The sequence below is a fragment of the Trichosurus vulpecula genome, chromosome 9 (assembly GCF_011100635.1).
Source record: "Trichosurus vulpecula isolate mTriVul1 chromosome 9, mTriVul1.pri, whole genome shotgun sequence".
Classification (NCBI taxonomy): Eukaryota; Metazoa; Chordata; class Mammalia; order Diprotodontia; family Phalangeridae; genus Trichosurus; species Trichosurus vulpecula.
Window position 1 is genome coordinate 71075623 of NC_050581.1, and position 72089 is coordinate 71147711.

Consider the following 72089-nt stretch of genomic DNA (forward strand, 5'->3'; position numbering starts at 1 on the left):
AGGCCATTGGATAGTTCAGATATCAGGGGCTATGAGGCTTTGTAATGGGTGTAGACAAAAGGAAACTGGATGCTCCAATCTATGATGAGCAAACTCTAGCTACTTCTGAAGTCAGCAAGTTGAAGCTAACCACAAGGATTGGCAAAATTCCTTTGAAATTAGGGAATGCACTGGTAGATATGTGTCAGGTAGCTCTCCCCAAATGTGCCCCACTCCTCTTCTGACCCAGGAAGCCCCAAAGCAATGAACCCAGAGTAAGCAAGTAAAGGAAAAGGATTGGTGGATTTCACTAGCCCCTATGACCTGAGCCTAGTGGTAGCTGAGCTAAAAAAAATCATAGATTTACAGTGAGGAGGGACCTTAGAGGTTCAACTTCATCATTTATTACAGATGAGGAAGCTGAGGCCCAGAGTATTTAAGTACTTTGCCCAAAGCCAAATAGGTTGTGTGAGAGCCATGAATTAAGGCCATTTTTTAAAATTCCAAATCCAGCTATCTTTCCATTTTACCACAGTACATATCACCAGCAGTTGCAATAATAAATGCCTCTTAATTAGCAGATTCATCCTTACTGCACTTTTAATTGGTTCCTCATAGCTCTGCGCCCAACAGCACAGTAGCTTTGTCATGTCTCATGCTTGCCTATGAAGCAAGAGGTGAGGAGTTAAGGGGGAAAGCATTTTGGGAGGGAGTCCTTGTTAGAATCCCTAAACAGTGCTGCTTGTAATGCTGCTACTTTGATAATCAGGGAACACAGAGTGAGGGTTTGATGGAGAAAAGCTGGGAGAGTACATGGAAGCCTCTAAGTCCCGATATAAATCAGAATTAAAGTAAGGATAAAAAGAACAGCCAACATGGAAAGATTTGGATGCCATCATTTCAGAAATCATTTAGGAGTAAATGAAGTATGGAAACTGGGTCTAACCAAGGCAATAATTTTTCCTGGGTATACCTCTTGCAGCTGTGTTTTCATGAAGAGAGGAAGCACATTCTAGCAACATTAACCGCATCTTAATGCAATTTTGGTATCCAAGTATCATCCGTACATATTCTGCAAAAATGTCACCTATTTACGTGAAGTCTTTACTCTCTAAGATGCAATGATCTCTCTCTCTCCTATGAACTCTCATAGCTCTTTGTACTTCTGCCACACTGTAACAACCTTGCTGCATGCAGCTACTGTGGAGATGCAAGACCAACAACACCAGCACACAGGAGGGTTGCTAGCACACGTTTTTGATCCTCTTTTCTAAGGAAAGCAATTTTAAGGGGTTACAATCTCACTTTAATTAAACATACATATATCATTCACTTAGTGAAAGGGAAAAAGTCAGCACCTTGAAAACACAACATTCAGAGAAAACACAAACAGAAATTACAAGCGGAAATTATATGAACAGAGCAAATAACACAAATCAGCGCACAGGGCTTCTAACTGTCAGTCCATACATACATAGTTACCAGAGAGAGAAGTACCAACATCTGGGGTTTCAAAGCTGGTGGGGCTCCTTAACTGCTACCCAGAGTCTCGTCTGGCCAAATCACATGAACGCTCTTCCAACAGGTGAGCCCCCAAAGCAAAATGCTAACCTCAGAGTATATATTCACTTCTTCAGAGTCAGCCCACAGAGGGTATCACAACCATGTACTCAAACTCATGTGACTTAGGCTTTCTTGTGACTTAAGCAGGTCATCAAAGACTCTTGATTCAATCAAAGACTCAGTCAAAGGCACTTGGTTGCCTTAGTGCTGAGAAGCACTCCAAAAGAAAAAACACCAAAAAGTCCCACTTTGCTTGTCATTACACACATTCAATGTTCTCATCTCTATTTTGTATTGGTATACCTCATCTCCCTTGTAAGTTTTCTAAGTTCTAGAAGAGAAGAGACCAAGCCTTATGTATGCATCTTTGTGCTTCACCACAGTCCTTAGCACAGCACAGAGCCTTTCCTATTACAGCATCTCAATTAATATTTGTTGACTTGTATTCCATTTTATTTCTTATTCCACTCAAAAACAATGTGCTTGCCATCCTTTATAGGACAGGACAGGGTTGTAAACAGATCCTTCTTCATTCTCTTAAATGCTTGGGAAGGGCACCATACTGGGGAGAGTTTATTTCTTTTGCAAGCTGTTAGTATTTGCCAAATCCCAGAGCCCATGCTGAGTTATTTACACACTTCTGAGATCAGGAATTGTTAGACAGTCACCACCCTTCCCTGTTGTCACATGTGGCCCTGTCATGTGACACCACAGGAGCTTCAGGGGTTGACAAATGAGCTATGTTTGAGCATGGTGAAAACACAATTAGCTGTTATCCTCCTAAGAGGCCCCTTCAGGGGAATATTAGAATAGCTGCATCCTTACAGAAAGGAAAGGGTTAGTCTTGTTTTCATATCACAGTCTGTTCACAAGCAATAAATATGCTTAGTTGGTCATTACATAAAGGACAAGGAATACAATGAACTCTTCCTGAACACTTGTGTAATGCCTGAAGAGGGAATATACATATTGACAAATCTGCTGTGTTCTAACTGGAATTTGGGTTCTTAGAACAAGGATCATAAATAAGGGCTTCCTTTGACAAAAGCAACCACCACCCTCCTGCAGCGAGCCCAGATGGTTCTCTCAGCTTTGGCAAATCCAACAGTGACCAAGATTTCCACTTGAATCTGTTTTGCTTTGGGACTCTATTTGAATTACAAACTTCTAGTTCAGGGTGTTTTGTGTTCAGTATTTGGGATAAAGGTCCATGATACAATTTTCCATTCACTCATTCAACAAATATTAAACATCTGCAACATGGTGGGTACTGTATAAATGTCACTTGGCTATAAATTAAGTTTTGTTTTGTTTTTACATTTTTGTACATTTGTTAAAAGCAAGAAAATCATTAGCAAAGACAAAATCCAATACATGTACAAAATAAAGAATAAAGTCTTACCGAAAACCTTCACATTTGACAAATTAGAACCTAATTACAAAAAAAAACAATGTTTTCCCTGTACCTCCTTTTCAAAAACCATATCCATTACCTTTGACTTTTACTTTCATATAAATAGTTTTATTAAGTGGTTATCAGCTTCTGTCTTCTGCTGAACTAATTTTACATTACTTCATAGATGTCTTTCCAGACTTATTGTTGATGATAATGTGGGTCAATGGGCACTCTAATACATGTTTGGTGAGGCGGTTGACTGGTACAGGTATTTTAGGGAGGATTCTGGGAATATGTAATATGAGAATACATGAAGAATCCATAATTTCTTCAATGTAGAGAACTGCTGGCATGCAGACTTCTTCTATCATCATAGATATTAAGATATATGTTAAAATTGGATCTTGTTCTGGTCCCCCTTACTACCCACCCCACTTCTAGTTAGTACAGTAAATAAAATTTTAAGTAGCCAGCATAAAATAATAATATCATCCACTAAGATTGCAAACAGGGACCTAGAAGTAACTAACCAACTGTTCCAAAGTTCAAAGGAGCATGATTTGCAAACTGTATCATATATTAACTAAAAATCACATCATGAGACTATTGCTGAATCAGGGCCTTTTTGGTCCTATGATATGGAAACCTCAAATAAGCTCTAGCTAGCCTCCATGAGACCAGAACACCAAATGCTGCTAATAACTTGAGATAATGCGAATATATTAATGAACTAACTTTAAAGTATTGCTGATAACTTTGAGACGATATAGATATGTTAATGAACTAACTCCAAGGTGGTATGGATAAGAGTTAGTCTGTCCTCCACTAAAGCCCTATAAAAATAAGACTCCAAACTCCTGCCCCCTGAGCACTCTTTAAATCTTCACTGGGTCCATGCTGCTGAGCACGCCCAACACCAATCCATGGTTATATAAGTGACTCTCTGTGATTTATCCCCTCCTCATTCTCTTCCTCATGCTACCTGCTTTCCTCCAGCACCCTATCCTCGTCTCTATGTTATCTACCTTCATACTCCCCTTTCTGTGCCATTTGTCTCCGTGCTTTCTGTACAATTTGCCCCTGTACCCTCTGTGCCTTATGTGATTGCAGCATGCATTACTCCCCACTGCCATCACAGTCTTTCCCAGCAAGTACCTGCTGCCATTTCATAATTTCATAAATTAATTAGCAATTTAATCATGATTGGATTTATGGACCATGACTTAAAACATAAGAACTGAGGTGTTCCTGGAAAGGGATGGAGTGTTTTTACCAAGGGTTTGTGAGAATGTATTTGCACGGAGTCTTGCAAAGCTAATCAAAAGCAATTTAAACTGAAAAGGAAAGGACAGGGTGAAAATTGTCCTAGCTAGATACCATAGAGAGAAGCTACAATTTATGGAGAATAACAATTAAAGACACCTATTCCAATCTGTTCCACTGATCAACTTTTCTATTTTCAAACTGGTACCAAACAGTTTTGATAACTACCACTTTGTAGTGTAGCTTGAGATCTAGTGCTGTTAGACCTCCTTTCTTTCCACTCTTTTTTCATTATTTCCTTTGAGATGTTTGAACTTTTCTTCCTCCAGATGAATTTTGTTATTATTTTTTCTACCTCTCTAGAGTAGTTGGCTTGGTAATTGGGTTCACATGGCATTGAGTAAGTTAATTAATGGAGATAGCATTGTCCTTTTATTATGTTGATATAGCCTAACCATGAGCAATCAACATCTCCCCAATTGTTTACTGTTTTTTTTTATTTTAATGGTGTGCTTTATAGCCATATTCATATAATTTTTATGTGTGTCTTGGTGGATGGATTCCTTTTTTTACATTTTGTGGTTATTTTTAATGGAATTTCTTATCTATTTCTTCTGCTAGGCTTTGCTGGCAATATGTAGAAAATTTCTCCCTGTGGAAGCAACATGGTAAAAAGCTGGCCTTATAGTCAAAAAGAACTGGGTTCAAATCCTACCTCTGACACATATTGGCTGTGTGACTCCTCATTAAGTCCTTTAATATCACAGTGTCCCTGGCAGTTCTCTCTAAAACTATGTTACAAAGAAGATACCAATCTACATTAATAGAAGGAACTCCCTCCCCTGGGAGATTCCTATATCAATGAAATCACAGATCCAGTACCTATTCTTTTCTTTCCCAAAGATCATTATCTTTAGACTAAAAAGAATACAATAAAAATACTAACAAGGAGTTAATAACCAACATAATTAGGGAGATAATAAAAGAACATGCAATGGGCTTTGATAAATTTAAATTGCCAAGTCCAAACCAACTACCTCATAGAATAAAGAATTAGAAGTTACGATTATTGAGTCATTGTAAAAGGTTTTGGGGTGTTTTTTTAATGGAAGAGAAATACGTTATTGGAGACAGGCAAATGTTGTCCGAAGTTGTGTTGCTGGGTGTGTTTTAGGGAAGGAAATGGAATTTGCAAAGTATATGCCAATGACTTTGCAAATTCCATTCCCTTCCTTACCTAAAGAGATGGACAGTAAACATTTGTAAATGGAATAATGATCACAGAAAAAGCAGTATGTCTTCACTAGAGAGCAAGACATGCCAGAGAAAGGTTTTTGATCCTTTCATGGTGTGACTAGTCTAGCAGATCAGAGAAGTATTCTTAATATAATTTATTTAGATTGAAGCAAAGCATTTGACAAAGCCTCTCATGCATATTCAGTTGCAGGCTAGGTGACCACTTGTTGGATATGCTGTAGAGGGGATTTTTTGGTAAGGTATAGATTGGACCCAAATGGCCTCTGAGTTTGCTTCCCATCCTGAGATTCTAGGATTCCTATGCACTCATTTGAGAAACGGCTAGGATGCCTGAAACTTTGAAAGCCTTGTCTGTGTAATATAGTTCAAGACAGTGAAAACATACTGCTCCCAAGAGAAGGTCTCAGAGAAGTTAACTTCTGGAAGGATCATAAACTCTTTCAAGGGAGTGTTTAATACACTGGAAGCAGGGTCTAGTTTCTGAGTCAGTCCACTTCCCCAAAATGTTTGTTTTCAACTCAAGGGAAAGATTGAATCCCTTGTCTACAGAAAATAATCTGAACTCAGACCAGCTACAGGAAAGATTCCCGCTAAGTTTCAAATTTGGGGGTTCCCTTTTGTTTTTGATGAGACAGCTATTCAGTTGTGATTATATGGCATGTGTATCTCCCCTCCCCGTGGTTTATTGCCCATGGCTCTGAGGTTATGATTGGCCAAAGAAAGCTCTCTTCAGTAGAGTATTGCACCAGATGTCCATTTAAGCAATTAAATGCCTGATTCTTTTGCAGGCAGTTAATAGAGTCTGATAGATGTAGTTCTTTTGATTTTTTACTCCCTCCTCGATTTAGCTGATTTATTTATGTATAATACCAAATCCACCTATTGCCTATCTGATCATCTATCATTGTTACAAACACATACCCTGGTAGCAAAACACATAAACTCCAAAACTCTCTCTTTGTTTGTGGAAGCCTTTGAGTGATCTAGACCATTTTCTCAAAGATAATTATAGGCTTAGGAGAAGAGAAGTAGAAACCACTACCAAGTATCTAGGGTTGCTCATCCACAGTCAACAGATTAAATGGTCTGACAAAGAATGACCAGCTTTTATTTTTGGTTTCCCCTTCTATGATCTGGCTTATCCAAGGGGCTTTTTTATATCTAGGAATGGGGACAGCCCCATGGAAAAGAGACAAAGGGTTATGATTATCCTTTGAAAGATGACACGAGGAGCCCACATAGGATCCTCTGTATACAAGTAACATGGAATCACTAGAATTATAGAATTTTAGTATTAGAGAGGATCTCAGAAGCCATCTAGTCCAACCCCTGACCTGAAGAAAGAACTAACCTTATTACCCATCATTCTACTACTATAGCTTCATTCTTTGGTATCTCGAAGGCTTTATGAGAAGGGAGGGATCACACTTTATCATTTAAGTTATCTGTTAATACCCTGGCATGGATTACCAGGACTGTGATCCAAGATAAAGTTAGAACAGAAGAAGACATACCTGAGGGTTCTCAGCCTGGAATTTCAGAGGAAAGGAAGATGGAGTTGGAAAGAAGAAAAGGGCAATAAACTGATGGAAGGCAGGATGGGATCAGTAACAAATCTTGCCTAGTACCAACCATGATGGCAAAATACTGTGCTAATTTTACTTTGTTTATTTATTTTACTTTTACTACCAAAAAGCAGCATATTTAGGGAAAAGGCAGCTAGGTGAAACAGTGAATAAAGTGCTGGTTCTGAAATCAAGATAACCCAGGTTCAAATGAGGTTTCAGATACTTACTAGCCATGTGGCCCTGGGCAAGTTAACCTCTGTCTGCCTTGGCTTCCTCACCTGTAAAATGGGGATAATAATATCATCTACATCTTTGCAAATCTTAATGTGATATATAAATGCTATCCATTGTTATTATTTAAAAGGTTAGATAAGGAATGCCATTTTCTTCGGACACTTACTCAGGAAGCTAATTAGTTTAAAGAAGGTAAAATGTTGAGCATTCTTTAAAGCTGTTGCTTTCACTCCATGGTGTGCTGGAGTTGGTGCACACTAGCACAGAAGAGCTGATTGCTAAATTTTCAGTGTAACATTTATTTCTTGGAAATAGGTAAGCTACTGATCAGGGATCAATTGGTTTTGTTGAATGTCTAGACTTAAGAAAGTGATGGAGAAATTTTTAATAATGCAAATTAAACTTAAAAGCATGCCATACTTAGATTTTTTTTAGAAAGTCCACTTGATAAATATTTACCAGCAAACTCTTGCCTTATTTGTTGAAATTTGTAATTAGGTAATGACTAACAGTAACCACAGAACTAGTATCAGTCTTTAAAAAAATCTATTTTTCTTCCCATTTGGTTTACTCATACCTTTTATGGCATTTTCTAAATTAATGTTTTCACATTACTTTTATTTTGAAATATATTTCCTTCCTCTCCTCTGCCCAGGCATCCCTCCCTTGTAACAAAGAATAAAACTGAAAGAAAAAAAGCAGTTTACCAACCAATGTATCAATCATATCTTATATACAATATTCTATACCATAGCTCCCCACTTCTACCAAGAATAAAGAAGGTAGATTTTCATCCTTGGCTCCTTAGAGCCAAGCTTGGTGATTTTAATTAAATTGCTAAGTTTTGTTTTGTTTTTGTTCTTTACATTTATATAGTTGAAGCATATATGTGTGTGTGTGTGTGTGTGTACACACATACATATACACACACACACACACACACACATATATATATATATATATATATATATATATATATATATACACACACACACACACAGAGTTTTCCTAACTTAGCTTACCTCATTTTGTATCAGTTCATATGAATCTTTCCATGCTTCTCTGAATTCTTAATAGTCATTGTTTCTTATAGCACAGTAGTATCCCATTACATTCATGTACCACAATTCTAGCCGTTCTCCAAGTGAACAACAAATAGATACAAAATAGATATATTTTGTTTCCAGTTCTTTGCTACCACAAAAAGTGCTGCAATAAATGTTTTTATTTATTTGTTACCTTTCTTCTATCTTTGTCTTCCTTGGGGTATATGTCTAGCAATGGAATCTCTGGATTGAAAGACACAGATATTTTAGTCCCTCTCGTAGTATGATTCCCATGCCAATCATTGATAGCTCTATATATTCAGCCTTAATCTCATCTTTAAACTCTAGTTTTGCATTAACAACAGCATATTTGACATTTTGAACTGGATAATCTATAGGCAATACGTGTGTGTGTGTGTTTCCTATTGTATTTCCCCCAAAACTCACTCCTCTTCTGAACTTCCCTATTATTATTGAAATTATCTTTCTCTTATATTAATAACCAATTATTAAATTAAGATTAAGGTTTTCCTTTTCTATTTCCTCATTCAGAAATCAACCCATGTAGGTTAACCAGCCTCTGAAGGACATTGCTGATAAATGAGGTTGCCTAAATCTTCAGGGTACCTGCTTATCAATCTTGGGTGTGATCCAACCCATCTAGAAGGCCTTACAAACAGAATCCAGTCTAGGTGAGATCTTACCCTTGGGAAATGAGCCCCTGTCCTTGGGACCTTCCAATAGAATTTAGGGTGACCCAGTTTATGAAAGGGAAAACCAGCCACAGTAGCCTGGGTAGAGATGGCTTCTTTTGTCCAGATAGCTGGAGGCAGCTGAGTCTCATGATTGGGTCATATTCTCAGGAAGAGTAGCTGAAGACTTTTTGCCCACCTCCTCATTAATATGTCTACCCCCTCTTTGATTATGAACCAATCAGAATTGATTTCCACCCTTAGGTACGCCCCCTTTTCCAAAGACATTTTAAGGATTGAATGTTCTCCAGGGGGCATCTATGGTTTACAAAAGAAAGCCAATGACCATCATTTTATTAATTATTTGCTAGCCATCATTAATAAAATTGGTTATTATTAGCCTAGAAATTATGTCTCTCAGACTTTTCTTTCGTGACATTATCAAGGACATCACCATCCTCTTAATCAGATTCCCAACCGTGGTATCATCCTTGACTCCTCATTTCACCCATACAACCAATCTGTTGCCAAATCGTATTATTTCTACTTCCACAATATCCTTTGTATATGTCTGCTTCTAATCATTCATAACCATCACCTTAGTTTATTTCCTCATCATTTCCCTCATGGGCAGCTTAATGGCACAGTGGATAGAACACCAGGCACGAAGTCAAGAAGACTTGAGTTCAAATATGATGTCAGGCACTTACTAGCAATATGACCTTGGGCAAGTCATTTAACCCTGCTTGCTTCATTTTCCTCATCTGTAAAATGAGCTAAAGAAGGAAATGCAAACCACTCCAGTATCTTTGCCAAAAAACTGCAAATGGTGTGGGAAAATTGGAACACTAATGCATCATTGGTGGAGCTGTGAATTGATCTAACCATTCTGGAGAGCACTTGGGGACTATGCACAAAGGGTTATAAAACTGTGCATATCTTTCGATACAGTGCTAGGTTTGTATCCCAAAGAGATCATAAAAAAGAGAAAAATAACTTCAAGTACAAAAATATTTAGAGCAGCTCTCTTTGTGGTGTCAAAGAATTGGAAATTGAGGGGATGCCCATCAATTGAGGAATGGCTAAATAAGTCGTGGTACATGAATGTAATGGAATACAATTGTTCTCTGAGAAATGATGGGCAGGTAGATTTCAGAGAAACCTAGAAAGACTTACATGAACTGATGCTGAGTAAAGTAAACAGAACAAGGAGAACATTGTACATAGTAACAGAAACATTTTGCAAAGATCATCTATGATATAGGTCTTCTCAGCAATGCACGGATCTAAGACAACTCTAAAAGACTCATGATGGAAAATGCTGTCCACATCCAGAGAAAGCACCATGGATTCTGCACGCAGATCGAAGCATACTATTTTAACTTTTATTGTTTTTGTGGTTTTTCCCTTTTGATTTGATTCTTCTTTCATGACAAAACTAATGTGGAAATATGTTTAACATGATTGTGCCTGTATAAACTATATCAGATTGCTTGCTGTCTTGGGTGGGGTGGTGGGAAGGGAGGGAGGAAGAAAAATTTGGAACTCAAAATCTTATAAAATGAATGTTGAAAAGGATCTTTACACGTAATTGAAAAAAAAAGAAAATACTATTAAGTGGGGAAAAAAGAAAAAGAAAACCAAAAATGAGGTCACAAAGAGTCAAAAGTAACTGAAATGACTGAATGACAGTTCTCTCCTGGACTATTACAATAATCTAATTGATTTCCCTGCCTCAAGTCTCTCACATTTTCAATCTATGCTCACTCAGCTGTCAGTGATTTTCCTAAAGCATGGGTCTGACCATGCCCCTCTATTGATTATCTATTACTTCCTAAGATCATTTAAAGTTCTTTGCAATCTGGTTCCCTTCTTTTCAAAACAGCTCAAATCTCACTTTCTTTAGATCTTTCCCAAGCCCTCCAACAGTTAGTGCCTTCCCCTCCAAAGTTACATTCTATGTACACTGTATGGATCTATTTATACACATGCTGAATACCCTCATAAGAATATTAACTCTCTAAAATGGCCACAGAGGGAACGAGGTCTGTGCTGTTCGTGTGTCTGGGTAATATTTGTCGCTCACCTATAGCAGAAGCAGTTTTCAGGAAACTTGTAACTGAGCAAAATATTTCAGATAAGTGGAGGATAGACAGTGCAGCAACATCTACATATGAAATAGGAAACCCCCCTGATTCTCGAGGGCAGAATTGCATGAAGAAACATGACATTACCATGAATCATATTGCCAGGCAGATTACCAAAGAAGATTTCCTGACCTTTGATTATATACTGTGTATGGATGAAAGCAATTTGAGAGATTTGAATAGAAAAGGTAATCAAGTTAAAAACTACAAAGCTAAAATTGAACTTCTTGGAAGCTATGATCCACAGAAACAACTTATTATTGAAGATCCGTATTATGGAAATGACTCTGACTTTGAGACTGTATATGAGCAATGTGTGAGGTGCTGCAAAGCATTTTTGGAAAAATCTCATTAAGGCTCACACTCGTTGCTAAAGGACAACAGTGATTGACATCGACTTAAAAATGATGTTTGTATATCAGTTGATGTGTTATTAAAGAGTAATAATGTACTAAAAAAAAGAATATTAACTCTGAAGACAGAGACTGTTTCGCCTTTTCTTAAAATCCAGAGTGCTTACTACAATTCCTAGCGTGTATTTTGGGCTTACTAAAGCTCCAATCTGCTTTCCAAGATAATAAGACACATTTCCACATATATCAATGGTATACTTGTGTACTGTCTTTTCACAACTCCTCCAACATGGCTTACTCCCATCCTTTGTCATCTTTAATGATTTGTTAAATATGAGGTGAAACCTCAGAATGGCAATGACCTGTATTTCTTCAATTATTAGCAATTTGGAGCCATCTTTCATATGGTTGCTAATAATTTGCAATTTTTCTTTTGAGAATTGTCCACATCTTTTGACCACTTGCCCACTGAGAATGGCTCAATATTTTGTTTGTTAGTATTGTATATACATCTTGCATATCAGATACTTTTAGAAATGTCTGATGCAAAAATTGCATTACCAAATAACAGTTTCCCTTCTTACCTTGCTTGCAAAGATTTTGTTCATGATAAAGTTTTTGAATTTCATATAATAAAAATTAATATGGCATATGTTAAAACAACACATCCTGAATATATTAACCAGGCATATTCACATTCTATTGAGGCCCCCTTTTCCCCTTCCCTTCATCCTGAGCTTAGACTCTCCTTTCGCTCAGACCATTCCTTGCCCTATTCAGCTGAACTGAACCAGGAAAAGGTTATACGGATGGCACATCTACCGGAAGCTGGCAGCCCAGGTCAAAGTTAAATTTTTCTGGTGTCACTTTTCAGGGAGAAACCATAGCCTAACTGTTAAGGATATTGATAATCTGGCTTCAACTTTCTAGCCTTATTTCAAATTACTTCATTCTACATTATCACATCTAGCAAGTTGTCTCAGTGTACAGAGAAATGGGTGTGAGGTACTAGGTGGTACCCCAACATCTCCAAGCTATGAGAGTGAAGTGAACTGGTGCTAACAGTTCTAGATCGCTCCCTTCTATGCATGATACATCTATACATGTTCATAATGACTAGGTTATCATTGACCAGTGTCCCATTACATGTGTTTCAGCCCAAGCTGGACTTCTGGCTGCTCCCTAGAAGTATTCCTTCTACCTGCTCACTGCATCCACACAAGCCATCACCTATGTCTAAAATGCATTCTCTTCTCTTCTTTATCTTTCAGAATTCTTATCTTCCTTTTAAGCTCAGCTCAGGTGCCATCTCCTCCATGAAGACCCCTCCCCCCACCTTCCCTTCTTGTTCCTATTCCTCTCCTTCAAATTACTTTGTATTTATTTATCTGTAGGTATGTTATATCCTCCCATTACAATGGAAGCTTCTTGAGGGCAGAGACTGTTTCATTTGTGTCTTTGTATCACTACAACCTAGCATAGTGCCTGGCACAACATAAATGCTGAATTAATGTTTGGTAAGTGAACTGAACTAAGTTGAACTGAATCAAATCAAATCAAATTGAATTCTGACCCTGGCCCATCAAATAGGCCTGGAACACAAGGCAGGGGAATAACTCTGAAAGTTATGGTGGCTTACTTGCCTTGCCAATACATACATAATGCAACTCCTTGGATCTCACTGAAGTAAATCTCAACCCTCCTTCAGTCTCCCCCACCTCTCTCCCTCTCTCCCTCTCTCTCTCTGTCACACACACACACACACACACACACACACACACACACACACACACTACCATACATGCAGAGGAGCAATGGCGAACTGTTGTTAATCCTGGTCCTCCTCCTAATAGCTAAGGGGACGATGACGCTACACTCAGGATCTCTTATTCACATCTCTACACAATGAAACCAAATTCAATTACTATGAAATTAACTAAGCATTAAAAAAAATCCTCCAACCTGGTAGTAGTCACTACTAATTAACTTGTTCCACTCTCCACTACTGCCTTTGAGCAGGCTGACGAGAAGAGCTGTCAAACCCTGGCCTGTGGGGTAGGTTTGAGCTACTGTGACTTGATTTGAACTGACGAGGCACAGCAAGCAAACATCAGAGCCCCTTTTAGGGGGCCCATGTGACATCTGAGGAGCAGACATAGAAGGAATGGCACATTTATTCCCATAGAATTTTGGGAACTGGTAGGGAAGAAGGGGAAGGTAGGGAGGTAAAAAAGCAACAGTCAGGACCAACAGGTAGAGAGGTTGGGATGCAGAGAAATGGTAGGAACACTCTTTACTCTCTTCCCTCCATCATTCAAAAAGATCCTTATGCCTCATTTCTTCCATCTCATTAAAGCAATTTTCTTCAGTTAGCCAAGAAAGGTGATTTCTGTAACCTGCTTCTAACCTCAAATGTGTAGCATAAGATGATAGGATCACAGAGGCATAGATTTAGAGCCAGAAAATCATTCTATCTAATCCCCTCATTTTAGAGATAAAGAAATTAAGGGCCAGAGTGGTAATATTACTTGCCCAAAGTCACACAGGGCAAATGTCAGAACCAAGATTCAAACCCAAGACCTCTGTCTCCAAATCTAGGGTTCTTTTCTAGGCAAAACAATTCTAGAATCTATCCTTCTAGCCAGGGAAGTAACAGCCTAAGGAGGTGCCTAATGGATGATCAAGAGCCGTGAGATTCATGGCTTCTAGGGAGAGACCAGGATTTCATGAAGAGTATGTTTCTTGAGCAAAGAAGGCCGTCCATGTGGTCCCTGTGGTTGGGGGGTGGGGGTGAACCATGAAGGAGGACACGTGACTTGGGGAAGTAAGGAATCTGGACCTTGCAATCACAGTGAATAATTATGTGCATGCAATGTCTGATGGGAAAGTCATTACCTATCCAGTGGGACAAAGATGTGTTTACATTCTAGAGGAAGTCTAGACTATAGATAATATTATAAATCTTGGGAGGACCATGTAGGACCTTGTGAGGAAGTGTATTCACTAGAATGTCAACCATGCTATCTTACTTGCCAAATCTAATGGCCTCTTCTCAATCCTGATCCTTCTTGAACTTTCTACAGATTGAACACTGTTGATCATTCTCTTTTCTTGGATATTCTTTCCCCTCTAGGTTTTTGTAACATTACTCCCTTTTGATTCTCCTCTTACCTGTTCTACTGCTTCTTCTCAGTGTCCTTTGATGGACCATGCCTGCTAACTCTAGGTGTCCCTCAAAGCTTTGTCCCACATCCTCTTTTCTTCTCCCTCTAGTCCCCCTATCACTCCTTCTATCATTTGGTAATCTCATCAGCTCCTATGGGTTCAATTACCATTTCTATGCAAATGATCCTTAGATCTATATATCCAGCCTGAACCTCTCTCCTGAACTCTACTCTCACATCATCAGCTAATTGGATGTCCTTTAAGCCTTTCAAAGTTCAGAATAGAACACATTGTCCTTCTCCAAAAACTTCTCCCCTTTTAAACCTCCCTTTTACTGTCAAGGACACCTACCATCCTCTCAATCATCCCGGCTCACAATTTCAGTATTATCCCCAATTTCTTTTTCTACTTACACCATATATTGGGTACCCATTACCCAAGACCCAATCTGTTGCTAAATCTTGTAGTTTCTACAATGTCTCTTATATACATTCCCTTCTCTCCACCCTGGTGCACTCTCATCACCTCACACCTGGAATATTCCAACATGAGCTTCCTAAACGGTCTCAATTCTCCCACTTTAATCCTTAGCTGCCAAAGTCATTTTCTTAAAGCCCAGGTCTGATCATGCACCTCTTCCCCCTCCACAGCCAAATTCTAGTGACTCCCTATTACCTAAAAGATCAAGTTTTTAAAGTTCTATATAAAAAGTTCTATTTGGCACTTGAAGCACTTCACAGCCTGATTCCATCCTACCTCTCCAGTCTTCTTACACTATACTCATCTCTATAGATTTTATGACATGTCAACACCTGCTTCCTTACTGTCCCGCTCCAATATTATTCCATCTCTCTACTGTGTGCCTTTTAACTGGCTGTCCTCCCATGCTTTGAATGTTTTCCCTTCTTACTATCTCCTGGCTTCTCTGGCTCCGTTCAAAAATCGGCTTAAATCCTACCTTCTGCAGGTTTTTGCCAGTTTCGCACCCAGATCTGCTAGTGTTTTTCTTCTCAGATTACCTTCCATCCACTCTGTGTTGTTGGTGGTGGTGGTAGTGGGTCTTTGTCCTCGAAGAGAAGCAATGACATCAAGAGTTTGAGGTCTTGACTTGTGAATTGGACTTAAGTGAGGCAGAACAGTGTAAAGTTGTCAGCCTCACTTTCTCCTCCAGAGTCATGGAACTCCAGTGGCAAGACAAAAGTCAAGAACACTGGCAATGGCCTGGGAAGGAGTGGATGATCTTGGCTTTTCTAAATGAATGTCTTTTCCAGGCAAATTGCCTGAGGCAATGTCCATCCAATAACTAAGAAATTTATTATTAAAGTGAAAGGAACTGTGGTAGGCAGGGGTGGGGAATCTGAAGCCTTGAGGTCACACGTGGTCCTCTAGGTCCTCAAACTTCACAGAACAAAGGATTTAGATCAAAGAATCAAAATCTGGATCACAGAATCAAAGTTTGTATTCAGTCAAAGGGTTGCACTTGAAGACCTAGAGGGCCACAAATGGCCTTGAGGCTGCAGGTTCCCCACCCCTGGATAGTGTCCTAACAGAACGGAAGCTCCCTGAAGGCAAAGACTGTTTTCTATTTTGTACCCTTTAATATATCTTATATATGTACATAGTTTTTATATATGTCTGTATGTACATACATAGTTTTTGCATGTTGTCTCTCCCGTAAAATATGAACTCCTTGAGGGAAGGGCATACGTTTTTGTTTTTCTTTGTATCTCCCGAACATACACTGTGCCTGGCACATAGTAAGCATTTAATAAATCCTTAACTGACCACCAAATGCTTGCTCTGATGGAAAGCTTGAGTTCAATTCCTCCTGAGGGGAATTATGAGTGGTTTTAAGTAGTTTTAGTTTCTGTCCATGGGTTCATCTTGGTAATTTAAGAATTTTGTATTTTCTATATGATGGGATAAAAGGCTGTCCTCTACCCAATACCATATTGTTACTGTGAGTGTTTGTACCAGATATGGAGACTCATTTACCTGGATAGTGTTTTCTAGGGCCACCTAGACATAAGTTCTACCGAAATTATATTTGGAGAATTCCTAAAATAGACTCCAGGTAGGGGCAAAACAAGCCAAAAAAGAGAAATTGACCTTCTTGTGAGTCATCCTCCATCATCAGACCTTACCCACAAGACCCCAGTGGGTTTCAGGGACCTAGAGTATAGGACACAGGACTAAGAGGTAGACATGAAAGGGACACAGCCAAATGAAATTACACCTTGTAGTTCTCAAAATATAAATACATACACACTTAATAAATATCTTCTGATAATGTCTAGCCACCAATATCAGTAAGGATGAGCCTGCATTACCATTCCATTCTTGCCTTTTATCCCTACTTCTTCCTATTCAAAATTCAAGTATTAAATATCTTAATAGTTGCATTTGTGTCATTTCCTCATCCCACAACCATATTTTTTGTCTCCAGTGATTCCTTCTTGTCTAAATAGTGTGTCTTGATACTGCCTGGTCACAAGAAAAATATTCCACTCCCATAGGCATTCTAGAATTTAACGCTCCTTGTGGTCAGGAGAAATTTCCTTATATCTATGTTCCATGTGCCTTAGAAAATGTAGATTTTTCCCTTAGGAACATGAATAGCTGGCCCCTACTGCTTATGGGCCTGCCAGTAATGCTAGCTAAGGATTTACAATCTCAAGGTTATTGGTCTGGATTACAAGGGGTTAAACACTAAGGGCAAAGCTTGAGTTAATGAGTCAACATAGCGTCCAGGATGTCCACAGGCCAAAATCAGGGACTAGGGCTGGAAGGTTAATAATTTTGGTAGCCAGAGGTTCCCTAGTAATAGATGCTCCAAAAGCTGCCTGGGGGTTTCATCTTCTTCTTAAATTCAGACTGCTCAGACCTACCTGCTCCCCTGCCCTATATGGCAAGCCCTTTAAAGTCAATTCATTAGTCTCTGACCAGGCTTTCACAGTCAGCATAGTTTAGCCGGGACACCTATATATGAGCAGGGGATTTTAAAAGGAAATACAAACAAACGAGAGGTTTTGAATCTAGCTGCCATCCTCCTTAAGTAGGCTTGGGACTGTGGGCACATATAAGTTATCATTTTCTATATGATGACCAGATTAATCAAAGTTATTGGATTTCTATTATGTTAAGGAATTCTGGATCTCCCTAAACTATTCCTCCCTTAGAGTAGTAGTGTGAGTTTTAAAAATGTGCCCCTAAGAAATACAATTTTTGGAAAGGCTTCCTTGTACCTCCCTTTCCATTACCTAACACATCTATCTGCTCAGCTCTCCTGGACTCTAATCCCCAATCCCTGAGTCTGGCACCCACACCTGAATATCCCTATCCTAGAAATTTCTTTTTGCTATGCGTTTTCACTTGCCCTCTTCTGTAGGAATACATGTGTTAAAAGGGTCATTTTGCATATTACCTGTATTGTCTCTGATCCACCCTCAAAATTTTTATCTTGCTCATTTTTCTTCCTTCCTCATCTTCCACCTTCTTGCCTTTAAGCACTTCCTCCCCATTGCTCCCTGTGTTTCTTTCCTTTCACCACCATTAGCCTTATTACTACTTCTTCCTCTGCTCTCATCCCAACATTTCCCAGCCATCTGACTTCAAGGTCAAAGTCATGGAATCTGGACTCTTGATTCATTAAGAAGGAAAGAAGAAGAGAAGGAAATCGGGCACAGTATTTTGCAATTGATCCTCCTTTCCCTCTTACTTTGAAAGGGAAAATATATCAGAAGGAATCTGTTTAATTTAATCACAAGCTATAAAATCACTTCATCATTTTATGTCAGATGAAATATTCAGTGGCATCTCTGGACCTCTCCTGTCCTTTGAACCAGGGACAAAGGATTTGTATGTCAGCTTGGGAAGGTACCCAGGGGAGTAAGACAAGATCTGCCATCTGCCTGAGCTTGATTGGCTCAGATTGGACGTGGCTGAACATCCCCTGATCAAATATTAATCTTCCACTAAAAGAAAATGGTAAGGCACATTTTGGGAAACGACCAGACCAAAAGTCAATATCATCTACTCCAAAGAAATGCTTCAGCTAAAGCTCAACAAAGCAGCGGACAACAGCCATTTGGACAATTTTGTAGTTATCAAGATGATCTTTCTCCTCCTTATTCCTAAAGGAGCTGATGAGTCATATTCATGGGTAGGGAGTAGGGAGGGTACCTCTGGGGAAATCCAATCAAATTACTCCTTCCATTTAATAGGAAATGTGCCTGTACTAGTTTACCACATAGAAAAGAGCTGTTTCTGAAGCGAAGGTTCCTTGTGACTTTCTGCTCATCCCTCCCTCCGGTTCAAAGTAATGTCTCAGACTGTGATTATTGGAAGCTAATGGAAATTACACAGAAGGCACTATATACCTACCCCCTTGTACCCTGAGACTTGAGTAGTTCCATGTGTTAATGCATTACTTTCTCTAGGGAGAAGAGTTAAAATTTGGGCTTAGATCACAAGTGAAAATGAGTTTGGTGGTCTGATCCTTGCCCCTGGTGGGCATTTATCCACATCATAAAAACCTTCACACAGCTAGAGGTCCCTGCTCATCAAAGCAGTGAAGCTAAGGGGAAAGAAGGGTTTGCAGGCCAAGACTGAAATGCTTTAGAATGGGAACATGGGAAGCCCTTTCATTATACTTTCAACCAACTTTAATTGCCATTTCTCACTTTGTTTTAAACTGGTATCTACAAAACCTAGCACCACAAAAAAATCTACCTTTTAATATATAGAACCAACTGAAGAACAGATACAAGGGACTGAAACTATGGGGGAATGATTAATTAAATGTCACAATGCTCCCAATCAGGTATTCTAAGTGTCACTGACCACTAAAGAAAAAATGATATTAGAAAATTATCCCAATGCATTCAGTTTCACTGTACAAAGAATAGCAAAATAAACATGTTCCCAAGGTTCATTTATTTATAAGCCAAATACTTGGAACTCGATATATATTTTCCTATAGAAATGATGTTTTAAGTAGTGGCAAGGTCCCCCAGTCTCCTCTGCTGAGCCCAAAAAAGTCTATTTGACTTATTAAGTCAATTGCCAAACTATGGCAGTGCATTAATAACATGATAGAACCCAATTTCTATTTGTAATACTGTTCTTGCAGAACAGCTTATTCCAACTTATTACCCAGAATTCTAGTTATCAGGAGCTTGAATCCCCTCCTTTCTCCTTTCTGCACTAATTGCATTGGCTAGTGGGAAACATGGAAATCCCAAGCAGTGGTTCTGGTAGCAGCAATGAACTAGGTCTTTAGAAAGCAGTGAACAATGATGGATGGGGCAAGAAACTGTTTGTTTCTTAGATGAATGCCAATACTCCAATTAAGTGACTTTTGACTAAGCAGACTACTAGCTTGAGTCACAGGGGTAAGGAAAAGCAGAGGGAAAAATCTGCCAACCACAGGATGGATGACAAACCAGCTGATGAGGGTACCACCCCCCCCCCAGGATCTCATGGAGCATAGTGTCCATATGGGGATAACTTCATAGCAACATAGAGTCAACAAATACTTGATAATTTGGTCCCTCAGATCAAAGGGATCTCACACTTGATGCTAGTCTTACAGCTTTGTCTCAATATGGCAAGGGATCAGGCACACAAGGACAATATGTCCTATGCAGATCAAGAGCTCAATCTCTTTCTCTGGGTGTCCAGAATGCAGGCCCTCTACCAACTTTGCTGAAGCTCAGGCTACCTAATGGATCTGCTTGGTTTATCTGACGGATATGAGATCAGGTGCTGATTTAGCTTCTTAATGGCAATCTGTGAATAAGGATCAGTAATAAGAGGGAACAACAATTCCCCAAATGACTCTACATTTGGAGTTACTCAATTTTTTCTCCTTCAAAAACCATATCCATTATTTGAAAGGGGCCTACAAGTTTCTGACTCATCTTATTTAAAATACCTCGTCTTCAATTACTTTTCTTATTGTATTTTCATGGAGTGTTTCCAATTTCTTGCTTGTTTCTTTGTCTATAACTAGGGGCCTACAAGCATTTTAAACCAATCATTTTAAGTCTAACATATATGCAAAACAATAACAGAAATTTATTCTACAGAAATAATTAAGAATAGATTTTTGTTTCTCCTTGCATGGTGCAACACACATTAATTTGTAAATAAAACTTCTCAGAAGAGATAAATAGTTATAGTGGAAAAAGAAAACCTTGTTATAAGTGAAGAAAAGAACATCCTTTCTACAAAAAAACTTTGTAAATGTGACTGGTTTAAGCAATATTTATCATTCATTAATAATTTCATTTTTATAGCTAACTCTCAATTTTCCGTGGATATCAGTGGGAATTGGGGAAAGAGGGAGCACCTTTCAAAATGATTCAAATTGACAGTCATTTTAGCATTTTCCATGGATTGAATTTTATATCCTTCTTTTTCCTGCCTATTTACTGATGGATGTTCAAAGACCAATGAGATGGCCAAAAAGTAGAAAACCAAAGAGAGGAAGAAATTGGGTTTAATTAAGGATTCTGATGATGAATGACAACTAAATCCTCAGTCCCAGAATGATCATTAGTTGCTTAATTATATGGTACTTTTTGCTGATGCACGAACACATTATAGCAATTTTCCAACTTCTCTTTAGTATTTCACTGAGAAGTAGGCAGTGGCATATACCATGTAGCATACAGATTACAAAATCATAAGATGATAGAGGCAGAAAGGGCCTTAGATGTCATCTATGCCAGAGGTTCTTAGCCTAGAATCCATAGATCAGTACATGGTCCATGGATAGGTCTCAGGGTGTCTATGAACTTAGATTGGGGGGTGGAGCACGAAGAATTGCACCTTTATTTTCACTAACATGTAACCAAAATATAGCACTTCTTGGGATTTTTTAATTAATTTTTTTAATTTAAAATTTTTTGTTTTGTCGTTAATTCTCTCCCTTCTTCCCTTCCCACCCACCCTCATTGAGAAGGCAAGCAATTCCATATAGGTTATATATGTGTAGTTATGCAAAACACCTCCATAATGGTCATGTTGTAAAAGACTAACTATATTTCTCTGCATCCTATCACGCCCCCCATTTATTCTGTTTTCTCCTTTGACACTGTCCCTTTTCAAAAGTGTTTGCTTCTGACTACCCCCTCCCCCAATCTGCCCTCCCTTCTATCATCACCCCCTTATCCCCTTTCTCCTTACTTTCCTGTAGGGTTAGATCAATTTCCATACCCAATTGAGTATATACGTTATTCCCTCCTTAAGTCAAATCCAATGACAGCAAGGTTCACTCATTCTCTCTCACTTCCCCCCTCTTCCCCTCCAATGCAATAGCTTTTCCTTCCCTCTTTCATGTGAAATAATTTACCCTATTTACCTCTCCCTTTCTCCTTCTCCCAGTACATTCCTCTCTCACCCCTTAATTTAATTTTTTAGATATCATCCCTTCATATTCAACCCACCGTGTGTGTATATATATGTATATATATATGTATGTATGTATATATATACATATATACACACACACATATATATATACATACATATATATTCCCTCCAACTACCCTAATATTGAGAAAGGTCTCATAAGTTACAAATATAAGGAATTTAAACAGTTCAACTTTAATAAGTCTCTTATGATTTCTCCTTCCTGTTTACCTTTTCATGCTTCTCATGAGTTCTGTATTTGAAATTTTCTATTCAGCTCCAGTTTATTCATCAAGAGTGCTTGAAAGCAGGGGCAGCTAGGTGGCACAGTGAGTAGAGCACTGGCCCTGAAATCAGGAGGACCTGAGTTCAAATCCGGCCTCAGATACTTGACACACTTACTAGCTGTGTGACCTTGGGCAAGTCACTTAACCCCAATTGCCCTGCCCCGCCCCCTGCAAAAAAAGAATGCTAGAAAGTCCTCTATTTCATTGAATATCCATTTTTCCCCATGAATGATTATACTCAGTTTTGCTGGGAAGGTGATTCTTCGTTTTAATCCTAGTTCCTTCAACCTCTGGAATATCATATTACAAGCCCTCTGATCCCTTAGTGTAGAAGCTGCTAAATCTTGTGTTATCCTGATTGTATTTCCACAATACTTGAATTGTTTCTTTCTGGCTGCTTGCAATATTTTCTCTTTGACCTGGGAACTCTGGAATTTGACTACAATATTCCTAGGATTTTTCCTTTTAGGATCTCTTTCAGGAGGTGATCAGTGGATTTTTTTCCATTTCTATTTTACCCCCTAGTTCTAGAATATCAGTGCAGTTTTACTTGATAATTTCTTAAAAGATGATGTCTAGGATCTTTTTTTGATCATGGCTTTCAAGTAGTCCAATAATTTTTAAATTATCTCTCCTGTATTTATTTGCCAGGTCAGTTGCTTTTCCAATGAGATATTTCACATTGTCTTCTATTTTTTCCATTCTTTTTGTTCTGTTTTATAATTTCTTTATTTCTAATAGAGTCATTAGCTTCCATTTGCTCCATTCTAATTTTTAAGGAATTATTTTCTTCATTGAGCTTTTGGACCTCCTTTTTAATTTGGCCCATTATGCTTTTTAAGGCATTCTTCTCCTCATTGGCTTTTCAGACCTCTTTTGCCATTTGGGTTAGTCTATTTAAGGTGTTATTTTCTTCACTATTTTGGGGGTCTCCTTTAGCAAATTGTTGACTCATTTTTCATGATTTTCTTGCATCACTCTCATTTCTCTTCCCAATTTTTCCTCTACTTCTCTTACTTGATTTTCAAAATCCTTTTTGAGCTCTTCCATGGTCTGTGACAAATTATAGTTTTCTTGGAGGTTTTGAATGTAGGAGCTTTGACTTCATTGTCTTCTTCTGGTTGTATGTTTTGATCTTCTTTGTCACCAAAGTAACATTGCATAGTCTAAGTTTTTTGTTTGTTTTTTTTTTGCTGTTTGCTCATTTCCCCAGCCAATTACTTGACTTTTTAACTCTTTGTTAAGGTAGGACTCTGCTTCTAGTGTGAAGGATGTGCTATCCCAAGCTTCGGGGGTTTTGTGCAGCTGTTTTCAGAGATGCTTCCAGGGGCCTGTAAATTTTCAGTTCTTCCAAGGTGGTATGATCCAAGGAGAGATGTTTGCTCCTTTCCTAGCCTGTGCTCTGCTCTGTGAGTGACCACAAGCATTGTTTTCTGTCTTGGAACTGTGAGGAGGATTCCCCCTCCACCACAGCCACATACTCCACCATGCCAGTGCTCTTCCTCACCCCAGGACCACCGCCCAAGCAGGTCAGAGCAAGAGAATCCTGCCCCAGCACCAGCAAAGAGATCCTTGCAACCCCTTCTGATCAGCTACTCAATCCCTCCACCATCTGTGGGCCATGAGCTCTGGAAGCAGCTGTGGCTCCCACTGCTGACTCTACCATAAGCCAACTGCACTCCTCTCTCTGCCCTAGGGCTGGGGCTAGACCACAGTCTTCTCTCACCTAGGATCTACACACCTTTCCTGCTGTCCTTCTAAGTTGTCTTTGGCATTTGTGGGTTGAGAAGTATGGAAACCACCACAGTTGCCAGTGATTCAGTCCCCTGAACCCTGCTCCAGGTTTGCTGGGGCCTGGTCTGTGCCAGTAGAGGCCATGCTGGACTGCGCTCCTCTCCCTGCCTGGTGCAATATATCTTCCCTGTTGACTTTCCAGTCTTGGACTGGAAATTTGTTTCACTCTGTCATTTTGTGAATTCTGCTGCTTTAGAATTTATTTGGAGCCATTTTTACAAGTATTTGGAGAGGTTTGGGTGAGAGCTCAAGCAAGTCCCTGCTCTCACTCTGCCATCTTGGCTCTGCCACCACCTTGGAATTATGTTAAAACATTATTTTGAGATGGGGTTCATAGGCTTCACCAGTGTTATTGGTCCATGACACAGAAAAAATTAAGAGACCTTGACATAGGCCAACTGTCTCATTTTGCAAATAAAGGAAAAATGAAGCCCAGGAAGTAGTGACTTGCCCAAGTTCACAGAGCTAGTTTTCACAGGAACATAGACTGATCTAATTAGTAGAAACAGTGGAGGTCATCTAGTCACAAAATCACACTATTTCAGAGTCGGAAATTGCAGTAGGAAATAGCAGGAAGCTAGTTTAACCCATAACTGAAAAGATTTACAAATGGCCATTCAGTCTCTTCTTGAAGACTTCTAATGAGGGAGAACTCCCTACTTCCCAAGGCAGCCCATTCTGCTTCTGTATAATTCTAGTTATTAGGAAATTTTCCCTCACATCAAGCCTAAACTATGAAATTGATTTTTTGAACCCAAGTATAAGACTTTACATTTATCCCTATTAAATTTCATCTTATAGGATTTAACCCAATGTTCTAGACTACCCAAAAATTTTTTTAGATACCAACTCCCTCATCCATTGTGTTGGCTATCTCTCCAGACTATGTGTCATTTCAGAGTCATAAGAATGTCATGTGTGCCTTTATTCGTTGACAAAAATATTTTAAAAGCACAGAGCAAAGCACAGGTTCCTTGTGCTGAGGACCTCCCTTTAAACTGACATTGAACCATCAATGATCACTCTTGGAGTTTAGTTTAGTCAACTAGCTCTAAATTCATGTAATTGGACTGTTTTCTACCTCATAGTATTGCATCTTTTCGTATGAATATCATGAGTGTTGCCAAACACTTTGACAAAATCTGGGCAAACTATAACTACAACATTCTCCAGTGTATCAGTTTGGTAACGTTGTCAATTGGCAGCTAAGTGGCATGGTGGACAGAGACCTGGGCCTGGGATCAGACTCATCTCCCTGAGTTCACATCAGGCCTCAGACACTAGCTGTGTGACCCTGGGCAAGTTTAACCCTGTTTCCCTCAGTTCCTGATTTGTAAAATGAGCTGGAGAAAGAAATGGCACACCACTCCAGTCAGTATCTTTGGCAAGAAAACCCCAAATGGGGTTTTCTTTATTTCTATGATTATTTCATGACTATTATACTATATCCCATATACTAACATAACTATATACTAATATGACTATTTCATCATCTTTAGTTCTAGAGTTTTCCCAGAAATGGAAACCAAGTTCATTTATTTCCTTTTTTTAAAATCAGGAAAACAACTCTTTTCTAAATTCCTCTGTTTCTACTGTGATTACCATCATTCCTTCATTGAAAGAGCTTACTCACTCTTGTGTATTTTCTGGCATATTTTAAGCTGTATAAAGTTCTCACTGTTTGCTTGAATAACTGGGTTTTCTCACTATTAACTATTTAGCGTTACTAGTCTTTTGGGTAACTAGCATGTGGTAACAAGGGGACAGTCTAGTGGGTTTAAATTTGGGGGTGTCCTCTCCCCTTAAAGGATAATGACAGGCAAGCTAGTAACTCTGGAACCTAAAATCATGCCCTTAGACCAACAATACTAAAAAGTGATAGAAGGATATAATTCTGGTCATGTATTCCTCTCTCTCAGAAAAGAGCAGAGTGGCCAACCTTATGGTCCCTTCTCCTCCCAGCAAATGTGAAATCACAGTTTCCCTTGGAGGAGGTTGGGCAAGATTCCAGAGATGACTATCCAACAGGATGCTGGTAAATGTTTAACAAATGACTGGGGGCGTGGGGGGGCAGTGTATGCACAACACACTTGAGTTTAATCTGTATTATTAATACTTTCTCCATCACTTCCTTAAATCTAGGTGATAATCAATAAAAGTAAATAAACCAAGCCTAGGTTTGTAGCACTTGCTAATTTTTGAGGTGTGAAAATTTAACAATCAGCTCTCCAAAGCTAGTATGAGCTGGCTCTAGCACACCACAGTATCTATCCATACGTCCTTTAAACTATGTCTGTAGATTTATATATCCCATGTGGATATATTTTACATGAGCAACACATACCTTACATAATTTTTAAAAGGAGAAGGAATAATTGTATTCCTTACCTCCAACCCCCAATATTCCAATAACTTTCTTTTGTATCATTCAATTCAACTCCAGCTTGACTCAATTCACCAAATACTAAATAAATAGCTACTATATGTAAAGCATCAAAGTATATATTGGGTATATAAATATAAAAATGAAAGTCATGTACTAGAGCTTACATTCTACTGAGGTACTTCTCCATGGTACAGTGAAAAATACATTGGCTTTAGAGTCAAAGGCCCTGGGTTCAAAACCTACCTCCATAAACTTACTAGCTGTGTGACCTTGGATAAGTCCCCTAACGTCCCCTAGCCTCAATTCCTCATCTGTAAAATGAAAGCATTGGACTAGATGGTCTGTAAGGTCCCTGCTAGCTCTAAATCAACAACCATGTGAAACAAAGATGAAGCATGTGTTTGTATGTATGTACTATGTGTGTATGTGTGTGTGTGTATATATATATATATTACAAATAAATTTAAGAAAGAAAGCATAATAGCTAGAGAAATAACTAGGAAAAGTCTTCAAATAAGAGGTAGCATCTGAGCTGTGCTTTGAAAGGGGCTAAGGATTCTAAGAGATGGAAATGAGGAGTCGCCATATTGCCGGCATGGGCATGGAGGCAGCCAGTATAAAAACCGGCAGGTGGGAAAAGCCATAGGGTAGGGTAGGAACAGCTAGCAGATCTGTATGACTAGAAGAGAGAGTGCAAGGGGGAACAATATGCAGTAAAAGAGGAAGGTAGATTGTGGAGGACTTGAAATGCCAGGCTTCAAATGCAAGGATACCTCATCCTAAAGGCAATTGAGAGATTGGGGCAATTGAAGATTTTTGAGTAAGAACTTGGTATGGCTAGATCTGCTTTTTAAGGAATACAACTTGGTAGCTGTGGATGAAGTGGAGACTGGGGTCAGGGAAATTAATTAGGAAGCTATTGCAATACTTTATACCAAAAGTGACAAATACCTTAATTAAGGTGCGGACTTATTTTCCCTATGCAAAAGAGCAGTTTGAGCTAATATATCTCACCTTCAGATAGATCACTGGGCCTAGAGTCAGGAGGACATACATTCAAATTTGTAATCAGACACTTCCTAGCTCTGTGACCCTGGGCAAGTCGCTTAACTGTCGCTTGCCTCAGTTTCCTCAACTGTAAAATGGAGAAAATAATACCCTACCTACCAGGGTTGTTGCGAGGATCAAAGGGATAATAATTGTAAAGTTACTGAGCATGGTGTGCCTGGCACATAGTATGTGCTTTATAAATGTTTACTATCATTATTATTATCATCAGTGTTGTTATTATCCCCTGCTTCTTCTTGTTACAAAAGACACACATGTGCGAGATGATCTGTCAAGGCTAAGGGCTGCAGTCTACTAATACATAGCCATAGCAAAAAATTAATTGGCCCTAATGAGCATGGAACCTCCAAACATACGTGGCTGTTGTTCACTCGTTTTTCAGTCATGGCTGACTCTTTGTGACCTCATTTGGGACTTTCTTGGAAGATACTGAAGTGATTTGATAATTCCTTCTCCAACTTGTTTTACAGATGAGGAAACTGAGGCAAACAAGGTTAAGTGGCTTGCCAGGGTCACACAGCTAGTAAATATCTAGTACCTCTATCCACTGTGACATCTAGCTGCCCTCGCATAATCTCCAAATATTTAGAATCCTAGAATTGGAAAGGACCTCAGAGACATTTGCTCTAGCCTACATTGGAGATAAAAGTCCTACGTTAAAGTTCTGGCTAACCCATGTGACCTTGGGATATATCTCTGTGCCAATTTCCTCACCCATTTAAAAAATAGGTATCATACTATCTACTCTATTTGTGCCTCACAAAAAAAAAATTAGGAAAAAATGGAAGGGAATGAAATCTACAATCTGTAAGCCAAGGAACTTGTCTTTAATCACCGGCAAAATTCTAGAATAGTGTTATTAAAGATGTGGACAGCGATGATCAGAAAGGGTCAACATGGTTCTGTCAGGAAAAGGTCATGTCAGACAAAACTCATTTCTTTTTTTGACAGGGTAATCAGAATAGTAGGTCAGAGGATGCTGAAGATATATTTTATCTAGATCGAGTTAGGGGTTCCTAACATAGGTCTGTAAACTTGGGTGTTTTGTTTTATTTTTTCAATATATTTTGAAACCCAAATTTCAATATAATTGGTTTCCTTTGTAATCCTATTTTATTTTATGTATTTAAAAGCATGATTCTGAGAAATAATTCATAGGGTTCACCAGATTACCAAAGGGGTCTATGACACACAAAAGAGCTTAAGAACCAAGGGTCTATAGTTTCTGTGGTTATTTTAAGGTTTTATTGATGCCTTTTGTTTTTTATAACAAAGTCATTTTTCAACATATGAGTCCTTCACTTATGTGTATTTATATACCTTCTCAACCCCCAAACAAAGAAAGAGTTAAGCAAAACTAACTGACATGGCAGTGACTGCTTCTTTCAGAGAATGAAACATTCATCATTCATCATCGCACATCTCCTTCCTGGAGGAGAAGAGTATCTTTTATCGACAGTTTTGAAAAACAAATAGTATTTATCCAGATTCTAACAAAACATTTGATAAAGCCTCTTACACTATTCTTGTGTTAAAGACAAAGCAATATCCAAAGAATAGTCAGTAATGTTTCTACGTCAACTTGGATAGTGGGCTCAAGTGAAATGACACAGGAATCTATACTTGGTCCAATGATGGTCAATATTTTTATTGATGACTTAAAGGCATGGATATCATCCTTTTCAAATTCACAAATCACACAAAACTGAGAGGGATAGCTAATACTAGATGACATGATATAGGTCCAAAAAATAGACCATTGGGTTGAATCTAATAAGATGATATTTAATGGGGATAAATCTGGAGTCTTGTCCTGGAATTCAAAAGATCAGATTCACAAGTATAAGGTGGGGCAGCCATGGCTAGATAATACTTTGAAAAAGATCTTATGTTTTCATGATCTGCAAAGTCAATGTGAGCCAATAGTAAAATATGACAACTATGAAGGCTAATTTAATTAAGACAGTCAGTGTCCAAGAATAAGGATGTATATGGTCAATCAACAAGTATATATTAAGCACCTACTATGTGGTATGTGCTGTGCTAAGCTCTGAGGATACAAGTGGAATGAATGAAACAACCCCCATTTGTAAGGATCTTATATTCTTATTGAGGAGATGAGTACATATATAAGTACATACAGAACTAGTATAAAGAAATAAATACAACTGTAATTTAGGAGGGAAGGCAGCTAGGTGGTACAGTGGGTAGAGTGCCAGGCCTAGAGTCAGGAGCAGTTGAGTTCAAATCCAGCCTCAGATACTGGAAGGTCTGGAATTTCCCCAGCTGGGAAAACCTGTACATCCCCTATAACCATGGAGTGAGTTTGATACCAAAGGAAGAGGCCAAGGATCTCCAGAATGATTAGAGGGAGCAGTTTAATCAAATGGATTATTTACTTTGGGGCAGAATGATGGATCCCTGTCAAGAGTGTAATAATCTTCAGTCTAGGGCAGCAGCCACACCAATGGTGGATGCCCACTAAGAACCCAGGAAAGCCCAAATGGTAATTATAGAAATCAAACCAAGAGAAGAGGAGCCATAGGGCGTTTCACTGCAAATTGGTGGATATTCTGGATTCCTGCTTAGTAATGAGCTCATTTCCAAGTTTGGGTGTTAAGCCAATGTAAATGGGTAAATGCTCAAATAGAAGATTGCATACCTGGCATGTACTGGACATGAACTGGTCACTCTGTCCATATTATGGCTTTCATTGGACACAGTACCTAAGTTATGACTCACTGTTTAAATTTGTATTATTTAACAGATCACCATGAAGCTTCTTCCTTTCAGAGTTTAAGTTAATGGCTTTTCACTTCTTACTGCGTATCATAGCTTTTCCCCAAACAGGACCCCATAAATACTTACTAGCTATGTGACCCTGGGGAAATCACTTAGCCCTGTTGCCTCAGTTTCCTCATCTGTAAAATGAGCTGTAGAAGGAAATGGCAAACCACTCCAGTATCTTTGCCACGAAAACTCCAAATGGGGTCACAAAGACTTGGTCATGACTAATCGATTAACCAACAACAACAAATTTAGGAGGGAAGCCACTGGTAGATGGGATGAACAAGAAAGATTTTATGGAGAAAGCTATACTTGAGCGACACGTCAAAGGAAGGGAGGGATTCTATAAGGTAAGGATGAGGAGGGACTGCACTTCAAGAATATAGGATAGAGACAGGAAAGGGAATGACACAAGGAGGTACATAAAGAAGGACAGTTAAACTGAATCACAGCATGTAAAAAGGGGAGTAATACACATTCCATTCCATACATATACATTTGTGTATGCATGTATATGTAGATAGACACACATGTATGTGTGTGCATATAGAGATTAGATATAGGTCATCAGGACAAATACGATCATTAAACCTGTGACTGTTAATTAGGTTACCAAAAGAGAGAGTATGTGTCGAAAGAGAAAAGGGCACCATCTTAATCTAGTTTCTTCATCTGTAAAATGAGGAGGTTGGGCCAGACAGTCTCTGGGGTCACTTCCAACTAGAAAATTCTATGGTTCAGTGATTCACAGGGTTGTTGCAGCAATGAAGTGAAAAAATGTCTTTGAAAGTGCTTTGTGACTGCAAATTGCTATACGAATGTGAGTGGTGAGAATGAGTGATAATGTATGGATAGACCAAGAGCTACGATGTAATCCTAAGGTATTAAAAAAATCAGAACGTTTCTGATGTGTTAGGTTACGTGGATGCCTTTGGTGGATATACAAGAGGCCATGAATAAAAGTCACACAGGATGGGCAGACACGGTTTTTAATCGACACTATTGGAATAATAATAGGAAGCAATTATATGGTGCTTTAAGGTTTACAAAGCATTTTACAAATATCTCATTTTAACCTCACAACAACCCTGGGAGTAAGTACTATTACTACACCCCTTTAACACATGAGGAAACTGAGGCAGACAGGTTGAAGGAAATAACCACATCAATGAGATAGTATACTTTGGAGTATGGGTGTAAATTAACTTATTAAAATACAATTAAATAAAGCAATGAAAAGATTAGAGAAAACAAAGAGAAATACAATCTGACATCCTTATAAAAGGAGATCTGTTCAAATCCTGACTCTGATGCATCAAATTCAGACTCTCCCAGGCTTTAGTTCCCCTATCTTCAAAATAAGAAGGGGAGACTTGATCTAAGATCATAGAATTTTTTTTGGTGGGAGAAGGGCAAACCTGTCCATCACTTGCAGAGGTCAATAGTATAAAATGTAAATGTGGAATTATACGCATTTTAAATGGTTTAGTGGAGACAGTGGCAATTTACCAGGGCAAGATGATAATACTATCATTTGTAAACATGCTCGTGCATTGCAACCACTGAATCTTTGAGAATCCAATATGCTGGCTCCTGCAGGAGGAAGGAGACCTCAGATGTGAAGTCCTAAGAAAGTTTATTGATGAAAATGTGGTTTTAAAAGGGAGAATGAACCAATGCAGAGAGACAGGGCTACTGGGCTGATTCAGAGTGGCAGCATTGGGCCACCCTCCCCTTAGAAGAATTCTGTGAAGAACAAAGGCAAGGGAGAAAAGGATAGGAAGAAAACAGGAATAACAGAGTGGCAGATAAGAAAGGTCAGGAGTGTGGATGCATGTGGGTAGCTGAGCTCAGAAATCTATGTGCCCACAACCAGGAGCTATCAGAGATTTCATTCTTACCAGCTGCTCTGCTTGGTTTCAGCTCCACAGCATCATGCTTCCCCCATAACATGAGAGGCTCATCACCAGAAATCTCACCATCATGGAGGTTGCTTCATCTTTGATACTCAACATCTTTGTACCCTCTATTGCCTCTCTGCTCTCCTCCCAAAACTTCCCTTTATAAAGGGCTCAAAATTTTCCAGTCAACTCTTCATTTCTCACTAGCTGCTCTGATTTTAGACTCCACATATAGTACGCCCATGCTGGTCCCTCTGCCCTGCAACCTTCTCAGCTTCCTTTTACGTATTATCTCCCCCTGTGGCTCCCCATTCCAGAAGGCAGAGATTGTCTTTCTTTCTTTTATTTCTACCTCCAGGTCCTGGTACTTGGTAGGTGCTTAATTTTTATTGACTGACAGTTGACTATTTCCTGGGGCCGGGAATCAAGGGAAACATCCTACTTGGTAGGCCAATTTTGATCTGAAGACAAAGAAAGTAGGTCTGGAGCCAAGACAGTGAATGACCTTGCTTGTTCAGAGACCACTTGAAGACTAAATTAAACTTCTTGGCCTTGAATATTTTAGTAGTGTGGACTGGTGAAAGAAGTATTTTTACTAGAAAGGGGGAGAAGGGTGAACATTTGAAGTGTCCAAACACAACTACTTAATCCTTTAAACCTGTTTCAAGCTAAGACAATATGGCTTTTTTAAGGATGGATAGCAAGAACCAAGGACGGCAGGCAGACAGTCCCCTGGGAACCTCCTGATGGCCTAAGAAAATGAGAAAGTCCTTTAGCTGGTTGGGTGGACCCCCAGTGGTGACCTTTTGGAAGGACATGGACAATAGTGCAGGATAAGCATCATTGGAGGGAGTTCCTAAAATGATGAGGTCTCAGTCCCATTTGAGTATATATATATATATATATATATATGTTGGGTAAACTGAAGTAATACAGATAGGTGAAGTAATGTACCATAGCCACAGAGTTAAACAAGCATAAAAGTCATAACTGAACCAGGTACTCTGGCTCCAAGGCCAATATTCCTGCCACCTCTCAACTACAGTTCATAAGGTGCAAAGGGCACATGGAAAAAAAATTTAAGTAACAACCCAAACTTGAAGTAACAAGTCAACAAGCATTTATTAAGTGCCTAAGATGTGCCCAGGCACTATGCTACACACTGGGGATGCAAAGAAAGGCGAAAATGGTCCCTGCTCACAATCTAATGTAAGAGGTGACGTGCAAATAACTATGTGCGCACAAGATATATACAGGATAAACTGGAAACAATAAAATAACCATAAATAGCCTAGCTTCATATGCATGTATGTGCATATATACATCCACATCTAACTTTTTAGATAAAATCTAATTATCTATAACAAAACTGTAACCTTGTTCTTGTGCTACAATAAGGAGGCCATTTGCCTGTGCTGTGACTCAGCCCCAAACCCCACTGCAGTTGATGGGAGGCAAGCCCACCTGACTGAGACTAAATAAGTGCCTCCCAGGAGGGGCTCCCCAGCCCCGCCTACGCACCCACTGACGGCAACCCAGGGAGCCCTTCATAACAGCTCCCATAACAGGGATCCTTTCATAACAGTCTTACCCTCATGGCTGAAAAGAGATTCCCCACAGGACCCTCATCCTCAGAGGCTTAGAGCTCCATCCAGACTAAGCAGAAGTCACTTGCAGCACTGCCCATGGCCCCCACCCCGAGCAGCTTCTTAGAGCATCCCACCTGAGGCCCTCAGCTGACAACAATCTGGGAGTTCTCTCACAGCATCTTGGGAGCCCTGTTCACCTGCTGACTCCTCCCAGAAACCATCACCAGCTGCTCCTACCACCCCCCACCTGAAAAAGACCTGCCTAAGAAATGCAGCTTGGGGCCCTGCCCACCCTACCTCCACTGAGAACTCAATCCCGGCTGGAGCTGCTCAGAACCCTGCATCAGGCCCCTGGGGTTCAGACCACTTTTGAAGCAGGCCCTAGAGGCTCCAACCCCCAGAAGCTCTGACTTGCCATAGTTTCTCTACACCCTATAACCTAGATGGGGAGCTGACCCCCTAGGCAGTCAGTCTCAGCCTTGTTCACCCACCCACAGGGACATCATTAGCAACCCAGGATTATTGATTTTGTGGCTGAGAGAAGAGATACCCTGACCTTCCTGTGGCTTTGGGCTTGGACCCCAGGGAAAGCCCAAGTAACTGCTGCCAACACAACTGCCCTCTTCTTTTGCTGGCTGTTGGAGAGAAGGTGAGGGTGGAAGGTGGGGAAGGATTCTCTAGTTGCCCTGGTCTTTACCTCCTGGTTATAGCCAGAGGCGAGAAAGGATTCCTTTCAGGACTAGATGTGGATTTAGAAATTCCTCAATTTGTCTGGTGATGTATATATCTCATGTTGATCACATGCACCTCCCATGCACCTCTGCTGACATGGATCCTGGGACTTAGCTACAATAAGAAAGACCTTTGCCCACCCTGGAACGCAGCCTTTGACCCCTGTAATCCTCTACCCAGATGCTGGGAGCCAAGTCAAGCTGCTGAGACTGAAGAGGCTCCCCCCAACTGCCCTGGGCTGTTCCACCTCGTGACACCACCAGCACCCCTTCCATCGGGTCAGAGTCTGCCTTCCTGATGTCAGCCACCCAAGGACTTTTTCAATGAAGCTCCCAGCCCTGATAGAATTTTCCAGCTTCCAGAAATCTAAAATTGCTTTCTTAGACCAAGAAACCAAGGATTCCTTAAGGGGAAATATTGCTAAAATGCTCCTTAATTAAACCAACAGTTCGAAAACAACTGCCTCCAGGAAAACATACAAACACCACCCACAGTTATCATTTCCCATTAACCTCGTTGAGGAAGCATTGACAAAGGAGAGAGAATGGCAGACACCAGCAACACTTCAGGCTCCGCAATGTGAAAAAGGACCCTCATGCTCATCAATTTGCTCAGGCCCAAGGTGGTCAGTGCTGAAGGTGACTTTTACAAACCATGGCAGGCAGCACTACCAGACTGAAAATTAACATGCTTGCTCCCCATTCTCCTCTACTTGAATAAACCTGCTGCCTGTCAGCTCACATCTTTGTCCATGGATGGGAAGCAGGTGGGGGTGGGGGCTGCCAGGCAGCATGTGACAGCACCCTCTCCAGAGGCCCAAGATTATTACAACCAGCCCTTCTCATGTTGAATTAACTTGTTCTGACTGTGTGACAGTTCAGACAACGACACCGTCTGATCTGATGCAAGGAGCCCAGGTCACATACTGCCGTATGCACAGACTGTCAGTGTGCCACTAACACCCCTACAGACCTTTGTCAGGGGAGATGAACTCCTCCAGGGACAGAGGTGCGGGACTCGGTCTCAGCACAGCTAGTGCAGGGTTTGCTCAGTTCAAGGAGAATATCAGCTGGCAGAAGGACTCCATGTAGCAGGAAGACATAGTGGAGGAGGATCTGAGGAAGAGAATCCCACTATCAAGTGTGCAGGCCAAAGGAGAGAGGGTTGCTGGGAAATTCCAGTAGAACACAAGCTCCCTAAGAGTTGGGATGACTTCATTTTGTAATTGTAACCTCAGCACCAGGCATGATGATTGGTAGATAGTAAGTACTTTGTAAATGTCTGTTGAACTGAAACTGGAAGAGATGGAAGAGTCACCAACAAAGGGCATCCCAATCTCATATACAGAAGCAGTTGGCTGGCACAGTGGATAGAGTGTCCAGCCTGCAGTTAGAAATTCAAATCCAGTCCCGAAAATTTATTAGCCACGTGACCTTCAGACAAATCAATTAACCTTTGCCTGCCTCAGTTTCTTCAACTTTAAAAGGGGGATAATTATAGCACCTACATTGGAAGGATCTGTAAAATGAGCTGGAGAAGGAAATGGAAAACCACTCCAGTACCTTTGCCAAGAAAATCCCAAATGAGGTCACAGAGATTCAGACATGACTAAAAAATAACTCAGCAACAACAGATGACATCTTAATCTAGTTCAGGGCACATTCAGCAATGTTGTAGTAGGTGTATGCAGCAATCAGGCCAGCATGTTTGAAACCTCCACACAACACCCTGGTCCCTCTCACTGCCTATTAGGGGAGTAATGGAAAACAAGTATCTTGTAGTAGAGCCAGGTGATGAAGATCCTTGAAAAGCAAAGAGAAGGAGGTTGGAAGCTGACAAAATCAGAAACAAGGAGTCATTAAAAGTTTTTCCATTCCTAGGTAAAACATAGATTCCCTATTGTCATGAACATGACAACTTGTAAATACGGAAGAATACATAGGTGGGACATTGTCTGGACACTGGACACCTTGATGGTGTTTTAATTAGATGCAATAAAGTCCTTTACACCAGAGGTGTTGAAGAAGAGGAAGAAGATGGAAAAATGAGAAAATAGCGTCCTTTCTGGGGTTAAGGTATGGATTTTTTGTATATTTCTAGAAATTAAAGAATAAACGTCATTCATATTGATATCTTCAAATTCTAGCAAACCGTTTTTCTAAAACCTTTTAATTATTGTTATGCATAGAATATGAAATGTGGTTATATGTCTTTAGGTTGTGTATAAAATATGTGATTATCAGTATTACATATATATATATATATACTGACACATTCATATATATGTATACACACATATAATATTGTGATGGGTAAAATCTGAGATAACCAAGGAAACAAAGGTTAGAGCTTCCGAGCATATCGATTTATTCATCAAGGCATGCCAACTGCATAATAAATCGAGACCAGATCTCCTCAGTTTAGGGCTGGACCCCAAATATAGGGGTAGACAGACTTTTATCTATTAAAAGAAAAACAATAAACAGGCTATAAACCATGAAATAAGATTAGTTAACCTGATTTCTCACTGGAGAAAGATTTGGGACTTTCTAAGTTGGAAAGGGGAGAACTAACAGGTACAATTCCATAAAATCAAAAAGGGGTATTTCACTCCCCCAAGTGTCTATATTCAACCAAAGGAACATGGAAACAGTAGCTGATTGACCAGTAGGGGCCAGTTTTCAGATAAGACATATGGGTTGCTTGAGACGTATAATTGTGAGAAAACTCACATGAATCTTCAGATCTGATAGGGTTTCTGGTCAGCATAACCTATATCCTTAGGTAAGGGTCTCAAAGCAACAGGTAGAGGTGGTCCAGCTTTTCAGTCACACAGGGCTAAGTTCAAACAATACAATAAAGCTTTTTCACAAGATAGAAATTAGACTGAACCCATAACTGAAATGAAAGGAAATTGAGCCAGCTCCAGAATTGAGTCACAAGATGGTGTCAATTCCCACAATATTCATACACACAGATATAAATCTTTTGAACACTCACTATATAAACGAACAATTAATTGGGCCTAGAATGAAAGAAGAGGGGAAATTGGCTGCCCTTCTCTTAGTGTTGATTTAACTTGTCCTGACCTTCCAACAATTCAAATGATACAATATGAAGCATGGAGCCTAGGTCCCATGCTACTACATGCCTAGACTGTTGTGAATTGTACTCACACCAAGATAAAACCTTGTCAGGACAGAGGAACTCCTCCAGAGTCAGAGTCATAAAACCTCATCTATATTCTATTGGTGGGATTTTATGGCTCCCAGTTGTGGAAGATTATGGTTTCTAAACAGTGGAAAGTGAGGGCAATGGAACGTTGCCTGGTGGGTGTGAGTAGGCTGTGACATATTATAAACAAGGAATTACGAAGGAGAACCCGAGTAAAATATCTTCAAAGAATGTATATATCAAAAAGGATATATGGGGTGGTCACTTGGAAAACAAGTGATAACCAGTAGAAAGCTTGTATGCCCCAAATATATCCTCACAATGTCAGTTGAAAGTGAAGAACTAAGGATGGTAGCCCATATCTGTGGTCCCATCTTAGGCTTGGTGAATTTCTGCTTGGGAGTTCTGGACTCTAGTGGGCTGTACTGATCAGTGTCCACACTAAGTTAGGCATCAATTTGGTTATGCCTCCCAAAGCAGGGCACAGGGCACAGGGTTATTATGCAGAGAGGGGCCAACTGGCTTAGGTCAAAAACAGGTAATGGGACTGGACCTATGAGTAGTCACATCACTTCGAGCCTGGGCAAGATGGGGAGATCCAGTCTTTAAAAATAAATAAGGAAAAATAGAAGGAAAAGAGAGAGAAAAGAAAGTAAGGAAGACCCCTAATATATTTAGTGGACCCTCTGTGGCAAATGTAGCGGAAGATAAGGACAAGCGTGGCACAAGATGACTAAATAAACATATTTGTGGGTTACAATGTGCATTGTTGAAGGGAATAATTATATTTATTAGGTCACACTCTATTTAGGATATTTAAGTATGAACAACAGGGAAAATATGATTAGTGAAACCTTTTGTTTTCTTTTCTAATTGACAAGAAAAAAGAGTAATAAGGCCAATCAGTCAATCAATGAACAGGCATTTATTAAACACCTACTAAGTGTCAGAGGCATAAATACAAAAAAATGAAACAATCCCTATTCTCAAAGACTTTACATCCTAATGGAAACAACAAGTACATTCAAAAACGAACGTACATGCAGCACAAATGTCAAGTGAATAAATACAAACATGTGCAGAGTGGTTAAACACAAGGCACTTTGGGAGGAAAGGGAACCAACAGATGGGGAATCAGGAAAAACTTCATGCAGAAGATGGTACTTGAACTGAACTTTCAATAAAGACAGGAATTCAACGATGCAGAGATAAGGAGGGAATGAATTACAGGCATGTGGAACGGCCAGTACAAACACCTGAAGAGGGGAGATGGAGTGCTGCGCTTGGGCACCTGAGACCAGGTTGGCTGGAGGAAAGGCAGATAGGTGCGTGCAAACTATGACCACTCCAATGGTTACCAGGTAAGGGATTATCCCATAATTGTCTTTCTCTCCCACGTTAACTTTCCTTAAGGCTTATGGCCTAGCATGATATTTGGCAATGGTTAATAGTGTGGCAAGACATAAGTCACCTCTCTAAAGAACTTTTAAAAGTGTCCCGTCCAATCGGCAAATTCCCTTAGTCATTGCATTGATTAACCTGAGAAATCAGGCAGAGAAGGGTGGGGAGGTTCACAGTTATTTCTTGAAATATCCACCTCTGCAAAGAAGTAGCATTTCTGCTTAGACCATCAACAAAGACAGCTCTTGGGAACATGGACCTCTCTTCTGTTTCCCTTTCCAATGATGTAATGTCTGTCTGGGTATTATGTTCTCCTTCCCCATATTCACGACTTTAACCAGAATCTATTGTAATAGCACTAGAGTCAGAGCGGCCCCTCTGACACTTTCAATGTTGGGCAAACCATTTCACCTGTATGATTCTCAGTTTACCCATCTGTAAAATGAAGGGATTGGACTGGATAGCTTCTGAGGACATGTCTAGCTCAAAACTTTGTGATCCTTGGATCAAATCCAACCCCCTTATGTTACAAGTGAGCAAACTAAGACCCAGAAAAGTGAAATAATTTCACAGAATCATGAATATTTGAGCTGGAAGAGGGCTTATAGCCTAATTACAAATTAATTAATTAACTAATTGCTAATTACTAGTCTAATGTTCTGATTTTACATATGAGGAAACTGAGTCCTTTGAGAATGAAATAACTTACCCAAGGTCATACTTCTCGTTAGTTGCTAGGACTAAAAAAGAGATTTCCTTAAGTTTTCTTTTCAACAAGTTAGTCACTTGTTGATTCAGCAGCACCAGAGACATAAGTATAGGTAGGAAAGGCAATCGGGGACCTTTCATCAAACAAGTCCCACCTCACTCCCATCCCAGCCCCGATGAAGCTACCATCACTAAGAATTTCTTCATCTTGCAGACAACCTTATGGAGATCAGTCTCTAAACTGGTCCTCCACTGACAACTATAAAGTCGAGTGCCATACTTTCCAGTTTGGTACAACTTGTCAAGGTTTGCACTCTTCTTATAGAAACTTTGGAAATCATGGGTCACTCATCCTCCACAGTGAGATACAGAAAAATGACTTTAAGCATTTTTTTGTACTGGGGACCTATGATTGTTGTTTCTATTGAGAATTCCAAATGAGGAAACTCCCTCTACCAATACAAAGATACCTACTATGCAACTCGTAGGCTTAAAGTAGCTACGGCACCAATTTATTAATAGGATAACTGATCATAGGACCGTAAGTTATGACCATTTTAGACTACTTTAATAGGGCAAGGTACTCCACAGAACAACTGCCATCCCTTTTGTCACTGAAAAACAAACAGAAACAATCTTTAACAGAATTTTGGGAAGCTATTTTGGTGAGCCATAAGGTGATGTTCCATTGGTATCTACCCAATGTCAAGAGATCTCAAGGAAGGTCTTCATCAAGGTGCATGTACCCCCTTGCAAGCAGATTTATGGAGGGACATGTAGAAGTGTCAGAAAAGATGAGCAAGTATGATTGTATCATTACATAGGTGGGGGGGGAATGTAACAATCAGAACTCAGAAACATCAATGTATAACATTTTTTAATAAGATAGCAAGAGAGAATTATAAATTCATCCCAGAAACAAAAGCATAAGTATTATCGTATTACAAGTGTTAATACAACTGAAAAAGAGCTCTTAGACCTAGAGAAGCTTACTAGGCCACAATAGGTCCCCAGACTACATTTTAAAAACTACCATTCTAAAGAATCAGGAGAAGAGGAGCTAAGAAATGAATCTTTTGTAAAGTTGGGATATCTGAGAAAAGGGACAGAGACTGGATCTGGGGTTTCATTGTTATAGGGAGTTGGGGGTGGAAGGAGAGAAGAAACTTCCTATACCAATGCAGATTGCTACCTCTTCTGCAATTTTAGTCTCAAAAGTTCCCTAGAGAAATAAGAGGTTAAGTGGCTTGCCCAAGGTTACACAGGCCAGCATTTGAGGAAAATGTGTTTAAAAAGCAAGTTGCTAGGCAAAGCCAAGATGGCAGAGAAAAGGAGGAACTTGCCTGAACTTCCCTTCCAAAAACTTTTAAAAACTCCACAAACTGGATTCTGGAGCAGCAGAACCCACAAAAGAATAAGATGAAACAATTTTCCAGCTCAAGATAATTTAGGAGGACTGCAGGAAAGGTCCTTCTTCCTTGAGTTAAAGGAAAGAATAGCCCAAAACAGACAGTATCCAGGCAACCCAGCATGAGGCTCCCACCTCCAGCACAGGTCAGCACCTGAGGCCCCACAGCTCTGCTGCAACAGGTCAGTGCAGTAGGCAAACTGAGAGGCCTCCAGCCCCTGACAGAGTAGGTGAGTGGCCAGGCCCGGCAAGCCTGGTAGCCCCAATACATCAAGTGAGTGTCCAGGCCCAGAGACCCTTTTGCAGCAGTCCAGGGAGCAGACCCCTGGCTCCTAGTACAAAAAGCTTGGGACAATGTCCCCTATGCCTAAAAGCAGAGCTCAGATTTAAAAGTCATGAAATAGGCTGGAAAATGAGCAAAAAAATCGAAAACCCTGACCATAGAAAACTACCATGGTGACAGGGAAGATCAAAACACAAACTAAGAAAAGGAAGACAATGTTAAAACATCTACATGCAAAGCCTCAAAGAGAAATATGATTTTGTCTCGAGCCCCAAAAGAACTCTAGGAAGAGCTCAAAAAGGATTTTAAAAATCAAATGAGAGAGCTAGAAGAAAAATTGGGAGAAGAAATGAAAGCTATGAAAGAGAATCATGAAAAAATAGTCCATAGCTTGGTAAATGAAGCACAAAAAAAATGGGAAAAGATGTACAAAAATTCACTGAAGAAAACAAATCCTTAAAAATAGAATTGGCCAAATATAAAAGGGGGTACAACAATCCACTGAAAAAAACAACTCCTCAAAAAGTGGAATTGGCCAAATAGAAAAGGAAGTATAAAAGCTCACTGAAGAAAATGATTCCTTAAAAATTTGAATTGGGCAAGTGGAAACTAATGACTCCCTTAGACATCAAGAATCAATCAAATAAAATCAAAAGAATGAAAAAGAGACAAAAATGTGAAACATCTCATTGGAAAACCAGCTGACCTGGAAAACAGATCCAGGAAAGATAATTCACGAATTATCAGACTACTTGAAAACTATGATTCCCCCCTCCCCCCAAAAAAGGCCAGGATAGCATTTTTCACAAAGCTATCAAGGACAACTGCTTTGATGTCCTAGAACTAGAGCATAAAATAGTTATTGAAAGAATCTACCGATCACTTCCTGAAAGAGATCCCAAAATGAAAACACCCAGGAATATTATAGCAAAATTCCAGAACTCACAGGCCAAGGAGAAAATACTGAAAACAGTCAAAAAGAAACAGTTCAAATATCAAGGAGCCACAATCAGGTAGCTCTCTAGCAGCTTCTACATTAAAGGACTGGAGGGCTTGAAATACGATGTTCTGGAAGGTAAAGGAGCTTGGATTAAAATCAAGAATCACCTACCCACATAGACCAATATCTTATTCCATATGCCAAAATAAAGTCAAAATGGGTTCACGGCTTAGATTTAAAGACTGATACTATAAGCAATTTGGCAGAGAAGGGAATAGTTTACTTGTCAGACTTATGGAGAAGGGAAGAATTTATGACTAAACAAGATATAGAAAGCATCACAAAATGCAAAATGGATAATTTTGATTATGTTAAATTGAAAAGGTTTTGTACAAACAAAGCCAATGCAACAAAGATTAGGAGGGAAGCAGAAAATTGGGAAAGAAATTTTTATAACCAATGTCTCTGACAAAGGCCTCATCTCTAAAATATACAGGGAACTGAGCCAAATTTATAAGAACACAAGTCATTCCTAATTCATAAATGGTCAAAGGATATGAACAGGGAGTTTTCAGAGGAAGAAATTAAAGATATCTACAATCATATGAAAAAATGCTCTAAATCGCTATTGATTAGAGAAATGCAAATCAAAACAACTCTTAGATACCACATGTCTCCTGTCAGATTGGCTAACATGCCAAAACAGGAAAATGATAAATTCTGGAGAAGATGTGGGAAAATTGGAATACTATTGCATTGTCGGTGGAGTTGTGAACTGATCCAACCATTCTGGAGAGCAATTTGGAAATGTGCCCAAAGGACTATAAAAATCTGCATATCCTTTGACCCAGCAATACCACTTCTAGGGCTGCATCCCAAAGAGATCACATGAGTGGGAAAGGGACCCTTATGTACAAAAATATTTATAGCAGCTCTTTTTGTGGTAGCAAAGAATTGGAAAACAAGGGGATGCCCATCAATTGGGGAATGGCTAAACAAGTTGTGGTATATGAATGTAATGGAACACTATTGTGCTATAAGAAATGGTGAAGATACGGACTTCATAATAACCTGGAAAGATCTATATGATATAATGCTGAGTGAGTGGAGCAGAACCAGGAGAACATTCTACACAACCACAGACATATTGCTTCTGTGATGACTAACTTTGATGGACTTGGCTCTTCTCAGCAATACAAGGTTCAAAGACAATTCCAAAGGACTCATGGAAAGAGCTATCTACATCCCAAGAAAGAACTATGGAGTCTGAATGCAGATTGAGGCAAACTATTTGTTCTCCCTTTTTCCTCTTTTATTTTGATTTTGTTTCTTCTTTCTCATGATTCATTCCATTGGTCATAATTCTTCTTTACAACTTGACTATCATGTAAATAAGTTTAATGCGAAGCTATATGTAGAAGATACATCAGATTCCATGCCATCTTGGGGAGGAGGGAGAAGGGGAGGGAGGGGAAGAAAATCTGGAACTCAAAAACATGCAGAACTGAGAGTTGTAAACTAAAAAATAAAAATCCTAATAAAAAAAAGAAATGAGGGTCAGATGGACTTCATAAGAACCTGGAGAGTCTTATACGATCTGATGATGAGTGAAGGGAGCAGAACCAGGAGAACATTGTACACAACCACAGACACATTGCTTCTATGATGACTAACTTTGATAGACTTGGCTCTTCTCAACAATGCAAGGTTCTAAGACAGCTCCAAAAGACTCATGATGGAAAAGTTTATCCACATCCAAAGAAAGAGTTATGGAATCTGAATGCAGATTGAGGCAAACTATTTGCTCTCTCTTTTTTTTCTTTGTTATTTTATTTTATTTTACCTTTGGTTTTGTTACATCTTTCTCATGGTTCATTTTATTGGTTATAATTCTTCTTTACAACTTGATTATTGGGAAAATAAGTTTGATGTGAAGGTATATGTAGAACCTATATCAGATTACATGCTATCTTAGGGGGAGGGGGAAGGAGAGGGAGGGGAAGAAAATTTGGAACTCAAAAACTTGTGGAACTGAGTGCTGTAAACTTAAAAAAATAATTAATTAATTTAAAAAATAAATGCTTATTGACTCATCTCCAAAGAACAAACAAACAAACAAACAAACAAACAAAAAAGGATCACCTCTCCAGAAAAACTGAGCAAAAATTTAGGGGAGGAAATGGACATTCAAAGAAATAGAGGACGTTCACACATTCCTGATGAAAAAGCCAGTGCTGAATAGAAAATCTGACTTTCAAATACAAGGTTTACTCTTTGCACATGATATGATGGCATACTTAAAGAATCCTAAAGAATCAACTAAAAAAACTAATTGAAATAATTAACAACTTTAGTGAAGTTGCAGAGTACAAAACAAATCATCACCTTTTCTATACATTACAGCAAAGTCCAACAGCAAGAGCTAGAAAGATAAATTCCTTTTAAAAGTAATTGTAGACAATATAAAATACTTGGGCATCTACCTGCCAGGACAAACGCAGGAACTATATGAACATGATGATGAAACACTTTTCACACAAATAAAGTCATATTTAAACAAATGGAAAAATATCAATTGCTCATGAGTAGGCTGAGCCAATATATTAAAAATGACAATTCTACCTAAATTAATTTATTTATTCAGTGCAATATCAATAAAACTATCAAAAATATTTTACAGAACTAGAAAAATCATCGAAAAATTCATCTGCAAGAATGATAGGTCAAGAATATCAAGGAATTAATGAAAACAAATGTGAAGAAAGGTGACCTAGCCATACCATATCTCAAACTGTAATGTAATAATCATCAAAACTATCTGGCACTGGCTAAGAAATAGAGCAGTGCATCAGTGGACTAGATTAGGTACTCAAGACTCAGTAGTAGTAAATAACCATAGTAATTTAGTGTTTGATAAACCCCAAAACCCCAGCTTTGGGGACAAGAACCCATTATTTGACAAAAGCTATTGAGAAAACTGGAAAATAGTAGAAAAGAAACTATGTGTAGACCAACATTTTACGCCATATACCAAGATAAGATTAAATGGGTACATTATTTAGACATAAAGGATGATAACCATAAGCAAATTAGGAGAGCAAGAAATAGTTCACCTGTCAGATCCCTGGAGAAAGGAAGAATTTATAACCGAACAAGAGACAGAGAGCATTACTAGATAAAAAATTGACAAGTTTGATTACATTAAATTTAAAAGATTTTGCACAAACAAAATCAGTGCAAAAAAGATTAGAAGGAAAGCAGAAAGCTGCAAAACAATTTTTACAGCAAGCATCTTTGATAAAAGCCTCTTTTCTCAAGTACATAGAGAACCAAGTCAAATTTAAAAGAATACCAGTCATTCCCCAATTAATAAATAGTCAAAGGATATGAACAGGCAGCTTTCAGACAAAAATGATCCAAGCCATCTACAATCATATGAAACAGTAAGGCAATGAACACAACATCAATGATAATCATGAACATGCCTATGTAGTTCTGTATCGCAAAGTATAAGACTCTCCAAAAAGAAGGTAAAAGAAGTATAACGTTTATTCAGACACCAGAAAATCATATCCCATAACCAAATGTTCAGCTCCCACAGCCAGTCAGCCCACTTTATCATAACAGCAAGGAGCTTAAAACACCATATCACAGTCTGGAAACTCACCATCCTAAAACCTCTCTGACCCCCTGCTGGGATCCCCTCCAAAAACAAACTCACAGTATAGCTTGTTCAGTTCCAACAATCACGAGGGTGGCCATTAGCAGCCACCAGCAGCCATATCATCTTTCTGTCTCTCTCAGCATTTTCTGTGACATAACTTCCTTTTCCTGTCAGGAAGCTCCTCCCACCATGTAACTTAGGCTTCCTGTGACATAAGCAGGTCACATGGCCTATTAATGGGTGGGAAAGATCTTCAAATCAAAATTGCTAATATATCATATAAAAATGCTTTAAATCACTATTGATTACAGAAATGCAAATTAAACAATTCTGAGGTACCACCTTACACCTGTCAGATTGACTAATATGATGTTGAAGATGTAAGAAAATTGGAACACTAATGCAGTGTCGGTGGAGTTGCAAACTGATCCAGCCACTCTGGAGAGCAAATTGGAACTACACCCAAAGGGCTATAAAACTCTGTATACCCTTTGATCCAACAATAGCACTACTAAGTGTATATCCCAAAGAGATCAAAAAAGGGGGAAAGAACATATTTGTACAAAAATATTTGTGTCAGCTCTTTTTATAGTGGCAAAGAATTAGAAACTGAGCAGATGCCTATCAATTGGGGAATGGCTAAACAAGTTGTGGCATATGATTGTAATGGAATATCACTGTGCTATAAGAAACAATGAGCAGGTTGACTTCAGAAAAATCTGGAAAGACATATGCAACTGATGCAAGTGAAGTGAACAGAACCAGGACAACATCGTATATAGTAACACCAGTGCTTTTGCTGATCAACTGTGAATGACTTAGCTGTTCTCAGAAACACAGTGATCCAAGACAATTCCAAAGGATTCATGATGAAAAACGCCACCTGTCTCCAGAGAAAGAACTGATAGAGTTTGAATGCAGATCAAAGCATACTAGTTTTCACTTTCTGTCTTTTTGTGGGGGTTTTTCCCTTTGGGTCTGTCTCTTCTTTCACAATATGACTAATATGTAAATATGTTTTGCATGATCGCACATGTATAACCTATATAAAATTGCTTACTGTCTCTGGGAGGAGGAGGTCAGGAAGGGAGAGAGAAAATTTGGAGCTCAAATTTTTTTAATGAATGTCAAAAATTGTGTTTACGTGTAATTGGGGGAAAACAAAATATTATTTTAAAAAGAAAAAGCATATAATAAATTATACATGTTACTTTCAAAAAAAAAAAAGCAAATTGCAGTTGAGTCAGAAAGTGACTGGAAATTTTTTTAAAAGACCCAATGAATTATTACCATTGTATCAAATAAGGAATAATTATATTTATAGATGGGTATCTGAATAGACAGATGAAGCTCCATTTAGTTAACTACTAAAGCCAGTTCTTCTGTGAATTGAGAAAAAAAAAACAATTCACTGGAAAATGAGACAAGAGGTTGCCACTCCAGAGTAGAATAGGGAAACCTCATTTCCATTATAAGGCAGAATGCCATAATGTTCAAAACACGGGTGTTTTTTCTTTCTTTTTTTGCAGGGGGAGGGCAGGGCAATTGGGGTTAAGTGAGCCGACCAAGGTCACACAGCTAGTAAGTACGTCAAGTGTCTGAGGGCAGATTTGAACTCAGGTCCTCCTGACTCTAGGGCTGGTGCTCTACTCACTGCACCACCTACCTGTCCCGATGTTTTTCTTTCTTCTTTCAAATTTTACAAATACTTTAAACTCAGAAAGGTAAGTAAATAGTTCTTAAATGTAATCAGTGAGAAAAGACCAGTAAGTTTCCTCAGAACCATCACAATAATTGATTAGTCATTTCCCAATAAAAGATTAATCATACATTATTCATATAGTGCCAAAATTATGTACACCTCACAATATTCTCGGGGTCAATCTCCTTCTTGTTCTCCTCTCTATTTATACACCCATTTGCAAAAATAATTCTATCTTTCTACATTTAGAGCTTTGGGTACTATTGTTGGCTGAAGCTCTTGAGGCATGCACTGATTGCAGGGCAATGCCATATACATTAGCTAAGAGCTCAAGTATTATACAGTAACCTGAAATCAGGGAGAGTTAGGAGAGGCTAGAAAGTACAAGTCTCTTATTCTAAATTCACAAAATGCATTACAAGATATATTTTAAGAACAGGTAGCAAGTAGGGGACTTAAACACAAGAAAGGAAGGGGAGGGGAGGGGAAAAAAAACAATTATATGGGGCAGGGAGGAGACCTGATGCACCTTAAAAGAAAAGGCATCGTTTTAAAAATTCAAAGTAAAGAAATTCAAAAGCAAAAGTACCATCTGTTTTTATATAATGGTTGTGGTTTTGCTCTATAAATAATTAGCAACCCTACAAAAATATCAGTTTTGACATTTTATTCCATGTTAAGGAAACATTTTTTGCCATTGCCTTCTCCAACTCATTTTACAGATGAAGAAACTGAGGCAAACAGGGTTAAGGAGTATCTGAGGCTGGATTTGAATTCATCAAGATGAGTCTTCCTGATTTCAAGCCCAATGTTCTATCCCCTCAGAGATGATATGTGAATCAAATTCTAGGTGTCACATGCTTTGCAAACTTTAAAGGACTATACAAATATACATTATTATTAAGTTAACAGAAGTAGTAAATTGGCAGTCAGGATTTGGAGCCAGGTCTTCTAATTATAAGCCCAGCACTCTTTTTCCTATGCACTTGTAGGTTCCCATTGGCCTCTCTTTTTACAGATAAGAAAACTGAGGCACATTCAGTTAAAGAGATTTGCCAAAGGTCACACAGACAGTAAGTGGAGAAACAAAAATACAAACCAGAGCTTCTGACACGGCAGCCTTCTTTCCCACTATACCAACTATCATTGTATCTTAGATTTAGAGCTTGGTTGGAACATTGTAAAGGCCCATATGGCCATCTAGCCCAAGCCCTTCATTTTACATATGAAGGAACTGAGGCCATAGACATAAATTGACTTGCCCAAGGTCACACAGGTAACGAGCGGCAGAAACAGGTTTTGAACTCAAGTACTCAGACTTGTACCATTCTATCCCTTATGAACAATTCCAGTTCGCTATTTAGAATGAGAAACCACTGGAGCACGTGAAATCAAACCTTGGCTCTCTTTTTACCAAAACAAGGGGAAAAAAGTAAGGAAGAACTGCACAGAGGGAAAAAAGTGCGAGCTCATTCTCATCCATATTTCCTGCTTACCGATACCACTGGGCATTCGATTCATTGCTACTCTGAGATGCAGGGTAAGGAAAGGCCAGTACATCTTCTGCACTCAGGAGATAGGACAGACAGTGAGAGCTCGGCTCTCTTTCATAGTAATGGATCATATATTTTCCAAGTGCTACATGGCTTGGGTGATTTCGAGGTAAGTAGTCCGTCCATCATCAAAGGAGGCAGAAAAAGCCCACCTTTGAAGGGGCTCTCACCCTCACTCACGAGCCATGAATATGGGGCTCACTTCTCTCTGCAGCTGACAATGGGAACCCCAAAATGCTCAGCTGCAATGCTTCCAGCATGACTGGATTTTATTTTGATGAAGGGGGTGGGGAGGAATGGGACAAGGAGCAGGCAGGAGTGAATTTAAGATTCCCTGTTTTGTGAGAATGAGGGGGGCATAATTCTTGCTTATATCAGCAACTGGCTGATTGCCACCCCTCTTCCCCTTCCCCTTCCCCGTTCATTTTATTTTATTTTATTTCATTCATTTATTTAACGGCTTATCTGATACTGTGATAACCATTTCCGGCTATATATTGGCTGAGGAAGCTTTCTCCAGCCTCAAGAACAGATCAATAAAAGTAAGTCATAGTGATCCGCAAAAATAAAATTGTCATCATTATTGTTCAATTATCGCAGTGTCGGTGGAAAGGAGCTCCCGAGCTGAAGGCTTCTTGGCTAATATTTATAATCTGCATTGAATGGTGCTAATGAATGAGTGGGTGTGCGCTAGGCTAGCAACGCAGCGGTGTTTGATTTATCCAGAGTCCAGGGCTGATCGCTAATGTTAAAACCATTAAAGTGTCTCTTAGATCTGCCTTAATGTACTCCCCTGCATATAATAGAGCTTAAACTTACCCGTTTACTTAGCTTTTCATTATTGGTTGAATATTTGTCTTTATTACATTATCCCCATGATAAATTTGACTTGGGAGAGTTTAAAAAACAGTACTTCAGGAATAATGGCCAACATTTATATAGCGTTCTAAGGTTTTAGCGAAGTGCTTTATTACATAAATTATCTCATGTCAGCCTCACAACAACCCTGGGAGGTACTTGGCGTTATCATCCCCCATTTAACAGACGAGGCAACTGAGGCAAAGAAAGATCGAGAGACTTGCCCAGAGCCACATAGCTTGCTAGTAAGTAGTGACTGAGATAGGTTTTGATCCCAGATCTTCCTAACTCCAAGCCCAACACTCTATCTTTTGTGTCACCCAGCTACTACTTAAGGAGTCAATGCAGTAATTTCAGATGCCCTGGTCTTCTCCCAGATAAAAGACAGAATCCTTCCCTAATAATAATTATTTTTGAAAAGTTCAAACTGTTAAATCCTTGTATGTCCCATGTCATAAAATCTGCATGCTCGAGGGAAGAAGCAATATTTCAACGTGAAGGAAAAATTTAAAAACACACCGGAATAAAAGATACCTGCCTGAGCTGTCACCTTTGAGTCTCTGAGGGACAAAAGATTTTTATATCTCTCTAAAAATGCTTTTCCCTGAAGGAGTCCATAAAGCAAAATTGTAAATAGGAACAACAGGTTGATTAAGACTTAGGAAGAATCACCAAGAGCCTCCACTAAGGTCAACTGTTTCATAATAATTCTGCAAAGGACATCAAGTATGAAATACACAGGCTACCTACAGTCCTCTCCTCTCATCTACAAGATTTTTCCATTCACAACACAGGCAGTCCCAAGGGAACTCCACCAAGTCAATTTGGGGGGATATTTCTGAGACTTCCTCCTTCCCGCTCTTTACCTCACTGGCTTTACTGGAAAGTGTGGCTTTCATCTAAGTCTTTGTTTGGCCAACATGATCTATCTGCATCAGAACTGGGAACTAACCTCCTGTTTGCTTCTGACAATGCCACCCACATTTCTAGCCTGTTTGGGCAATCCAATCTACACTTTTTTGGGAGGCCCAGAGTGCTATTGGGTATACGTGAGCTGCCTGTCAGGCTCTGGGAGCAAGGACAAGAATCTCTCTTTCCCAAGAACTTGATCAGATGCAGTAAAATAAATAGGCTTACATTTTATTGTCAAAAGCCTTAGTCTTCTTTTGAAAAATTCAACATGTAAATAAAAACAAAAAAGAATGTTCTCTCTCCCTCCCTCCCTCCTCTCTCTCTCTCTCTCTCTCTCTCTCTCTCTCTCTCTCTCTCTCTCTTTCTCTCTTTCTCTCTCTCTCTCTTTCTCTCTCTCTTCCTCCCTCCCTCCTTACATCTCTCTCTGACAGCAGTATAATAACCCCCATTGTTTCTACAGCATTTTAGGGTTTGCAACGCTCCTTACATAAGCCATCTCAGTTGAGCTTCACAACAAACCACTGAAGTATATGCTATTCAGCCTTACAGACCAGGAAACAGAGACTGAAGAAGGTTAAGTGTCACACTCAGGTTCACAGCTAATAAACACCTGAGTCAGGATTTGAACTCATGTCTTATCAAGCTGGCATGCACAGTGCATAGAGCACCGGGCCTGAAGTAAGGAAGATCTAAGTTCAAATCCAGCCTCAGATACTTACTAGCTATACGACCCAGGACAAGTCACTTAACCTCTCTCAGCCTCAGTTTCTTCAACTGTAAAACCAGAGATAATAATAGCACCTGCTTCCCAGGTGTTTAGAAGGATCAAATGAAAATAATATTTGTAAAGTACTTAGGCTAGTGCCTGGAACATCGTAGGAACTTAATAAATCCTTCCTGATTCCAAGTCGAATCACAGGGCCACAGCAATTAGAACTGAAGGAATCTTTCCTTCCTCAGAACATGTCTTACACCTTCACATTAGAACTTGTATTCGACTTCCTTGTGTGCCAATCTTAACTCCCCCCAGACTGTAAGCCTTCTAAGGGTGGGGACTATTTTGACTTCCCTAAAGCAACTAGCAGAGTATCCTGCACTGGATTGGTTTTCAATAAGTATGTGACAAATAAATGAGGACTTATTTTATGCTGTCTTTGAACAAGTACAAAATAACTGAAATCAATCAAAATTTATAGCATGCCCACATATTAAAGATAATAGGTTAAGCACAACATGGTGATGCAGAGACCAGCCCTCAGATAGTTTGAACTTTAGTTGAGAGATACAAGACCAAACAAGTTAAACGGTGCCGTCATTAAATGAGGTAAATATCAAAATGTAAGTGATCATAGGACAATACATAATTAATTACCAGTAAGTGGTTTAGATAATCAAAGCTCAGGAAGTTCACTGGAGGTAGAGACGACTGGGTTAGAGAGAGTCTGAGAAATCATGGAACAGAGAAGACTTGAGTTGGACCTCAGAGGATGTAAAGGATTCGGGCAAGGGGAGGGTGAAAGTACCAAGACAAGAGAGAACAAATTGTGTCTGTGAGGCTGAATATCTTATTGCATTGTAATGTTAGTAAAAGTCCAGGCCTTACACTGATCAAAGTCTCATTTGTACAGGAAAAAACACTGAAACACAAAATCAAATTACCCAAATCCAAGGCTTCCTCTGCCATTTTCTCACTCAATCCATAACTGAGCTCTCCCTCTAATTCCGGGTTAAAAATGTGCTTGGGTTACATGATCAGCAAACCTAACCCTATCTCAGATCTGCCCGATGTGCAATCTTTCTGGACTGCATGTTTCATTATGAAGTTTTCCGTAGCATACCCCAAGACCACAACTAATGAAACACTTTATCAGATCCAAAGTTATTGGTTTCTTGTGGGTAGATTTCAGTTCTATTTGTGGCTGTCCTTCTGTGAGCTGTGAGGGACTGCCTGTGCATAAAGTAGCAATGACTTAACACCCACCAGTTATATGTTGCCTTGAGGACGTCTATGCTGCCTTCCATCATGAAAATTACATTATCAACAAAGAACCCCTTCCTAGAGTTCTTCGCAGCATTACCTATTGGATAAATCTGTGTGTTGGCCTTTGTATAAGATGATACTACTCTAGAGGATTTTGAGCTTTTCATTTTTTTTCCTCCTGGGCTGGCAGTGGATTTACATCGATCTTCAAAAGTCACACTAATAGCATGACTTGGCAAAATGACCAACTGAGTTAGAGATGAAGTATGTGGATGGACAAAGTAGGCTCTCCATAAATCTTTGTCTGTTGTTATTGTTTTTTTAATTGGATTTAATAATATTATATAACATTAATATAGTATTATAATTTAATTTTAATATAATATTTAATTATATTAATAAATATGTATATAAATTATAAAATAAATATAATATAAACTATAATTTCATTTTTAATAGTTGAAGTCCCATGACACAGGCAAGCTTGATCAACACAGAGTCATAATCCCCCAAACCCTTATGTGTTTTCTACATCTAAAACCTCAGGCAGCTTGCAGCCCAGGCCAGCACACAAAACATCACCAGAGACATAAAGGATACGGCATAAAACAAAGACAAAAACAAAACCACCTAGACCACCTCTCCAAGCTGCATTGCTCTACTGGAAAGAGCTCTCAAGAGGCTCTCTTATTCTCCCTTCTGCCAACACAGTCAGCTCTGCAGGCATACTATAAGGGTCATTTTAGGACCGTCAGCCAAGAGGTTCCCTTCTTTCTGATTTTAACTAGATCAACTGCCTAGAGCCAGACTCCGATTGAGAGAAAGATTAAGGAATCGTTATGGTTCTTGGACTGTATGAATGATCTATGGATCATTATGGTTCTAAGTAGCACTTGCTCCTTTTCTGTGCCCCAAACTCAACTAGCCACCTTCCCTAATTTTGCTAACATCGTGGACCCAATCTTATGTGATCCTGAGAAGCTTCTCTGCAGAATAATAGTAACATAACAGTATGTTAAAGGAGAAAGAACTATGAGTTTGGAGTCAGAAGGCTTGGATTCAAGTCCTACCAGAGTATCACTTAGTACCTGTATGACCTTGGGCAAATTATTTAACTGCTGTGGTCTTAATTCTCTCATTTGTAAAACAGGAGACTGGACTATGAGGTCCCTTCCAGCTCTAAATCTACAATACTGAGATTTAACAGTGACCATTTTGTAACAGATGTAGCAGTACCACCCAACCCCACTGCCTGAAGGTCAGGCATTTTATGTTTCGCCTCTCCCTCAGGGTTCTTCAGTACCTTTAAAAGAGTAAGGGGCTGGTGTCTAGTCTCTCTACCATTGGCTCAAGGTCCCATGAATTGTGTTACCCCAATTTTAGGGTCCTTAGAGCTCGGTTACATTTGGCTACTTAAGAGTCAGATTAGCTTTTATAAAGGAATATTTACTTTGAAGGTGTAACAAGAACAAATCTACAAACACCTGAGGGACAGGATTCCACCCACCCCACCACCCCCATCACCCCCACCCCATCCCTGCCATATAATCTCAATGTCTGGGAAAAGGATTAGGTTCACAGTTTAACCCAGTTCCTAAATAGCATAGTCCAACCAAGTTCCACCTTGTGCAGAGTCATAATCCCCCAAAGTGCAAAGCCCACCTTGGCTTGTGTCCCAGACCACTGGCTTCTCAGAGCTTCCCTATTGGGCCGGCAGCAACCTCTGCCCTAAAATCCTGACTTAAAGTTACCATGGCTTTGAACTCCTAGGTGAAGCAACTCTAGCACCTGGGCTTAGAAATGAAAAGGACAAACGAAACATACAAAAATCCCAATGCTGATTGTCAGGACAACAGGACATAAGGGGAAAAGTGGAGACAGAGAGAAAGTAGCCATTCCTCCACTCCCAGCTTAGTGTACAATGCCTAAGCCTCAGGTGAAAAGCACTTTGACCCCCAGATGCTATTGGAAAGAGAGAGACTATACCAGCCTTGCTAGTTTTAAAGACACAACCCAGTGGAAGGAGAAAACAGAATACCATCTTCCAGAAGCAAATCCCTACAGTGTCCCACATGGGTGCCTCCATCCTAGGTGATGTGGGCATGCACAACAAAGTCCCATTATAAATTTATAAATTACCAATGCTTCACGGAGGAAAATCAAGTTAGAAGATCCGTTTAAGCAGTGAAGTATTTAGTTTCAGCTCTCCAACTGTGAATTTGTCCCTGGAGATAATGCTTATGCTCATTATGTTAAATTTTTCTTCATCAACAGACACACATCTATCAAGGACATCCTTGATGAATATATGAGAAAGAAACAAACAAATGACATTCCATAGCAGAACACCCCCTTTATAGTCTTACTGTTGACTAAAAAGGAAGACAGAATACAAGATCCTATAGCAGTTGTCACTGACCATTTAAAAATTATTTGATTCAGTAGAACGAACTAATCTTTTAAAAACTCAGCTCCAACAAGGTGTCTTCCACAAACAGATTAATGTCATATGAGATTCCTTAATAGATACAACTAATATAATTTGGTCTCATGGTCTTTTGATGATCAATATCAAGCAAAGAGCAAAACAGGAAGATAGATATAAGCTGACCAGAGGCATTTGCCACAGTCGTGGGAGTTGTGCAACGCAGTCTAAATGAAAGCGGGCTTATCCATAGATGGACACGTCCTCCAATGCTCCTGCTGCAGATGACATTGCAATGCTTGTGTCAAGTTCCAGGATACTCTGATAAACGAGATCCATAACCATTTTATAGAGCCTGAAATAACTATTCAAATAGGAAAAACCAAGGGGATGAAAAATACCTATTTCCCAATCTGTAAGATATATGTGTGTGTATTCACACACACACACACACACACACACACACACAAATAAACATATATACATATCCCTTCCACATCACAACCTTCCTCATCATGGTTTCAATATATCTGGGGTCAGCATAAGAAATTACTGTAAATGGAAGTTTGGTGGAAGCCATAGTAATTTTATTTAATGTTGACCTACATATAGCCTATGACCAAATACTTAACCCAAATTTTACAATAAGGTACTGTAAACACCCCATAAAAGAAAAAGAAAAAATCAGAATTCTGTTGTATGAATGGAGGGCCAAAATAATTTATGTGGATTTTCCAGATCATGGGGGATGCTGTACCCCTAACCCCTGTGATGTGGAAGGGCTAACTATATAGATCAGGGGTGGGGAACCGGTGGCCTCAAGGCCAGGTGTGGCCCTCTAGGTCCTCAAGTACAGCCCTTTGCCTGAATCCAAACTTCGCAGAACAAATCCCCGTAATGAAAGGATTTGTTCTGTAAAACTTGGACTCAGTCAAAAAGCTGTACCCAAGGACCTAGAAGGCCACATGTGGCTTTGAGACTGCAGGTTCCCTACCCCTCATATAGATATATACCCACTTAGGTGCATGCATGTGTGTGTCCGTGTGTGTGTAGACACAATTATTTATCTACCAAGAGAGGGGGAGGGGCGGAGAAAGGTTTTGAACCTTGAAAATCAAAAGTGATATGGGCCCAGAATTGAACAGCAGGAAGATAAGAAGCTAGATTGAATTGGGAAAATTATGCACTGCTTTCCATGACCCCATGCTTCTGCCTGAAACAAAAATCCATATTTTTAACACTAATACTCTTCTATTAATGCTATATTGCTATGAATTACAGAACAGAACAATATCTGAAAAACTGAAATTGTGGATCTTTCCCCCTTAGGACAATAGAGAACTGAACTACATGGTGAGTATAAATAGACTACAGCATATTATCAAAGATAAATTACATGCAAAAAGCAGTATAAAAGTCATCAAAGATATGTATTATTGGAAAAGGAGGTGGCCCATGCATATAGTAATTGCAAATGAAAATAGGTGGTCAGTTCATATGCTTTATTGATGACCATATAATGTCAATGGTTGTAAAGGGGAGCCTTGAGGAGATTGAGTGGCTCCCTTGCCAAGAACTTAGGGGAGGCCGTGGATGAGAGATGTGCAGGATGAAAAGGAATAGATGGGTTAAGATCTATACCCCTGGATGGAGTGACCACATCTATGTATCAAGTGAAGTACATGCATGATGGATAGTTAAAAATGAAACAATGTAAATGCATTGGGAGTGATAGTTGGTGACTTCATAGTACAGTACACACACACACACACACACACACACACACAGCCCTCCAAAATATTTTATCCACCAATGACTTTGCAAACACTGAATCTGCTATAGTTATGCTCACTAAATAACCAATTAATTTGGTCTTCAAAAGCTAAGAATCAGTCATGTTAAAAATGCTTATCTTATAAAATGAAATCTCTATCTACCTTTAAATTATAATACATTTAAAGTAATGTTTAACAAGAGAAGTATACCAAATTATTTTCAAATGCCCCCTACTTAAACGTGCTTTTCCGATGTTTTTGCTTAAACATAGTTTGGCAAATATTGACAATAGCCACAAAACAAACCTGACTACTCAGATTGCAACTGTCATCAGTGGCACTTCCAATATGAAAGCTAATTTAATGTGTGCGGAGTACATGTATACATATGGTAGTATTTTATATAAAATCATCTATCATCCAACTGCTTTAAAGATAAATGCAGAAATTGCACAGTAACCTTCTCTACAATACCTAGTGGACCAAGTCAGAGTTAATCCTCTAAGATGGAATTTAGCATTGTAGGAATATTTTTACTATTATGTGTCTTAGCTGTTGGGATGGAGGTGGAGGTTAGATTTAAGAATTTCTTTCCAGTGGAAGTATCCCCCAGCACACAAATAGGATTGGCCTCTAGATGCAAGTGCTTTGTGGGAAGGAGAAGAGTGAAGTAGTGGAGGGAAGGGATATCAAGTCATTGTCCTGGATTAAGTAGCAAGTAAACCCTCTGGAAAAAGTGGCAAGCCTAATAAGGGAAAGCAATATTGTTGTGAATTAAATATTCTAATAATTGTCACACATGCCATACACAGATGGCCAAGTTTCAAAGAATACAGTAAAATACACATAATTACTAAACCAAATTGTTTAAAATAATGTTTTTGATGATTCAAAAGACATTTGAGATTTTGCAATGCCTCAAGGTTGCCATTACTAATACTGATTATTGCAGATGTGCAGATGTACTAATGTACAATTAATAAGATCGTTTCTATTGGCACAATATTAAATAACAGAAAGTTTACTATATGAGAGAAAAGAGATCCTTTTAATATGACCACTGAAACAGAAATTTTTTAGAGTTGGAACATAGAGATCATTCATCTTTGGCCCATCATCATTAGCTTTAATGTATTTCAAACAAAGGGAAACTTGCTCACTTCTCTATAGAAAAAGATAATGTTGTTTAATGTTGTATATATATATATATATATATAATATATATATATATATATATATATGTGTGTGTGTGTGTGTGTATATATATATACATATAAATATACATGTGTATGCATGTATAATTGCTTGTCCACCAGCCTCAAAATATATTCACCTTCTAATGGGAATCCAAATCATCTTGGAGGGTCCATGCAGGACCTTGTGGGTAACTTAGGTATTTACCAGAACGTTAGAGTCATTCTCCACTGGCAATCCCAAATTCAATTCCCTGCATAGAAAAGTCCATACTATAGAAAGGGGCAGGGGGAGAGAAGGGAAGAGTGTAATTTATTGGGAAGACTTTAGGACAATGTCTGGTTTCTTAGTCCCCAGAGAACAATTCAGATTGGGACGTATGGACCAATGCACCAAGAGACATACTACTTTGATTTTCTGGGATGACAAATATTGAACTAGAGCAGCATCAATGGGTTGATCAGGAGAGTTCCTTCAAACAACACAAATAGCTTACAGAGTTTTCATTGTTGTTTGTTGTTGTCGTTTGTCCTTCATGCTTGAAGAGGACCAAAGTGACATCACAAAGTCGAGGTCAATGTACAGTGTGTCCGACTGTGGCTCATCATGCAAATAACAAGCTTGGAAGGCTCTGCCACAGATTGAGCACAAACAGTCTATGTGGCCATTTGGGAGGGAGATGCCTCTATATTTGTGCACCTCACACGTCCTTTGAGCTATTGCAATTCTGTTTGCTCATAGAGCATTGGGCATGCCATTCTTTCCACTATATTGTCTTTCCTCTTCCTTACTGATACGGAAATGGGTGAATTCTAAGTCACCATTGGAGAAAAAAACAGAACCCATCAGAGGGGAAGAATTGTGTTTATTGCTTCCAGATTAGTCTGCATGCTTTAGGTGTTTTCTGTACATGCTTATGGATTACTATTTGTCCATTGCTTCTTCATTTTCCTGCTGCCCTTCATCCTATTATAGCTCCTGTAATCTCTATGAGTCTGTATCCCAAGTCTCAGTCATACTGATGCAGGCTCCCTAGGGCAAAACTGGTTATATGTCCATGTTCAGAGTTCTAGGAGTACTCATGGGAGGTTGGGTCATCTCTTCCTCAATAAACTCAGCTCAAGCCCCAATCCTAGGTAAGTTTATGAAGAAGCTTATGAAAAGCTCTTTTCAAACTTTAAAACTTCACAGAAAAGTAAGTTGTTTGATGACAATGATGATGGTTATTATTGCTTTACCAAGCTGATTTACTGCAACAAAATAAACTGTGGAATGTTGTAATCTCTGGAGCATCAAAACAAGAAGCAAGCCAGAGGCAAGGAAAAGATATATAATGGGGATCAGTCAGTCGGCTACAGCATATTTCCAACAAGGATGTGGCTTGAGAACTGGCATAAACACGTCATCAAAGACGGGTATGACAGGAAAAGAAGATGGGCTAGTTCTGTAGGGAGAAGGAGAACCAGATGGACAGCCCCAGTGTTGTATTGGTATCCCTGAGATTAACTGAAAGATTAAATAATCGGTAGAAGGCTTCCAGCCTGTTAGATGAAACTTGTAGGGGTGTGGTGAGAGAAAGAAGGATTGAAAAAACATAGATAAGAATTACACAGGTTGAGAAGGTGTGAAAGGCTTGTAGTATATACAACAGAAGAGAGCATATGCATTGATGGGTCCATAGACCCATCTAAAATCAACCAAATTTTTCAGAGACAAGTCCCTTATTCAGTGGCTAAGACATAATCAGCTTCCATAGAGTATGACTGAACTGTCCAGAGAATTTCTAATGTATAGTCATAACCACTCCTCTCCTCTAAGATGGGTAAGTTAACAGTGAATAAGACATTGCCTGGAAGTCAGGGGAACTATGACTTATTCTCACCTCCCCTGTCACCTTAAAAGAGGAATTTTTTTTAGATCTGTCATTTCATTAGTGGAGGGAATCCCTAATAAGGAAACCCTCTTTCCCACTATGAACTGACAATTGCTTTGATTTTTTTTCAGTCTTAGAAAGTCTTCAGGGGCACTGAGAGGTGAAGAAACTTGCTCGGGGTCACACAGTCATCATGCGCCAAAGGCAGGACTTGAAGTCTGGCCTTCCTGACTCTGGGTCTGCCTCTGCATCCACTGTACTGCATTGCCTCTCAGATAAGTATATAAAGATTATTATAACAAACTGTATCTCTGGTAAAAAGACTCCTTCTGTGAGACACCCTGCAGCCTCCTTAAGTCGTGGCCTCACTCTCAGACCATCTTACCCCCATCACAACCTATAAGAGCACCCCACTCTCTTCCTCCTTTTCTGGCACCTCTTTATGTCTTGTTTTCCCCTAGTGGAACCTAAGTTCCTTGAAAGCAGAAACTTTTGTATGCTTTTGCAAATATACGAGAGCATAGCACAATCCTAAGAATAAAGCAAGCACTTAATAAATTATCTATTTATCTATCCATGTCTCTGTGTCGAGGGCACCACCATCCTTCTAGTCCAGGGGCAGGGAACCTGCAGCCTCGAGGCCTACATGTGACCCTCTAGGTCCTCAAGTGCAGTCTTTCTCAAAGGGCTGTACTTGAGGACCTAGGGGTCCACATGTGGGCCTCGAGGCCACCGGTTCCCCAACCCTGTTCTAGTTACCCAAGTTTCCAATCTTGGTCCCGTCCTCACAAGTGATTCCTCACTCTCCCTCACTTCACATGTCCTATCAGCTACCGGATCTTATTAAACCTATCTGTACAACATCTCTCACAGCTTTCCTCTTCTCTCTATTCACAAGCCACCCCCACCCCACTCCCAATTCAGGCCCTTACTACTTCTTACCTAGACTATTCCAATGGTTTCCTATTTGGTCTCCCTGACTCCAATCAATGCTCCATAATAGCTGCCAGGGTGATTGTCCTTACCTGCAAATCTGGCCATGTCGCCCCCAAACACATACGTAATAAACTCCAGTGGGTACCTATTACCTCTAGAATTGAATGTAAAATCGTCTGTTTGGCACTTAGAGTTTGTCATAATCTGATCCTTTCCTATTTTTCCAGTCTTCTTACACATTCCTTCCTACCACAGACTATATGGTCCAAATATATTGTGCTCCTACCTGTTCATCACCTTTAACACTAAATCTCTATGCCTGAAGGCTCTTCTTCTGGGCCTCCTCCTCTTCAAATCCCTGGTTTCCAGCAAATGGAGCTGCCATAAGAGGGACACTGATAAACTGGAGAGTGACCAGAGGAGGACAACCAGAGTGGTGGGTGGCCTTAAGTTTATGTATTATGGAGATCAATTGGAGAAATTGGACATGTTTACCCCAGAGAAGACTCATTATGTGTGTGTGTGTGTCTGTGTGTGTGTGTGTGTGTGTGTGTGTGTGTGTCTGTAGGGGAGGACTTGGTAGCTATGCTCATATATTTGAAGCATTGTCATGTAGAGAAGGGATCAGAATTGTTCTTTTTGGCCCACAAGGGCAGAATGACGAGCAAAGTTGCAAAGAGGCCATTGCGTTGTCTGGAAAAACTGCCTAATAACAGAAGCCCCGCAAACATGGAATAAGCTACATTGAGAGGTGGTGGCTTCTCCCTCCTTTGAGGTCTTTGAATAGGGTCAGGTGTGTCATAGTAGGTATCCCTTTCACATATCCCTTCCAACTCTTAAGTTCTGTGATTCATACTGAGGTCCTCCTGACTCCAAGACTAATACTTACCCCACTCACCCCATTGCTTTCCAATATCCCTCCACAGAGAATCACACAATACAGATGTTGGCAGTACGTGAGCTGGATAAATACATCGAGGTGACGAACCAAATCCATATTGCCACAGATGGGGAGGATTTCTTCCAGGTAGATGATCAAGTTGGCCATTGGGCTTTCAAAAAGCCTGTGGCAGAGCAACTCCACCTTCTGAAGGAGGCTTTTCCTGGTCTCCTCCCCACCCCCAATCAATGTCCTATTCAAGGTTAACTTCTGCCTGCTTTTTGTGTGTCTATATGTGTGTACCTGTTGTCTCCCCTTAAAATGCAAGCTCTACGAGGGGAGGGGACTGCTTATCTTTTGTCATTCCATCTCTAGGGCTTAGTAAGGTGTTCACCCACACAGTAAGTGCTTGCTGATTGATAGATTACCTGAACTGTTTCATCGGTAAAAAGGGAATGATAATATTTATTTCCAGAGGTTTGCTGGTAAATGTTTAACAACCAACTCTCTTTTAAAAAATGTATCCATGTCATACTTTTAAGTTTAACCCTATTATTATTTTCTCCATCATTTTCTTAAGTCTAAACAATCAACAAAATATTACATTATACTATGATTTGTAACACTTGCAGATAGATACCAAGGTATAAATGCTCAAGATGAAAATTTAACAATCAGCTCAGGTGAGCTAATAAAAGTTGGCTCCAGGGCATTCCTACTTACTCCTAATCATAGCAACTACTATTCACAAAGTAACTTTGAGGTTTGTGAAGTGCTTTGACATACATTATCTCATTTGATCCTACACCCTCTTCAGGGGGACATCAAAGAGAAATAAAACAATAAAACAAACAAAAAATAGCCTTTGGGTCTTCAAAGGAAAGTCAATATATAAATTCATACTATCATTGTCATTACTGTTCTTATTATTCAAAGCAAAAATCAGTTTTCGCTGCCTGAAATATATACTATTAGCTCCTAGGCTAAAAAGAAAATAAATACAGGCCATAGTTGGAAGGTTGCCACCCTAGCCAGCAAAAAGATTCCTTTAAAAGGCCTTTATTAATTGGAAATCAGCAAAAGATAAGGAAAATAAGTTTCTTTGTTGCTAACAAAATGAATAAAGTACTCAGATAGTCCAACTATTATCAAAATAGTAGTTTACAGACAAAATAGTAGTTTACAGTAGTTTACAGAGGAAAGGATACTCACAAAATTAGTTGCCAACCAAATGGCTATGGCTGGTAATATTCATCACTATTTATGACCTTTTACAGGAAGCCTTTCCAAACTCCTCTTAATTCTAATGCCTTCCTTCTGTTAATTATTTCCATTTTTTTCCTGTATATATCTTGCTTTGTAGATATTTTTTTGCACGCTGTCTCCCATATTCGATTGTAAACTCCTTGAGGACAAGGACCATCTTTTACCTCGTTTTGCATCCCATGCAGTTCCTCAGTTTTAAAATGAGAATCCCCCAGTACTGGGCTAAATTGCAGAGATAGCATTCTCAATAGCAAAAAAAATGTCTATCACTATTCTCTTTGGTTGTAGAATGTTTTAAAGTCACTTAAATGATAGCTAAGTCTCTATTAGTAGAAATAATGAATCCTTTGATTCACACAGTGGCTGGTATGTAGTAGGCACTTAATAAATGTTTATTGATTGATTGACTATTAAAGGAATATATAAAGTAGCCAACTGCAGCATACAGGATTGACCAGAGCAATAAAAGTAACTAAGACATCACAGAGCTGACTGCCAATGGTATTTGGCTACCAGCTTCACCACCGACTTGTTCTGATATTGCCACCTATTTCTGAAACATTTTACAAAAAACTCTTTTTATCTTGACACTGGTCTGGCATGATGCTCTTATGTCACTGGTAAAAAGGCACCGAGCCTGCTCCAAATGCGAAACAAGATTTTATGAGAGGCAGAAAGGAGTAGTTCTAGGCACCTTCCTATCTAATAGAAAGCTTGTTGACAGATGAAAGTGGTATTGGGAGAATCTGATATAATACATAGAACACTAGACTTAGAGTCAGGAAAACCAAAGTTCAAATCTTCCCTCTGATACATAATAGCTATGAGACCATGAGCAAGTCATTTAATACAATGAACATATCTATTATGTTTCAAGGAACGGTGCTGGGAGCTGGAGATATAAAAACGAAATAAAAACCAGTCACTGTTCTCAAGGAGCTTGAATTCTGCTAGGGAGGATACAACACATAGAGACATAAATAATTATCAGAGAAGAGAGAAGACACTAACAATTCAAGGGATCAGGAAGGTTTCCCTGCAGGTGACATATGAGTTAAGCCTTGAAGAAAGCAAAATATTCTAAAAGGTATTGGTTAGGGGTGTGATCCAAGCCTGGGACACAGCCTGGGCAAAGACAGAGACAGGAAATGGAATATCCAAGAAACAACAAATAGGCCACTTAAATTTTCCAAGCCTTAGCTTCCTCGTCTGCTAAGTGGGATCTACCTATCATACCTACTTCATGGGGTTATGAGGCTCAAATGAGATACAGTATGTAAAATACTTTACAATGGTATTGTAATAGGTCTCCATTAGTACTAATAATGAATCTCATGAAGTGATTGCAGCATTTGAATTCACATGACATAGTTCCATTGGGCTGGAACCAATTACCATATTTTACATAATTATAACTTCTAATAGTGTCAATTAGAATGCAAACAACTACTTCAGAGGATTCATTATCTATACTAATCGAGACTTAGCTGTCATTTAAGTAACTTTTAAACATTCTACGGCCAAAGAAAATAGTGAGGAGAGACTTTTGCTACTGAGAATCCCATCAATGCAGTTTAGCCAAGTACTGGGGGATTCTCATTATAAAACTAAAGAGTTCTAACTACAAAACTAAAGACAAGAAACAACCGATCAGCAAATAATTCAGCTATGAAAACTCGAGCCCATTCTGGGTCAGACTTCGGTGACAGATGTGCTTACTTTGCCGGATAACCACCAATAAATAATCTTTTTGGTAATGCACAGAAATGATTACCTTGTATAAATGTCACACTCCTAGATTTGTACAGGACAAAAGGGGAGATTCATTAATAAGGAAAAATTAGACTCCGAGGACAACCCAATAGAGAGAGATAAATGAGATATGAACATTGCCCAATCTATTGTGTACCATTTACAAAGAAAGCATTCTCGGTTTTAAAAATATAATTTCCCTACTCATTTTTTTTTATTTTACAAAATGCACCAAAGCATACTTCAGATATGGTCCTATGTAGCTAATAGGGGAAAAAAAGAAGAAGAGGCACTGAAAAGTGATGATAATATTACTGTGCTTTGCTTCTATCGTGATGCCTTTCATCTAAGGATCTTTAACCCTTAAAAATAATTGATTATGTCCTACAATATCCTTCCATTAGTTAGGTATGTATCTTCTTATGAAACTGGATGGAAGAAGAGAGAGGTTGAGTGCATTGAATCACCCAAGTTCATGCCACAAGACTCGGGATTAGCCAGAAATAGACCCAAGAGACTGGGTTCCCATTCTCCTGCTTTAATCACTGGGAAATATTCTATCCCCAAGGAATTGTTTGCAATGCTGCTTTCGTTCTTGGCAGTAGCTACATTTTTCCCCTATTTGATTACTTTCTCTAATATACACCTTTGACAGGATCTTTCTAAGATTATTACTATGGAAATGGAGAAAGGGTTGGCTGTGACATCCAGACATGGTAGCCTCCCTATTGGCTGTGCAGAAAGTCTGAAGGTGATGCTCATCAAACCCCGATCACTAGTGGGAAGAGTACAAGTGGGACAGAAGGGAGAGAGGCTGTTGCTAAAGTACTTTCATGCTCACTAATTAATCTCTAGTAATTAGTACTCCAACGTAACAAGTGTCGCATTCAAGCAATAGAGCAGTACAAATAAAGTCTGTTCATTCAGATATTTGCTACTGAATCTGATTGCTCTTTTCAGATAAATCAGGGCAACAAGTTCGCTCATTTAAATACGAATGAAAACGTATTTTTCCACCCTTATGCCAAGCACCAGGAATCATTCCTACAAATATCTTGGGGCAACATGCTATCAGGATGGAGTACTGGACTTGTAGTCAGAAAGCCTTGAGTTCAAATCCTGCCTCAGGGTAGCTGGGTAACCCTGAGCAAGTTACTGGACCTCTTTTGAACTCAGTTCCTCATCGGTAACACGAGAGGGTTGCACCTACATGGCTTCCAAGGTCCTTTCCAGATCTATGATCCTATATTATTTCATTCAGTTTTAAAAACAGCGGCATAGGAGAGACAACTGGCCTTGAAATCAGGAAGATTTAGGATAAAGCCTAGCCTCTAACACATCCCAGCACACTGTGTGACCCTGGGCAAATCGCTTAACCTCGCAGGGCTGTAAGCAGCTCTGAGATGTTGCAGAGAAGATACCAATGCTCACTGGTAAAGGGAGTTTCCTCAGTGAAATTACATAAGGTCTAGTCCCTGATTTGATCAGTGTTACAGTGTTATTCTCTTAGACATTGGTTGGTCAGATTCACAATCTTTCATACCAAAATTATACTTCTCCATCTTCTTCATCAATTGAGAACAAGGACCCCATCAAACCAAACAATCGAGCAAGCAAGCGCTTATTAGGTGCTCACAAGGTGTCAGGCATTGTGCTAAAAAGTGCAGGGGAGAGAGACAAAAATGAAACAGACCCTGCCCTCAAGGAGCTCTCATTCAATACACAGCATCTGGCATGGCATTTAAAATGATGCTCAGATAACAAATGTTTGTAGAATTGAATCAAGAAATGCCAACGGGAAGCAATAGGCCTGGAGCAGGCCTGTAAAACTGTTAGGAAATAGACCTTTGGAGCACTCCTATCTCTACCATCAGAGCTCTTCTCATCCATATTGGTCCTCTCATCATGTCCATCCTCTCCAAATCAGCTGGCGGCAATCCTGTATCTCATTCCTCCAAGGTCATGCTCTTAGCTGGCTGTTAACTAATCCCCACTAAGATGTAACTAGAGTTAGGAAGTACTGATTCTAGGAATGTTCGCATTCAAATAGAAGCCTCTTTAGAGACAAAAAGCCGCCCAGACTTAAAAGAAAGTAGCCACAATGATGGAATGATTTGGGAGAGAAGGGAGGATAGTGCTACTGTTTGGAAAGGCCTTTGCAATTCACACCAAATTGTTATCATATGAACACCAGTAAGGGGCTGCTACGTGGTTCAGTGGTTAGAGGGCAGGGCTTGAAGTTGGGAAGACTCAGCCTCCTGAGTTCAAATTCTGGATTCAGACACTAGCTCTGTGACCCTAGGCAAGTCACTTAACCCTGTTTGCCTCAGTTTCCTCCTCTATATAATGAGCTGGAGAAGGAAATGGCAAACCGTTCAATTATCTCTGCCAAGAAAACCCCAAATGGGGTCACGAAGAGTCAGACGTGACTGAAAATGACTGAATGATAGCCACGGTCAGTGTCTCATATAAGGGTAGCCCTACTGATGAGGAGTGTTTTTGTTTTTCTGGCTTCAGCAGAGTACGGTGAAACATACCTTTTTCATAGACCTCTCCTTTTTTTTTCCTTTCCTCCAGCTTTTTCCCTCTGCTCCTTCTTCCCACCTTTTATATCTTTAACAGCATCAACTAGGTAAAATAGTGATAACAAAGTAAACAGGCATCAGGACAAGGAAGAGGACTATTCCTGTGTGTTTCTGTGTGTTCTTGTGCCCTCTCCTCTTCTGTCTCTAAGTTATCTCCCTTTGTTGGTCATAGAAAGAGTTTTTATAGTATTGTAAGGGATCCTAGGGACCATCTAGTTCAATCCTCTCATTTTAAATGAGGAAACGGAGGCCTCTAGAGGATGAGTGATTTGACTAGAGCCAAGATTCAAACTCAGGTCCAATGCCCAAGTCCAACAATTTTTTCATTGCACCTCACTGGTCTCATCCACTGCCATGTATTCAGTTATCACCGTATCTTTCCCCTAACCTGCCCTATTTCTATGAAGTACCTACTATCCTCCTTGTCACTCATCTGCTATTTCAGAGTCATCTTTGAATTTTCCTTCCTCCCAGCCTAGCCCCAATCTCAATCAGTTGCCAAGTCCTGTCAACTGTATTTCCACAGTCCCTTTCCCATCCATGTGCTTCTCCCCACCCAAATGTTCCCTACCCTAAATCAGTTTCTCATCCCCTCCCCTCAGGACTATTGTAATATACTCCTGATTAGTCTCACTGCTTCGAGGCTCTCTTCTCTCCAATTAATCTTCCATGTAGCTGACCATGGCACTGCTCTGCTCAAAAGCTTTATATGACTCCCTATTGCCTTTATGATAGTATATAAACCCCTCAGCCTGGCATTTAAAGCTCTCCATAATCTTACTCCAACTTATCTTTCTGGATTTTCTCTTTTTCACAATGTTCTAGCCAAATTGGCCTGCTAGCTTCCCCCTGATCTCTGCATTCCACCTTCCACATCCAAGCTGTGTCTGATGCCTAAAATGCACATCTGCCTTATCTACACCTGAAAGAATCTTTGTCTTCCTTCAAAGTTCAGTTCAGATGCCATAAAAATTACTTTTTTTGGCCACCACCTCCCTCAATCTGCCCTCCCTTTGCCCCCCCCTTCCCTTTCCCCTTTCCCTTACTACTTCTTCCCACCTTCCGCCCCTCCCTTCTGTCAACCCCCTCCCTTTTCTTCCCTCTTTCCCCTCTTACTTCCCATACGGTAAGATAGATTTCTATACACAATTGAATGTGTATGATATTTCTTCTTTGAGCCAAAGCCAATGAGAGTAATGTTCAAACAATGCTTGCCTCCCTCCCTTCTTTCCCTCTCCTGTAATAGGTCTTTGTGCCATTTCATATGATATAATTTACCCTCTTCTGCTTCCTCCTTTCCTCTTCTCCCAGTACGATCTTTTTTTTCCACCCATTAAATAATTTTTTTTATCATCACATCAAAGTCAACTTACATCCACACTCTGTGTCTATGTACACACCTTCTAAATGTCATAATAAAGATACAGCAGGAGTTAAAAGTATCATCTTCCCATGTAGGGATGTAAACAGTTTTTCTTTTCCTTTTTACCTTTTTATGCTTCTCTTGAGTCTTGTATTTGAAGACTAAAATTTCTGTTCAGCTCTGGATTTTTCATCAGGAAAACTTGGAAGTTCCTTTTTTCATTGATTCATTCATGCATTTTCATTTCCCCATCTCCTCCCCTGAAAGATTATGCTCAGTTTTGCTGGGTAGTTGATCCCTGGTTGTAATCTAAGCTCCTCTGCCTTCCAGAATATCATATTCTAAGCCCTCTGATCCTTTAATGTAGAAGCTGCAAGGTCCTGCACAATCCTGACAGTGGTTCCACAATATTTAAATTCTTTCTTTCCAGCTGCTTGCAGTACTTTCTCCTTGACCTGATAATTCTTGGATTTGTCTATAATATGCCTTGGCATTTTCAATTTGGGATCTCTTTCAGGAAGTGATTGCTGGATTTTTAGATGACTATTTTACCCTTTGGTTCTAGGACCTCAAGGCAGTTTCCTTGATGAATTCTTGAAAGATGCTGTCTGGGCTCTTTTTTTGATCATGGCTTTCAGGTAGACCAATAGTTCTTAAATTATCTCACTGGGATCTATTTTCCAGGTCAGTTGTTTTTCCAATGAGGTATTTTACATTTTCTTCTATTTTTTTCATTCTTTTGATTTTTTTTGACTGATTCTTGATGTCTCATGCAGTCATTAACTTCCACTTACCCAATTTTAATTTTTAACCATTTGTTTTCTTCAGTTTGTACCTCCTTTTCCATTTGACCAATTCTGCTTTTTAGGGTGTTATTTTCTTCAGTGTACTTTTTGCAATTTTGTCAATTGTATTTTTAAAGGAATTGTTCAATTTTTCTTAGACCTCTGTAATTCGACTTTTAAAATCCTTCTTGAGCTCTTCCAATGAGGTTTTTTGGGCTTGAGACCAGTTCATATTCCCCTTTGAGGTTTCAGATGTAGGTATATTGACAATGCTGTCCTCTTCTGCATTTGTGTTTTGATCTTCCCTGTCCCCATAGTAAGAATCTATGGTCTTTGGTTTTTTATTTTTATTTTTATTTTTTGCTTATGGTGTTTGCCTTTTTTCCTGGCTTTTAAAGTTGTTCTGTGCTTCTGGGGCACAGGGGGCCCTTCTTGTGCTGGGGTCTAGAGGCCTAGTTACTGGCTTTGTGTGATGGGGCCTCAGGTTCTGTCTGCTGAAGGCTGTAGAGGCTGTAGCTTACCTCGTGTTGAGCTGGAACTGGTGATGGGGCTAGTGTGTGCCAAGGCCAGGTGCTGTTTTTCTGCATTTCCCCAGGGTTACACTAAAACTCAAGGGGTGGGGTGTGGGGTTGGGGGTGGTCTGGCTGCTGGAGGTCACCTCCTCACCAGGGGCTGTGGTAGAGCATGGGCAGGCTCAGCCACTGGTGGATCCCAGTCTGCTGCACAAGTGGCAGTTCTCCATGCTGGCATCTGCCAGTTCCCCTGGATGTGCCAGGGCATGTGAGGGGTCCTGGTATTGGCGCTTTCCTATTCCACTACCCTGGGGCTCCGGAACTCCCAGTGATTTGCTAAGGTGGGGCTTGCCATTCCTCCTGTCCTATACTGGTCCCCTTCAGCCACAGCAAGAGGGACCTTTCCCATTAATCCCCCTAGCCTCACAAGCTAAAAAACTGCTGCACCCTGTCTTTCTTCTGCCTCTACTGTTCTAAGCTTTTCCCTGGGGGAGTATTTTCTGGGTTTTTCAAGGTCAATAAGGGAGGGTGAGAATGACTTACTCCACCATCTTGTCTCCCAGAAGTCAAAATCACATACTTTCTCTCCTCCCCTTTGGATTCCAGCGTTCACTTTCCCCTCAAATTATCTTATATTAGCTTATTCACACATATATTATTTCTCTCCCTTCCCCATTAGAACATGAGCAATTTGAGAACAAAAAATATTTTGCTTTTGTCTTTGTGTCCCCAGTATCTAGAAGCTGTACCTTACAGGTAGAAAGAAGATGCTGTTAAACTGAATTGTGTGGCCTTAGACAAGTCATTTAATCTCTTTGACCCTCAGTTTCTACATGTGTAAAGTAACGGTGGCGTTTGTTAAACATGTTTTCTAAGGTCTCTATCCAGGACAAAGTATTGACTTCCTTATCAAGAATCTATATTAAGGGCTCCCTTGTACAGTACTTATACCTAGCTTTAAGGTAATAATGATGCTCAGATTTTGCCCCAGTTGGAGGGTCACCTCTAATTATTAATATTTTTATATGCCATAACTATCTCTCAGACCTAATCTGTATACAATTCCCCGACAGGACTCTGGCCAGGTATTATGCTAGACATTGGGATCAGCCTCTTCCACACATGACAGATGTTAGGATGATAAGATCACAGATTTAGAGCTATAAGGGACCTTAAAAGGCACTGAAGATTTATAGATTGTTAATTTTAATTTAATTTAATTTGTAGATAAGAAAAAAGAGGTGGGGGAAGAAGGAGCAAAATATGCCTAGTAAGTATCCGAGGCAAAATTTGAACCCTAGTCGTCCCATCTTCAAGTGCAATTCCTTCCTTATTCACTATGCCATGAGTTACCAGCAGGCAATGACATCAGTTGATTTCTTCTATTTTAAACTTGCCAACTTCAGTTTCTACACCTGTGAAATGAAGAAATAGGACAAAAATCTCTAAGATCTATTCCAGCTCTACTGGTTTCCAATTTCCTCTTTTTTTTTTCAAACCTCTTCTGAAGAAAGGAGCCACTCATGTAAAAATCCC

General features: G+C 39.5%; 1 protein-coding gene across 1 annotated transcript; it reads left to right on the plus strand.

Annotated features, from left to right (window-relative positions):
* The first annotated feature begins 11023 nt into the window (after positions 1-11023).
* Positions 11024-11606, plus strand: LOC118831745 (low molecular weight phosphotyrosine protein phosphatase-like). The gene has a single exon (XM_036739184.1). It carries the CDS (start codon positions 11024-11026, stop codon positions 11498-11500), a length of 477 nt encoding a protein of 158 aa, XP_036595079.1. The 3' UTR covers positions 11501-11606.
* The last annotated feature ends 60483 nt before the right edge of the window (positions 11607-72089 follow it).

Excerpts from the sequence above, each read along its gene's own strand:
- LOC118831745 (XM_036739184.1), top strand. The coding sequence starts at position 11,024 with ATGGCCACAGAGGGAACGAGGTCTGTGCTGTTCGTGTGTCTGGGTAAT.